Source organism: Pinus tabuliformis, chromosome 3_2, assembly GCF_031772625.1.
Source record: "Pinus tabuliformis cultivar Carrire ecotype Pingquan chromosome 3_2, CPIR1, whole genome shotgun sequence".
Classification (NCBI taxonomy): domain Eukaryota; kingdom Viridiplantae; phylum Streptophyta; class Pinopsida; order Pinales; family Pinaceae; genus Pinus; species Pinus tabuliformis.
The window spans coordinates 874,514,844-874,582,523 of NC_142302.1; the positions used below are offsets into that span (position 1 = coordinate 874,514,844).

The 67,680-nt window shown below is 38.6% G+C and overlaps 1 pseudogene; it reads right to left on the reverse strand.

Moving 5' to 3' along the window:
• Positions 1 to 47,442: 47,442 nt before the first annotated feature.
• Positions 47,443 to 48,234, reverse strand: LOC149183403 (uncharacterized; annotated as a pseudogene).
• Between the last annotated feature and the right edge of the window lie 19,446 nt (positions 48,235 to 67,680).

The following is a 67,680-nucleotide window of genomic DNA, read 5'->3' on the forward strand; positions in this document are numbered from 1 at the left end:
CCCCCTATTTCCTGTCAGCTCGTGGCTTTAAAGCCAGTTCTTTCCTCTGACTGTTCATTTCTACTTCTAGCTCTCTGGATTGCCAGGCTCTGTCTGCTAGGACTCCTCTAACCTACGTCACCATCGCTGTGTAACGCTTCGCAAAGAGGTGGCCACCTGTCTCTTTTCAAACTAAGTGTCAGCTCTTCTTGAACAGTCATTTTTTCCCATTATTTCCCAAATGCCTGTGAAACGGATCCTTCTATCGATTCATTGGTCAAATCAGACTTCAAATATTATGTTCCGTAGTTTATTTCTCCCTCGAGTTTGGCCATCCATCGGGTTGAACCTCCACTGTTGATCTGGAGCCCCCAGATCCTTCGATCTTCCCTCCTATTGCACGGTTGGGTTGCTCGACCGTTACTCTGCGACATAACCATTTTTTCTCTCTCCCCGCTGGACACGCATCACCTGGTGTATGGAATCGTTGGGTCCTCATCCACTTACCGCCCGAAATGCCTCCGATATTTCGCCGATTTTGAGTGTGGGACCCACCTTGTCGGTTTTATGGCTTTTCCATGGTTTTCTAGTTTCCCTTGTGACTGAGCACTCAGGGTCTTTCCTTCTCGAGGGGTTTTTCCCAGGGATACGTGATTAGCGCTAATCGCGTATCAGAAACAACCTCCATTTCTAGATCTGAGCTTCCCAATTGCCATTTTTGCACCATGCGTGGTATCCATGGGCCAACGGTCAACGCGCTTTGACCGAAGGTCCTCGTTGTTCCATGCTGGCTGCAAATTACCATTATTCAGAGGTTATTTTTGATAGCTATAAGATTCCTTGAAGTCTGTCATTCATTCTAAACAATCATGGAATTGTTTGAGGATCTAATTTGGATCACGACCTTCCCACTGAAAAAGCTTTTGGACCAACAAAAGTTGGTTTTCAAGTGTCCACTAAGTGAGGATACAACTTTCTCACCTATCCAATCTCTATCCATTTTGCACTGCTTGGCTTTGAACCCCTAAGCCCAATTCTGAGGTGCTCAACATCTACCTTACGTGTCGTTCTCACCTTCCTGTCCAGAACTGTGTCTTCCTGCAATTCATTAAGATATTCAGGTAATAGGTCATCAAGAGAAGGCAATTGATTCTGCTCTTCAGGATCTTCAATTAACGAAGGTTCAAATAGTCTCAAGCTGTCTGCATTGACAATTGAATAGATGTGCATATAAGCTGGCAAATCAAGGCGAAAAGCGTTCTCGCCAATTTTCTCAAGGATCTTGAAAGGTCCATAACTTATTGGTTTTAGCTTTCTACCATCACCTTTCATCTTGTCCTTGCTAATATACAGCCAGACTTGATCACCAACTTGAAAACTATGCTCCATCTGATGCTTGTCACGCCTTGCCTTGTATTTGGTCTGGCTCTTTTCCAGTTGTTCCTCTACTTCCTGATGGATCCCTTGAATTTGTTCAATGAACCTAGTTTCCTTGTCCACGTCATTGTGTCCCTTAACTATTGTGTCCTTACCAAAGACAAAATCCAAGGGAGACCTTGGTGTGAAACCAAAACAGGTCTCAAAAGGAGATCTCTATATGGAAGAATGTTTGGCTCAGTTGTAAGCATGCTGCACATAACACAAATGTTCATCCCAAAGCTTGGGATGCTTGCTACAATATCCCCTGAGCAACTGGATCACTATCCTGTTGACTACTTATGTCTGGCCATTGTTTTGTGGATGGAAAGTTGTGCTTTTCTTCAGTTTGGTGTCCATCAGTTCCCACAGACTTGACCAAAACTTCCTCAAAAATCTAGTGTCTTGATCAGATATAATGGAAGTGGGTAATCCAAAATGAACCCATACATATTGAAAGAATAGTTTGCAGTTTGTTCAGCTGTAATCTATTTATTACAAGGTATCAAGATACACATTTTGTTGAACCTATCCACAACAACATACAAATAATCATGACCCTTCCTAGATTTAGGTAGTCCTCCAACAAAGTCCATGGAAACACTTTCCCAAGGATGAGAAGGAACCGACAATGGAGTGTACAAGCCTAGTTTCCAATTGTTGGGCTTGCTTTTAGCACACATAGTACACCCTCTTACATATCTAGAAACTGTCTCGTTCATTTTTAGCCAATAAAAAAATATTTGCAACTATGCAACTGTTTTGCTTACCCCAAAGTGACCTGACATTAGAGAAGTGTGTGCTTCTCGAATTATCTTTACTCTTTCAGTTTGTGGAATGCATAGCTTCCACAATGATACAAGAATTGGTCCTTAACATGATAATCCAATTCTTCTACTCATTTTCCTTGACTTAAAGTTGCATATACATCTTTAAAGTCTATATCTTGAGCATATTGTTCAATGTAACTTCCATGTAATACAAAATTATGCTTAAGTATAGTAGATGCATTTATAATGGGTCTAGATAACATATCTGCAACTTTATTATGTGTTCCCTTTTTATATCTGATGACTAAATGAAACTGTTGTAGGAACCCCATCCACCTGGAATGTCTTGATTGCTAAAACATGGTTTGGGAGTGTAGATATTGAAGTGGTTGATGATCAGTATGGATAACTGTTTCTTTGCCCATTAAGTAATGTTTCTACTTTTTCACACTTTGTACTAATGCATACAATTCCTTATCATATGTGGGATTGTTAACTACTGCAGAGTTAAACATATCAGAGTGATAACATATGCGTTTACCGTGCTGTATCAACACTACTCCCATGGCATAGTCACTGGCATTTGTTTGGATCTCAAATGGTCTTTGAAAATCTAGCAGTGCTAGTACTGGTGTTGTACTAATCTTTTCTTTCAAGGTTTCGAAGGCTTTTTTCTGTTTGCCTCCACACTAAAACACCTTGTTCAATCCTGTTAAAGCATGTAAGGGAGTTGCAATTAAAGAAAAGTTAGAAATGAACTTTCTCCAATATTGTGCTACTCCTAAGAAGCTTCTAACCTCTATAGTAGATTTGGGTTTAGGCCAATTTACAAACACTGCCACCTTAGAGGGATCTATCTTCAATTCACCACCCCCTACTATATGTCCCAAATAATTCAAAGATGTTTTTCCAAATTCACATTTTGAGAGTTTAACATAAAGTTTTTCTCTTTTCAAAACATCTAGTGTCTGCTTAACATGCTTTAAATGTTCTTCCCATGTTTTCTAAATATAAGAATGTCATCTAGATATACAATAACAAAATCATCAAGAAAAGGTTTGAGCACATCATTCATTATTCTCATGAAAGTAGTAGGAGCATTAGTTAAGCCAAAAGGAATAACCAGCCACTCATACAATCCCTGCTTTGTTTTGAAAGTAGTCTTCCATGCATCTTGTTCTACAACTTTGACCTGATGATATCCACTATGCAAGTCTAACTTGGAAAAATAAACAACGTCTTTTAATTGATCTAATAGATCATCTATGAAAGGAAGGGGATAATGATTTTTTATTGTTATTTATTCAGTGCTCGGTAATCAATGCACATTCTCCACGAGCCATCTTTCTTTCTCACCAAAACGATTGGTGACCCACATGGTGATGTGCTAGGTCTGATGAACCCCTTCTCGAGCAACTCCTACATCTTCTTCTTGATTTATGCATTCTCTAAAGCAGACAACCTGTACATCCCAATGTTAGGCAATGGAGCATCTTGCTGCAAATTAATATCATGCACTATTTCCTTTTTGGGTGGTAGACCTTTAGGTTCTTGAAACAAGATATCATACTCTGAAACAACTTTTTCTAAATCAGCTTGCTGTTTAGCATCACAGCCCTCAAATACATTGGTTTTATCAAGTTTATTTTCCTTTAAAACCATCAGTAAAAATTGTTTGCATGAATTTACAATTCATTTCATCTATCCTGAGTTTATGAGAGTATAATTATTCTTGAGCTTATGAGCTCTTACAAAGTATTCGATTCCATATTTAACGAGTAGATACTTGTTCTCAGCTCTATCGAAAATAGCTTTTCTATCATACAAGTAAGGACTTCCTAAAATAATTCCACATATATCCAAAGGAATTATATCTAACTCAACCTCATCTACAAATGCTGACCCAAAAGAAAACTTGAATTTGCATTGTCTAGTCACTTGTAGTTGTGCTTTATTACTTAACCAACCTAATGGGTATGTGTTGTGGGGAAAAATGCCTATGCAGGACGATCCTATCCACCTAAGGTGTGACAATGCCTTAGCAACAAACAGACACAGCTATTCTAGTATTCTTCCTTTATGAATTAGGAATGAAGAGAGATGGATGGACTAACCGGTGTCTTCCGTTTGTCCCTCGATCCGATTTCTCTTCTCTTTGAGAGTTCCCAGCTACTTGCCTTCTCGCTCGCCCAACTTCAATAGGTCTCTGCAAGATCACAAGAAGAGAACACTACACAAAGACATAGATTCATATTCATAACTAGTTCAGGATTAGAAATAAACTAAACATACTAATGCAATCATACATCAAAGATACATCAGTATATAGGAGAAACCAAGATAGCTTTATTGATGAATAACAAGGTTCAGGAAGAGATACAACCAAGAAGGCTCCAATCCAGCATCTCCTTCCCAGCAAATGGAATTCCTATCTTCACCTCCCTTCAAAGCATTAAGCACCCAATGATTCCAATCTCAAACCAACAACAATTCTTTGCAATAACCAAATTCCAGCCTCCAGATCTCATGGAGGAGAGATCCATATATAGATGTTTAGAGAGAGGATGAGTCAGATTGAGATCTGACTAGTGTCCTCTCCCTTTGTCAGTTATTGTTTCCACTTGGAGGTTCTTGCTTCCACTTGGAGTTTGAGAACCTCTTACTCATCATGAGTCGAATTCATTGAAGCAAGTGTCATTGAGGAATATTCTGGAAGCTTCCAGGGTCTTGAAACCTCGTTGAATGAACATGCCATTTGTCAATTCCCGCTCAGCGCACCCTGGTAGTGCTTCTACCTGCTTTGCAGTGCAGGTAGCCAGTTCAGACTTTGCATTTCAGCGCAGACAGCTAGTGGAGCTCTTGAATTGATCCTGAATTGACTTGTTTTTGAGCAGTTTCTGGTGGAGAACTTCTGTGAATTGCTGTGGTTTGTTAGCCTTGTTCCTCTAGGGGTAGGAACAACATGATTAGGGACTTTGGATCCCTTAGATTATGGACATTTCATGCTTATAGCTGTAAGGCACAAAAATGTCTATAACAGTTGCCCCCTAAAGTATGAGGCCGTTTATCGGGTGAAATGCTTTATCAGGAGGATCCGAAGTTCATCCAATGCTGGGAGGAGACCTGTAATAAGATACAATACAATACATTATTTTTCATACTGCTTTCATGATCTAGCTGAGGCGGGCATTCCCATGCTCAGCTTTATAAATTCATTTTTCTGTACATAGAACAGACAATCGTCTGATGGTAGACTGATGATTTTGATGAAATCATCATCCTTTTTGATAGGATGATTATCTGCTGCAATGATGTACATGTCAATGTCTTTATCTTTCCTGAATCCGGGGTCTTCAAACTCGTTCGATATTCACTCTAAGTACAAGTCGATCCATGTGAGAAATGTTCTGAAGTCGAACATGGAAAGACATCGCTTGATTACCGGTCAATGAGGTAAACCGTTAACAAGCGCGAGAGGAATCATCGATAATGATAATGACCCTCAAGGTACTGCAGTACAATTCATGTGGTGTGAATAAAGGACTTGGCATCGAACACCACGCAAAATCTTCCTGTCGAAGGTCATTGATGTATACCTATCGCCGGAAGTGAGAAACTTGCCATTGAGGCATGCAAGCTTCAAAGTACTGAAGGGGTTGTTCCTAGATCAAATTCTTGGATAATGAGCTGATGTCGACAAGAAGCGATCCGTCAAAGGAGGGCCTTGATGAATCCCACATCAATGACACGGAACGGAGCTAATGATTTTGATGGAGGTGAAAATGATCTGATGATATATGATTCAGGGTGGCGGTCATGAAAGGATGAAGGATAATGTACGGCAGTGGATGGGACACGGTTGACTTCTCTGAACGACTTCTCTTGAACATATGGCGACACTTATGCGATGGATTGGTAGCATTACCCCAAATATGGATGGTATGGCGAGACCATGGTGATGTGACCGGTGAATGAAACAACCCAACCCGATTGTGGTACGGAGGAAAAGTGTCATGTTCAAGAGCGACCTGCTACCATCAAAGTTTTCTTGAGTTTCTCCCAATTTTCCCCAGTCATTGCTGACCAGTACCTCTTTATTTTTGTCAAGCTTGAGGAGGATAACATATGCTTGTTCTATAACTTGCCCTTCGGGCAAGCCCATCGCTATGTTTTAACGAGCCTAGCGATAGTGAAACTCGTTCTCGTCTAAAGACAAGTTTGTCGCTATTTAATGATTTTAACGAGTCTAACGACAAAGATAACTCGGTCCTTTTCATTTTTAGAGAGTCTGAAAAGGTACGTAAATTCAACTCCGAAAGCCCCTTTTTCGTCATCTAATCCCTTAAGTCCGAAAAAGTATAAAACAATACAAAAGGGATGGATTTTCGATAGTTTTAACGAGCCGAACAAAACAAGCGCTCGATCCTTTTGTGCAATAATCCCTCAGGTCCAAAAAGATTAAAATCTAGAGGAGGGATAGCACTTCTGGTCGCTTTAACGAGCTGGAAGGCCAAAACTCGGCAATCTTTTCATATTTTACGAGTCAGATGAAAAGAGCTTAAAGAAGACTCGTCTTTTGAGGAACGAGTGATAAAATGGGTTAGCAGCTGATTCCAGGTACAGGTTGGAATTTTCCAATCACGGCAGTGTCACAAGGATGGCTAGTGTAATCACTCTTCGCAGCTGTTCTTAAAATGGGTAAACAATCAAATGGAGGTGAATGATCGGCCAATGGAAAAGTGGAGGTGACGGTGCAAACACGACCAAGGCTTTAATGGCTGATAATTTACATTCGCAGTGGTTATTTACCAGGTAGTTCATTTTTTAACGAGCTTAAACGCGGGTTGAAACACTTGCTCGATCTTATGTTTATTTTTTAACGAGCATGAACTATGTGCTAAAACTGCTCGGATCTTGTGTTTATTTTTTAACGAGCATGAACTGTGTGCTAAAACTGCTCGATCTTGCATTTATTTTTTAACGAGCATGAACTGTGTGCTAAAACTGCTCGATCTTGCGTTTATTTTTTAACGAGCATGAACTGTGTGTTAAAACTGCTCGATTATCCAGTCATATGATAAGAATGTCTCATTAAGATTCTATTTTTTATGGAGCTTCATCTTACGAAGCTTTGCTCCGAAATCCTTTCTTTATGCAAGTTCGGAAACGACTAATCCTACGAGTTTAAAGGGTTAGAGGTCCTAAAAATTTAAAAAATAAATAGCCGGCCCTTGCTTGCACTCCAAAAGGTTTGCATGCCCCCAGGTATAAAGTACGATTTCAAGGTTACCCATACTTCCTTTTCGCCAAAACATTTGTTTTACCGAGAGAGACCTACCTCTTTCAGGTTACCCAAAGATTGTTCTATTAATCTTTCAAACAAAACACTTCTTCGGCGATGTCTACCAAGATAAACAAAGGTGAGCGACGATGCCCGCCAACTCACATAACTTTGACAAAAGAATCTTATTCTAGAACAACCCCTCTTCCATGCCGGACGGGGTACGGACTAGTCATATTCTCCCGCGGAAACCTACCCTATACCCAAAGTTTTCCTGCCGAAGCAGACCAGGACGCATGCCCCCTGGGTTCCAGTCATATCCTTCCAAATCACTCGCGCTCATCGGGAGGACGGACAGTGGGTTGAGACATTTCTTGCGTGAAGAGACCATTTAGGGATGGTGTATGACTATTTGCGATGCGTGATCCAGGAAATGAAAGTTGGTCCACGAGCTTGATCACTCTTCCTTCGTGTGGAAAACACATTACTCTAAAGAGTGAGGAGACGATGGCTCCCATGCAATATATATAGTCTCGTCCAAGGAGTAGGTTATAATCCAAGGGTCCTTGAACGACCATCACGTTCATTTGAACGGTCTTCCCTTTCAATGTGATAGGCACATTGGGGAGGATCCCTAAAGGTCTACTGGTTCCTTTACCAAAGCCTGATAGATTTCTCATTTCAGGCAAAAGCGCTGGCGAACCAAGCGCTTTCCAAGCAATAGAGGAAAGGATACTCACAGATGCCCCTTCGTCAATGATGGTGCCAGCCATTACCATTCTATATATTTGAATGATAATTCTGAATGGTATGCTTGCTCGCAACCGGGGTCTGCCTAGCTGATTCCAGTCGAAGGATACAACTAGGTTGCTTGGTGGTGGGACCGAATAGACGGTCGGGTATGACTCTGACGAAGTTCCTTCCTGCGATAAAGGAATGGGAAAATTGCCCCCTTGTTCGTTGGAGTCTATGCTGATGAAGAGAATTTGGACGGTGTCGTCTTTATTCTCTTCTGTGATGGTATCATTCGAAGATAGAGCCTCTGAAGGAAAAACTGGGTCAGCTGCTGCCTCAACCTTTTGACTTTTGTCAGGTATGGATTCAGACGGTTCATCTTCAATGATAGGTGCTTCGGCTGACCACCTGAACGGGCCAACCGGGTTCTCAACTAGTGAAGGACTTGGTAGGAGTTTTTGATATCCAGGAGGAAGTTGCGCTCGTAAAATCGGACGATCTTCCAAAACTCTTTTATCCTCGTCTAAGAAGGGACAACGGTGGATGGCATGATCGCCTTCACATAGTTTGTAGGGAAATCTAGCTTTCCCTCTTTGTCCTGTGGCTTCACTTTCACTAGTTGACGGTGTGCTGTCAACATGGCTATCAGAGGTTGATGCCACCGAATTGTGCAAATGGGGAGACCAGTCCCTTAGTATCCGAGGGATGCGGGGACAATCTCTGTGGAAGTGGTCTCCCTTGCATATGACACATGGCGATTTAGGCCTAGTCAGTGCTATGTGTGGATTTTTTTCAGATGACACTTGTTTGCCCCCAGTCGCTTTTGGCTCCTTCTTCTTCTTCTCTTTCTTCTTCTTTTCCTTCTTCTCCTTAGGAACTTGGTTTTTTGTTTTACCAGTTCCGTCAAGCGAAGAGGAAGGAGGAGAGGAAGAATTAGATGAAGTAGAAGGCTGGTGGGTAACTCTGGTCCGGTCTAACTGTTGATTCAACTGTTCAGGAATAGTGGTGTTCTGAACGACATTGGTTGAAAAGAGCCAGACCGCCAGGCCAATTGTCAGTCCTGGAAGCGACAACATGGCCATATGGGGCGCACCAACATCTCCCCAAGAGGAGAAGGGACTAGGATTTCCACCAAGGGGAATTCCTTGGTTGGTGGGCTCCATCTTCTCAACCTAAAGATCAACGCAGGGATAAAGGGTGATTGTTCCGTTTAAAATAAATTTTTAACGACGCTTAGACACAACTTGCTTTTTCACTTTTAAAGAGTCGAGAAAAAGCTAAAGATGACTCTAGTCTCCTTCGATGTTTTAACGAGCCTGAAGTGACAAATGCTCGGATGGACTTTTTCCGTTATAGAGTCTGAAAAAGGCCAAAAGGAACTGCTATGGAGTTCTAGGCAGAGGGTGTGCCAAACTTTTCGCAAAACCGCAGAATACTTTTTAGGGTACGGGCGGTCAATCTTCCTGAATGCTGTGTTCAGTGCATTGCGATCAGTAGGGCGGCCGACACGGCTTCCTAAGGATAAAGGTTATATGCTTATAGGGGTCTCCCAATATATACGTGACGGTACGTGGGAGCACAATCCGTACTGGCGCTATCGTCCCTCAGGAGGAATCACCCACCATCAGTGAGATCGACAGTCACCAGGCTTTACGACGCCGGAACACGTCTCTAGCCTAGACCTCTATGTTGTGCGTTATGTTGCAAAGCGTTGTTAAGTTCATTCAATTTATTTTAGGTTGATCTTTTTAGAAGTTTGCCTTTTTGGATCACCACGAGATGTATGATACAATTCCTAAATGCAGTCTAAAGATGATAAGCAAGCTTTTATATCTTTTCAACTATGAAAATCCTAGCTACAAAGGGAAAAGAAAGACACCATCTTTTCTCAAAGAGCAATCAACACACTCTAATGCACTTTTCCTAAATCAAGCATGTAAACTATCAAGATGCAAATGCACAATGCAGGTGTTTGTTTTCCGCTTTCTTAATATTGATGCCTAAAAAGAAAGCTTTTTGTACAACTTTGAATTTTCTTTTAAATGACAAATACAAACAAGTTTATTTTTTCGAAATCAGAAAGGGTAGAAGAGAATACAACACTTTACGACTTTCGAAATGAACACTTGTTTCGACACTCAAAAGAGACAAACTCAAACCAAAAGCAAAAGTAAATGTATAGTCAACTGTAAACAGCCAATGAACTCTCTCCTAAGATCACAATCAACAGATCTGAATCAAGGGCTATAGGATGATTATTTCACTCTTGCAAAGGAAAACTGTAAATGACGCCACAAACACATAAAAACACTCACAGTCTTTTTGTACAAAAGGAGGCTGAATTTAAGTAGAGAAAAGGAGTTATCAGACAGGTACCTATGCTGGTTACAGGCTGCAAAAATCAGAGATCAAAACAAGGCAAAACAGAGCAGAGAACCCCAGTTGCACAAGGCCTAACTGGATCAACACACCCTCAACACAAGGTTTTGACATTCAGCGCAGGTAGCCTTCACGGGACCTACGTTGAAATGCAGAACCTCTTCACAGGGTCTGCGCTGAAGGAGAAACGAGAGTTCCTCACTGGGTTCTGGGTCACAGTTTGCTGATTAATCTACGGTTTCAGGCCAAATAAAAGCAACAAGGAAGGTACAATCAAAGGGATGCTTTGAGGGAGGACTAAGATCTATCACAAAGGATCATCAAATCATTTGTGAGTCCATTGTTCACATCATAGACAAATCCAGTGATTGGATCAAAGCAGCAGTTGTCTACTTTGCATCTGAGAATAGCAGATGCAGTTCGATTGTTGCTGTTGAGTCTATGAAACAAACAATGATAGAGACACAAATAAAATGACTAAACAGATCTCCCCAGCGGAGTCGCCAATTTGTTGTGGGGAAAAATGCCTATGCAGGACGATCCTATCCACCTAAGGTGTGACAGCGCCTTAGCAACAAACAGACACAGCTATTCTAGTATTCTTCCTTTATGAATTAAGAATGAAGAGAGATGGATGGACTAACCAGTGTCTTCTGTTTGTCCCTCGATCCGATTTCTCTTCTCTTTGAGAGTTCCCAGCTACTTGCCTTCTCGCTCGCCCAGCTTCAACAAGTCTCTGCAAGATCACAAGAATAGAACACTACACAAAGACACAGATTCATATTCATAACTAGTTCAGGATTAGAAATAAACTAAACATACTAATGCAATCATACATCAAAGATACATCAGTATATAGGAGAAACTAAGATAGCTTTATTGATGAATAACAAGGTTCAGGAAGAGATACAACCAAGAAGGCTCCAATCCAGCATCTCCTTCCCAGCAAATGGAATTCCTATCTTCACCTCCCTTCAAAGCATTAAGCACCCAATGATTCCAATCTCAAACCAACAGCAATTCTTTGCAATAACCAAATTCCAGCCTCCAGATCTCATGGAGGAGAGATCCATATATAGATGTTTGGAGAGAGGATGAGTCAGCTTGAGATCTGACTAGTGTCCTCTCCCTCTGTCAGTTCTTGTTTCCACTTGGAGGTTCTTGCTTCCACTTGGAGTTTGAGAACCTCTTACTCATCTTGAGTCGAATTCATTGAAGCAAGTGTCATTGAGGAATATTCTGGAAGCTTCCAGGGTCTTGACACCTCGTTGAATGAACTTTCCATTTGTCAATTCCCGCTCAGCGCACCCTGGTAGTGCTTCTACCTGCTTTGCAGTGCAGGTAGCCAGTTCAGACTTTGCATTTCAGCGCAGACAGCTAGTGGAGGTCTTGAATTGATCCTGAATTGACTTGTTTTTGAGCCGTTTCTGGTGGAGAACTTCTGTGAATTGCTGTGGTTTGTTAGCCTTGTTCCTCTAGGGGTAGGAACAACATGATTAGGGACTTTGGATCCCTTAGATTATGGACATTTCATGCTTATAGCTGTAAGGCACAAAAATGTCTATAACAGTATGGCTTCTTGTGAGGTGTAGTCGGTAATCCCAACTTCTTTACAATTGATTCAAAAATTAAATTTACTTGTGACCCACTATCAAACAAAGTATCAATCTTTTGATGTTTGGAAATAACTCGAATATGGAAAATCTCATGTCTTTTTCTCTCATTTTTTTATCAATAATAGATTGTGCAGAACTACTAGTAGATGCTTCAGAATTCTTAACTTTTATTCCTGTGGCTGCAATGGTTGTTTCATCTCCTGAGTCCAACCCCAAATCTTTCTGAATAGCTGCAGCAGCCTTCTTCTTCTTGCCCTCGAACTTCTTAGGTCTCAGCTCTGGATGCAGAATCCAATAGTGCTCATCATCATGCCCATCCTTCTTATAGTGAGTGCATGAAGACTTGCTTTTCTATGCAGTGTTGGCCTTCCACTCTTTCCATTTCTGTTTTCTTCTCTCCTTATTCTTGCTTGTAATGGGCTTGGATGATCCTCCAACCTATGGGTTCCCATTCTTTCCTCTAGCTTCTAGATGTGTACGTTAGGCCCCTATACTACTAGTGTAACCCCTTATTGTTATTAGTACAACCCCTTTATTATATTGTTGTACCCATGTAGTCCCCATATTGCTACTATTGTGCCCCATAGAAGCCTGCTATTGTTATTATTATGCCCTTACATTATTATTGTTATGTTGGCTCTAATTATATTATGACCCCTTAGACTCCTATATATAGAAAGGAGGTATTTTCATTTGTATCATCCAAGAATTGTTCATTTCTATAATGTAAAGGAGGTTGTCCCCTTGAAGAGGCTGAATTCGAAGGCGTTGATCTATCTTTTCTATCTTCTCGTGAGCTGGTTTCATAAAATTTGGTATCAGAGCTTTGGATTCTAGGGTTTCGCTGCTCCAAATAGGTCATCGTGGCATTTTTGCTATAACTTTTTTTCTACACCATTTCAAATGCTAAAACAAAAACACATTTGAGAATAAATTGCGTTGAAGCTCGGGTCCAAATTTCAGAGCTTGTCTTGCTATATTATCAAAAATATGATCTAAGGAAGTTAGGGTTTTTGCAAGCTCCATAATTTAAGCTAAAACAGGTCATCAAGGAATTTTCGCTATAAATCTTTCGCTTCGATATTTCAAAAGCTAAGAAAAAACCCATTTGAGAAGAAATCAGTCTGAACCTTCGCTCTAAATTTCAGATCATGTCTCACTAGATTTTCAGAGATATAGTCTAAGGAAGTTAGCGCTTTTGCAGACCACCGAATTACATTCCAAACAGACCACCTTGGGAAAATCATCATAACTATCTCTATGAGTATCAGATTGAAATTTCATAAGAAGTACAGAAAGAGGATGGACTATAGTTTCTTGTGTATATTTTTTAGATCCTAAGGTCAAAACAGTGACACGTGGCACTTCATACAAGTTCACTCTTTTAAAAAGATATATAATAAGGTCATCTTGGGAGATTTTTCATAACTCTTTATTGAAGAACCTAAATTTGATCAGACTAGTGGCATTGGAAAGAGAACGCAGAGTGCTACTGCAAGTCGCAATTTCAGAACTGGAAAAAACGAAATTACAGAGTTATAGTCATTTCAAGATCGAGCTCCTAGAATCAAGAAAAGGAGATATGAGGAAGTTTGATGGAAAGGATCAGGTAAATTGGATACTTCAGATGGAGCAATATTTTGATCTACATGGTGTACCACTATTACAAAAGGTATGTTTTGCATCCTCATGGTAAACAACTTGTTACATGGTCAATTTTCACGGAGGAAATGATAGCACATTATGAGGATACAAAGAGAAACACCACAACAATTGGAAAGAGTAAAAGGGCTTTGTTACATAGTGGAAAGTAAAATTATGGCAACAAGGAAGTCTACCCCTCACAACTATAAAGATGGAAGTGTTGTTTCTCCTAGCCTTCCACAACCTACAAGGGTTACACCACAACAATTGGAAGAAAAAAGAGAAAAAGGGCTTTGTTACAATTGTGATAGCAAAGGCACTAAAGGTCACATCGAGCATCAAGAAATGAATCCGACCATATCTTGTAAAACATCGGAAGAAATTACCACTCCTCAAACTCTCAAGATAGAAGGACATATCAAGAAGAAAAAGGTTAAAGCAGTGAAAGATCACATTAAGCATCAACAAGAAGTTCTCCAACTTTTAAAGCATAACACCACTTTGGTGCAAAATCGAATGAAACAACAAGTAGATCAACATCACAATGAAAAAAAATTGATGTAGATGATTGGGTATTTTTACGGCTACATCTCAAGCAAGCTATTTATGAGAAGGAAATGTTGGAAATACTACATGCACTTAATAAATGGTGACCTTATCCAATGGGAAGACACTTCAAGTTAAAAATGGATCATGATAGTCTTAAATACATTTTAGAACAAATATTATCTTTAGAAGAACAGAAAAAATGGGTCACAAATATGTTGGGTTATGACTTTGACATCATCTATAGAAAAAGGAAGAAGTTTTTTGTTGCAGATGCACTCTCAAGAAAGGATGAAGATGTGGAAGCATTATTTTGTGCTATTTCTATTATCCAACCAAATTGGATAAACGAAGCAAGGGATGAATGGAAGAAGGACAAAGAAGTGTGGCCACTCATTCAAACGTTGTAGAATATCCCAATTCAAACAATATTGCCAGAACTTGAAGAGGAAGGAAAAATCATATTGGAACCTCAAGCACTATAGAAACAAGAACCTGACATATAGGAAATCGATCAATTTCAGAGTATCTCATCAGGTGGAAGAACTTAACCATTGAAGATTCCACATGGGAGGACAAATTTTTTATACAGAAGCATCAAAAACTACTCAAGTGTTGAGGACAACACTTTTTGAAGGAGAGGGCATGTTATGCCCCTATACTACTAGTGTAACCCCTTATTGTTATTAGTACAACCCCCTTATTATATTGTTGTACCCATGTAGTCCCCATATTGTTACTATTGTGCCCCATAGAAGCCCTCTATTGTTATTATTATGCCCTTACATTATTATTTTTATGTCGGTTGTGATTATATTATGATACCTTAGACTCCTATATATAGAAAGGAGGTACTTTCATTTGTATCATCCAAGAATTGTTCATTTCTATAATGTAAATGAGATTTCCCCCTCGAACAGGATGAATTATAAGGTGTTGATCTATCTTTTCTATCTTCTTGTGAGCTAGTTTCGTAACAGCATAGCTTGAACAGATACCTCATCTATAATAGTGGGATTAAACATGAGGATAGTGTGCCTCATGTAGTTGTGTAGACCACCGATGCATTTCAACAGAGTCTCAGGTGAGTCTCATGAGATTCCTAGAATCAAAGCTCTCTTCCTAAATTCTTGGGTGTAACCTTGTACACTTTTCCCTTTCAATTGGCGAAGAGTTTGCCAACTCATCATGGCTTGCTTCATGTAGGCCAGTGGATAGAACTTCTTTTTTATTGTAGAAACAAATTCACTCCAGATAGAAAGAGTCTTACCATGTCTCTTCATGTCAGCTTGGGTCCTACCTTCCCACCAAACAAAGGCAGTTCCCCCAAGGCATAGGCTAGCCAACTAAATCTTGCTCTTGTCTGAGTCGATACTTTGCACTCTGCAATAAACATCAATTTGTTTGATCCAATTGTCTAGCTTTTTTGCATTCAACTCTCCATCATATATTGGTAAATCAAATTTAACATCTACTTTAATCAAAGATGTCTTCTTTTTATGTTTAGGGCTATTAGGAGGTGTGAGAAAGATTTCTTCTTTCCCTTTTCCTTTTGAGTGGTCATGGAGGAGAGACTCTTCTTCTCATTTATCTTGTTTGGAGCCTGATGATTCGTCATCTTTATGTTTTCTAAAGTCCTTATACATTTCCTCTACCATGAATCTCATGGCCAAGAAAATATCTATAAATTGAGGGTCTGGGCCCATGGAACCTTCCTCCGACATTGTCTTCTGAGGGTAGACTCTTCCAATTTCAGGGTTAGTTTCGACCAACTCTCCTTCTCCTAATTTGAGCTTTGATCTAGTTAGCATTCAACAGCTAAATCCAACACAAGCTTGTCTAACCTTAACAACCTATAGCTATGATACCACTTGATCTGAAATCACTACTAGGTGACCTTAGGAAATTAATGAAGGTATTACAGACTCATGTGTTGGTGTGTGTGTCTATGTTATCTTGTCCAACGGATCGATAATATTGTGAAATACACAGACATTTGAAACAGTAAGAGATCACAATAATAAAACATAAACACAATAAAAATTTAATAAGGAGTTCACCCAATCCTTCTGAGCTATGCCTCCTGGTCCAGCCTTCAGTAGTGGCTTCTCTATTATGTTTTTAAAGAAGAGTCTTACAATAAGGAGGTCAATTTGAGTCTCACTTGATAGAGGATGAACAGTAGGATGACACTTGGAATTCCCAAGTCCTTAGAGTTCACAGACTCCCCTTACCAAATTTCAACCTTAATTGGTGTCTGTCTGCTCGATGCAACCCTTACTCTGATGGTCAGCTTGGCTTCTCTGCCCTCTGCAACTTTGCCTCTCTTTCTGTGTCTCTCGGCCTTCGGCTTCTTCACTACTTCTCTGCCTCACTATCCCCTTGCTTCCTGTCATCTCGTGGCTTTAAAGCCAATTCATTCCTCTGACTGTTCGTTTCTGCTTCCAGCTCTCTAGATCACCAGCCTCTGTCAACTGGGACTCCTTTGTCCTGCATCATCATCACTATGTAGCGCTCCGCAGAAAGGTGGCCACCTATCTCTTTGTGAACTAAGTGTCAGTTCTTCATGAATGGTCCTTTTTTTTGTTATTTCCCAGATACCTGTGAAACGGATCCTTCTATCAATTCATTGGTTAAATCGAACTTCAAATCTTATGTGCTAGAGTTTGTTTCTCCCTCAAGTCCAGTCATCCATCGGGTTGAACCTCCATCATTGATATGAAGCCCCTAGATCCTATGGTCTTCACTCATATCACACGGTTGAGTTGCTGGACCGTTACTCCGCGATGTAAGTGGTTTTTCTCTCTCCCCACCAGACACACGTCACTTGGTGTATGGAATCAGTGGGTCCTCAACCAAATCAACTTACTGCCCAAAATGCCTTGGGTATTCTACCGGTTTTGAGCATGGGACCCACCTTATCTATTTTCACACTTTTCCATGGTTTTTTGGTTTCCCTTGTGACCGAGCACTCGGGGTATTTCCTTCTTGAGGGGTTTTGCCCAATCACGTATCAAAAACAGCCTCCATTTCTAGATCTCAGCCTACCAATTGCCATTTTTGCGCCATGCGTGGTCTCCATGGGCCAACGGTCAGCGTGCTTTGACTGAAGGTCCTCGTTGTTATGTGTTGGCTACAAATTACCATTATTCAGAGGTTATTTCTGATAGCTATAAGATTTCTTGAAGTCTGTCATTCATTCTAAACAATCATGGAATTGTTTTAGGATCCAATTCGGATCAAGAAGTCCTCAGTCACCCCCATTGTCTTTGCTGCATGTGGCTATATCTTTTGAGCCACTCCCATGCATTAGCATGCATGTGACTGGGGCTAACGATGGTCAAAGGTCAATAAAATATGCTAAAAAAATACTCAAACTTCTTTCATAGCTTAGCAAGCCTCTATAAGATCTATACAAGTCTATGAAACCTTTGTAATACTTCACCAAACCACTGCAACATCACTATTATTATCATCAATCAAACTAGGTTAACTAGGATGCCAACCAACAACCATACTAGCATTTGGGCCATCAAACTGATCCACAAACACTCTTCCATAATTATGTCGCTCCAGAACCTATCATACATCCTCCAATGCTTGCATAACCATATTAAGTATCGACAAACACATGTAGACCCTCTCCAAGCCCAAAGTATAACATCGCCAACATGAGATACCTAATCCGTGACATGGAGACCGCAAAGACCTAATCAACAAGGCTACTCAACTCTAACTCCTATAGTAGCAACCAAGACCTTTATGTAGCAACATGATCAACAATATCACCATCATGGGAATGTCTCCAAGATGGTGAAACACACCATCATCCAAATCAACAACATCATAATCATGAGGATCATAACATAGGACCATCTACACAACATCCATACACAAGCCACCTACAACCACACATACACATGAATATCCAACACACATGCAACCCCAACAACCAGGATAACATCAATGCCAACCAACCAACACATCTACAACATTGAAACATACATCGATGCCAACAATCCCCCCCTTTGGCATTGATTTCAACCCTTGCTGAAGCAATCATCTGATCAAACATCCTCACATTTTCCCCCTTCGACAAAAATGCAAAATGGATAAACATGTCAAGGACAAATTCTATATACTCCACTCAATATCATATTAAGGTGATGAACAATGGAGTGCAATACTGAAAGATAACAACAACATGTGTCTCCACATAACAACAACAACATGTGTCTCCACATAACAAAAAAATATGTGCAATAAACTCCCCCTGCACACAAGTTATGCCCAAACAAGAACAAAAAGGTGCAACAACATATATCTCCCATGGAAGCATGATAATAAGAAACAACAACAATAACTAGAACATATGCTCTCTCTCCTGAAGCATTAGCAACATAATCCATGTCATAATAATAGAAGTAGACCAAATCACCAACACATAGCAGCAACAACTATGATCAATTTCGTAGCAACAACAACATTTGTCCAACCAAATTTGTATCAACAACAACAAATACATCTTCTCCACAATGTACTCTCCAAGAGTAGAATACTGAAATACACTAGAAGAAATGCAACATCTCTCTGAAGTAATCATGGTAGTAGCAAATCATGATGACAGGTCACAACAGTATGACCAACCATGTTCCATTGAATGTAAACATCTCCATGGTTGAATGAAAAATGATATATATATATATATATATATATATATATATATATATATATATATATATATATATATATATAGATAGATAGATAGATAGATAGATAGATAGATAGATAGATAGATCACTATTAATGCCTCTTTTCCACATGAAAGAGGTTGCTCCACATGGACCAAAAACTATGGCCAGATGATATGCAACAAAGTACATGGCCTCATAGGCTTATTACATGGATACAAAGCTGATAATACATGGTTAGATTATTGATATCATTTTACAACCATGTATTATCAGCTCTGTATCCATGTAATAAGCCTATGAGGCCATGTACTTTGTTGCATATCGTCTGGCCATAGTTTTTGGTCCATGTGGAGCAACCTCTTTCATGTGGAAAAGAGGCATTAATAGTGATCTATCTATCTATCTATCTATCTATAGATAGATCACTATTAATGCCTCTTTTCCACATGAAAGAGGTTGCTCCACATGGACCAAAAACTATGGCCAGACGATATGCAACAAAGTACATGGACTCATAGGCTTATTACATGGATACAGAGCTGATAATACATGGTTGTAAAATGATATCAATAATCTCATATATGGCTGAACCATGAATCACATGAGTCTATCTCAATGTATACATGACTCTAGATAGCCTTTCCATGACAAGCATGTGAGAATACATGAATGATACATGAAATACGTGGTTGTACCAGCACTACTAATAGCCAATACATAGCTGAACCAACTCCCATAACTCAATATGAAATATATGCTAATCATGGCTCATGAGTTTATGACCAATACCAAATGATTTACAATAATAATCCACGATCCCATGAGCATATTACAAGGCTTCATCAATGAGATATATTGTTGATGAATGACACGGAGTGAGGGAACATCATAATGCATGGTTGAAATATACACTCACTACAATGACCATACACCATGGATCACCTCTATCCATGAAATGAATAAATACATGAAATAAATGATCATCAGTATGTGCCGTATATGAAAACAGCATGATAAAAATACATATCATATGAAGAAATGTGGAAGTCTCGCCAAATAACCAACCATAAATCATGATATCAACAATAGTAATCAACAACAGATAACAATACATAGTGGCCCATAAATAATATGCTTCAACAACATTGTGGATTAGAAATATAACATTCAAACATCCCAATATATCAACTCTCAACAACTATACATGGCAGCAACAACAACCATGATATGGAGTATGATCCTCTAAAAAATATCCAAAAACTGATAGCATCATATAATGATGTAATGACAATAGAAACATCACATCAACAACCATACTCAAAACATAAGCATCATCAAATGTAGCAGCAACAATATGAAACACATCCATCATAAATATAAGCAATGTACTAATCTCCATGACACCAACACATGCATAAAATCATCAACCAAATGCATAAAATATGACAACCACATGTCAACCCATATAAGAAGCATATAATCCATGCATGATCAAGCATAAAAATATGCAATTGATGAAAACATAGCATGAGATGCATAGGCAACTCCTCCAAGTGGCCATAATTCCATGGAAATATTGGAATCATATAAACTGCTCCCCCTGAACATGTGCCATCTCTCCTCGTAATCACACCTTAGCAAAGACAACATCACTAGAAAATATCCATCATCAAGAGAAAATATAATCAAAGAGATAATCACCAATACCATCACAAACTGACTGCATGCAAAAAAAAAGTGTCATATACTCCCCCTAAGCCTATGAAGGCCTCGCATCCATTTTTATAGTCTAAAATATCTAACATGGAAGAGAAAATTGCAAATTAGTTGATCTCTTTTACTCTAAATCGGATGAGGAATATTAGTATGTTAACCTCTTCTTGCTTTTCACTCTTCCCTTCAACACCTACACATTATCTGGGGTCTTAACTCCTCTTGCTATTACCCTCTTTGATCCTAGTTACCTAATGAGGCAACCTCTGTTGTTGAAGACCACTTCCTTACCTCCATCAACAATTTAGCTCACACTTAGAATATTTTGATATAGACACTCATTGAGCCATACATATTCAACATTGGTCCTCTTTTCACCAAGGTTGGCCTTGCTACTTCCCTATACTCTTGCTAGTTTAGTTCCTTCAAAAACAGCATAAGAACTTTTGATTTTCTTCAAGAAGTGAAATCCGCTCCTATCACCTACATATGATGTGAAAATCCACTATTAATATACCATTTATCATCCTCGTCATGTGAACAAAGGGAAATGCCACATTTTCCTAACAGTTCATTGTTTTTCTTCCACATAGCTCCTGATGGATTCCTTTGTTGTGCATGTCATTTTGGCTCTTGATTTTATACTTACAGTCTCATGCATTTAGGAATCAGGAAATCCTTTGCCATGTGTCGAAATTTGTGACACATAAAACGTTCTATATAACCAGGATGAGAATCCAAAGGATCTAATCTTTTGTTTCTCATGCTAGATATCCATCTTCTCATACTAGTCTAGCAATCAATGGCCTTATGGACAAAAAGGTTACAAGCATAATATAAGCCATTAAACAAAATTTTATACCAAAAGCTGCTATATATCCAAAATAATGGGAATTAAAACACTTAATCTCATTCATCAAGGGAGAAAATGAATTCTGATTTCTCCTTTGAATTTCACTACTATCAACTCAAGGAGTGCATGATCTTCTTGGAATAGAAGCTCCTTCAAATTTCTACTTTGCTGCTTATGATGAATTTGTTGTCTCATATCTCCAATCTTGTTTTGCATGTTCACAATATTTGTTCTAGGCTTCTTTGAATTTTTTTTGTTAATTTTTTCTACATCCGAAATTGCATCTCCTCTCTGAAGGTTAGAGATAGATTTGTTCATTTCTATGTTTCTCTTAACATTTTCAAGTTGTTGGTCTTTTTCCTTAAGTTGTTTTCTCAATTTATCTGCTACATTTTCAAGTACTTCTACATAATCTTTCTTTTCCTTTTGCTTGTTGCACATTAATTCTACATTTCTTTTTAAATCCGTCAACCAAGTTCTCAAGGTAGTGAGCTCCTCCTTCAGATTTTTCTCCTTCTCATCACAAATATGAAACAATTTCTTATGATCTCTACATGTAATTGTTAGTTTATCTACTTGAGAAACTAACTCTTTAATCACAACCAATTTTGATTCATATTCAACCTTAATGACAACAATATCCTTCTCATCTTGACTATCAACCTCAATAGAATCATCATAATTATAATTAAATAAATATTTCAACATATTACCTCGTGAGACATCTGATTTGGCTGAAATTTTATAATTTGTTGCTTCTTTTACAATGGATTTATTTTCTTCCTTCTTCAAATTATTTGGCTTTTGAGACATCCTCCTCTTGCTTTTGGCCATAATCCACAATCTACTCTTCAAACAGTCAAGTTTCACTGAAGAGAACTAGCTCTGATACCAATTGTTGGAAACAATGATACAAATCGATAGGGGTTGAATCAACGGTGATGTCATTTATATAAATTTTCACCAATTTAAACTTTTTCCATAAACTCAAATATCCATGCACATCCACAACATTAGTTCATCAAAACATATAAGTAGAAATAAAATCAAAACATAACAATGATGAGAAATAACCATGAGAAATACATGCATGCACACATAAGAACATAAGTATTTTTGGTGGAAACCATTTCGAGAGAAAACCACCATGTTGTTGTTGTTCTTCTCAATTCTTTTATTAATATGCTAAACAAATTGTACATGTATTAGGTTACACCCATAATCCGGAAGACTTGGCTTCCTCTATAGTATGTTGGCATCTAACAATTCAAAAATTTGTTTCTCTCATGGATCTATGGACTACCATCCATTGGAAACTCCCATGACCATGGATCCTTGCCCAAAACCATTGGACTGTTCAACTCCTATTGGATGGAGAAAACTCTTCCTATTACTGAATTCCAAATCAATGTCTATACTAAAGCCTCCATGCCTTCACTTCCTCCATGCAAACCACTATCCATATATTTTCTAACTGGGTTTTCAATTCACTCAACATGAGTAACTGGACATCTCCATTGTTATACACAAAATCTAAATAAAAACTTTGCCTGGAGAGGTATTTTTCTACTCTTCTACTCACATGAAAACAATGATCTCAAAAACACCACAAGTTGGCAATTCTTTCCCACTCTGCAATACATCTAATATGAATTTTTCATATACAATATCTGCAATACAATGTGAGTAGCTTCGGCAAATTCTACTCACTCGCAATGCCCCCACAATAACATACTCTCACACTCTCATAAGAGCCAAGCAAATAGACTGAATTCCTTCCTCTATTTATAAATTATCTGTGTTGAGTCACATAGTAAATGGTACAGGTTATGGAACACTCAACAATCCTTTTCACATGCTTCAGATTTGGTTGAGATATGCTTCTTGAGGAAATCAACCACTAACTCCACTAGGCCTTTGATATCATCAAACTTAATCACCTTCTAGAGGGCCCACGAACTTTTTTGACCAGATGCTGAAAAATTTAGATCAAGACCATCGCCATAACACCAAAATTAGCTGAGCAATGGGAGGAATGCAGAGAAAAACCCATGAAAAATCTCAGTCACTCCTAGAGCATAACCTCCATGTGACTGGAAGTCCTCAATCACTTCCATAGGCTTGGCTCCATGCGAATGAATATTTTTAGGCACTCCCATGACTCAACATGCATGTGACTAGGCTAAGGATGGTCAAAGATCATTCAACTCTACTAAAAGATTGCTCAAACTTCTTCCAAAGCTTCGAAAACCTCAATAGTAACTATTCAAGTATCTAGAACCTCTGTAACTCCTCACCAAATCACTACCACATTACTATTATCATCATCCACCAAACTAGGTTGACTAGGATGCCAACCAACAACCATACTAGCACCTGGGCCATCAAAATAATCCACAAACTCTCTTCCATCGATATGTAGATCTAGAACCTATGACACATCCTCCAATATATACACAACCATCTCAAGTATACATAAACACATGTAGACCCTCTCCAAACCCAAAGTATAACATCACCAACATGACAGAGCTAATCCGGGATATGGACACCATGGAGACCTAATCAACAAGGATACTCAACCCTAACTCCTGTAGCAGCCACCAAGACTTGTATGTAGCATCATTATCAAGAAGATCAGCATCATGGGAAGGCCCCCAATATAGTGCAACACACCATCATCCAACTCAACAGCAACATGATCGTGAGGATCATGACATAGGAACATCTACACATCATCCATACACAAGCAACCTGCATCTAGACATACACATTGCATATCCAACACGCCTGCAACCCAAGCAACTAGGTTGACATCAATTCAAACCAACCAACACATTTTCAACACTTTGACACACATCAATGCCAACAACCTATAGCCCAATAATCAATCCCTTCTTGTTCTTGAAAATAATTCCAAACCAATGATGAAATTACAGTAGAACAAGCTAAGCAAGAAAGGACGAGTCAATTTTTTTGAAATAAAAAAAGAATGATTTTATGTCATTAAGAACTAATTCACCTTACAACATGCATCTAACTGACATGCATGAAAGCTTCAGAGAGATGAGTTTAACTCGTATGTTGCAAAAAAAAAGTATGCAAGAAAATAATAAGCTAAAGCCTAAGAATCTGCAATGGAAGGAAACTACATATTTTTGGCTTGTTGTTGTAGATTCCTCAACCGCACTTCCCACAAGAGAGGTAAAAATCAAGTCTTCAACCACAATTTTTATGGCAAGTAAATTTGACTCAAACAAAGAAGGAAATGTTGCTACTAAAATAGTGCATAAATAAGATACATAGAGAGACACTAGAGCCTCTCGGTTGGGTCCTAACATAAGGTAACTCAACCCATAGAAATAATCTCAGATGTGAAACAAGAATAGGCCTTTCATTAACATATTGTGGAGTTCAAATACATCATGCAAATACAAATGGAAATGATAGTCTTAAGCACTTGACTCTTAATAGCATTCCTTGCTCCAAAAGTTCAAATCCTAGTGAGCCCTTGGGCTTTTTTATTTATACAAAGATGACTAAGGGTAAACTTCCTTGGAAAGAGGATTGATTTCCTCTAAAATCTCGAGAAAAGTGGATCTAGCTCCCCTAGATCCTTGCAATTACTTGAGTTCATTGGTTGCCAGTAGAACTTGATTTGTTGATGAGTGATTCTAAGGATCAAGTCAAGTTGAAGGAGAGTAAATGTAGGGGACAAGCCTCCGACATCTACTCTATATGCCTCCAACATGCCTATGCATAGTAAATGCACTCAAAACTACTCTTTTTCCTACACTTTAACAACATTAGACCATGAAGTATGGAAAATACCCTTTAGTCTTCATACTAAGCACATTATAGCCAAAGAGATGTTATTTAATGTGATAAAAGAATAATTTATAAGTTGAAGGATGGAAAAATGGACTTAAAATATACCCATTGATGGGACCCATAACTCTCCATACATAGCAGTAGTAGATATGGAATCCTCTCAAGGAGATAGTGAAAGCATCCATGAGAGTCATGATGTGCCAAACATCAAGCTAAAGAGAGAACATGAAGAAGTTAACAAAGCAAATGAAATATTGAAAAATCAACTACAAGATCGAGAGGCCTATTGTGCAAAATTAAAAGTTGAATTAGCCTCATTGAGATGCAAAATAGAAAATGCTAACATCCAATTTTCTTAATATCAGAAGATGGAGAAAAGTACTGAAATATTAGATGAGATCCTCATCAATCAAATATCCCCTCTCATCAAGAACGACTTTGTTTTTGAAGAAGAATCACGCTCCAAGAAAGAAAAGGAGAGAGAAGTGGGAAACCATGTCATAGAATATCATAAGTGTACTGACAATAAAAACAATCAAAACACTAGCACAACCCTAAGAACCAGCATCAGTAAGGAAAATCAAGGAAGAAAAATTCTTATTGAAAGATGCAAAGAAACGCATATCACAACCACAACAAGAAGCAACACTCAAGAAGAGAAAAGAAGCAGCCCAACTCTTATGGTACAACAAATCAAAAGCCAAGGTAGCAAAGATTGTTTTATGGGTATTTTTTTCTTACAATAGTTTTGGACATTGAGCAATAGAATGTAAATATCTTGCAAGAAAGCATAGACTTTTGAATAACATATGTTTTAAGTGTGAAAAATTTGGCCACAAAGCACTAGCTTGTAGATATGACAAGATCAAGACTACAAAAGGAGTTTTGCAACCACTGAAGACAAAGAATGTATGGAGAATAAAAGATGAGCTACAAAGAGCTAGTATTATTAACCTCCAAAACTTCAAGGAATGACACTTTATCTGAATGAAATATAATCTAACCAAGAAGAGTAGATATTTGATATGTACCAAATATAATATAGCTTCAAGATAACCCAAATATCGCAGATGCATCTATTAAAGAGAAGAGATTCTAACATCACACATATGATTATTTATAGTTCCATGAGATGAGTAGAAGGCATAGTGGGAGAGCACATGAGCTTAGGAGGATTTGCATGAGTTTTGAGGTATTGACTTTTAATTCTGATTGTGTTTGTTTCAGCTTGATAATCATTGGTTCAATTGTGATTAGTCATGGATACTTTTGAGAATTATATGTATCATTGGAACAATCATCTATTGAAACCCTAACAATATTTTGAAGGGATGGAAGCTAAGACTATCATTACCATGTGTATTCTCAAGGTTGAAATTTGATATGAGTTGAGTTTAATTTTATTCATTTGATCAATAACAATACATGATGCATTTACATAGATCATGTCAGATTGATTTTCTAATGCTAGATTTTATGATATTGATCATATGTTACTAATGGTGAATATGATGAGAATTGTTGTAACTAGGGTTTTGACGAAAGGATCATGAATAAAGTCATGACATATGTTTAGGGGGGGAATCGTTACTTCCAGTAAACTAGTAGGCATCATGTTCATTTTTGAGGAACCTGTCATGAATTTCCATGTAGTTATCCGACCTTGGCTTATTACATGTATTTATTGATGTTTCTAGTTCGCAAAATCAAGATAACACACAAATTGGAGTCTTGTATAGTTATGCTTTATATTAAAAATACCTCATTATTATTTAATTCATGTAGACCTAAATGTATAAGATATATATTAGATTGGTTGACATGCTAGGGTATTCATCTAACTGTGTGAGTTGGGAATGTGTTGGCCTTGACAACATGAGGCCAAAGGCTATGAAAAATTTATGAGTTGTTGACAATTCCATATTGCAGGATTTTATGTTGATACTATTGTTGTATGGATTAGGGTTTTCTGTTGTTGACCATTGAATACATCTCTTGGCCTCTCACTGGTGTTCTTGATCTTTGAGACTCACTTAGGGTTTTTCAGTGTTAATATTGCTATTAGAGAGGATTTTGTGAAGAATGTTATTGCATTTCATCATTTTTTGATTATCAAAATATATATGATGTTGAAGTATGATGCTTTACTACCTACTCACATGTTTTCTAGAGCTAGGGTTTATACTTTCTATTGGTTGAAGAAAGTTGTACTTGTTGATGCACACTTTTTATCAAGAGAGCATAGTTGGGACTTATGAAAATTATTTGTGAGTGTTAATGGTCACAAACGATGAGTGTTGTACATGTTGTTTTTGACATGTTTATTCATAGAGGATGTGTTGTAGAAGTTTGGCAGCATCTCTTTCTTGTTATTCACAACTATAGTTTGTGTTGTTGTTTGTTATCAGTATGGAGATGGATCTATGCTATGTGATTTATTTTAGGAGGATGAGTAATGATATATTGTTGGTCATTTCTATGCGTTGATAAGGAGTTGTTTCTATTCTTGATTTAATGAACCTTGTGATTTTGCTAACTATTGTTGATAAGGTTTGTTGATGTTTATTTCTTACTGTTGATCATGGTTGTAAACGAATTCATGGTTGTTGCTGTTAATGGTGAATTTGTTGAGAGTCATGATGGTTTTCATATTTCAACCATGTATGGGCTATTGAATGAATTATTACAACATTGTACTCTAAGTATTATAGATTTGTATTCTCATTATAAAGACGTGTATCATTATTGTTTATCATTTGATGTGTTTGTTAAGTGATTTTAGTGTTGTCATACATAGAGGAGAGAGTGGTCTTACTCCTCGCTTGCATAGGAACCATGTGTTTCCTAATGGAGTCATTGTTGTAACTCTATATTTTTCATGGTGTAGCCCTATACATTCATCTCATTGTTTGGTCATGAGCAGTTATGGAGTGAATAGCCACACTTGGGTAGTCGCTTGCATGTGGCAAAGAGGCAATGATGGTAGTAGAAGTGTTTGAAAATTAAATCAGATGAGATATTTGCAGCCTCTAGGAACATATTCAGGAGGATTATTATCCATGACAAAAATATCATGACGTTGGCATCATTAGTTTTCGACCAATGGTTTTGCAGGAAAGTTGTAAAGTTTGGTCCAGCTCTTAGAGGGTTACCCTTTTCCATTGATGTCAAAGGGGGAGAGAGGAAGAGTCTATGGTTTGGTGTTTGCAAGAGGTTTCTATCAATGCCAAAGGGGGAGCATGTTTTGATTATGAAAAGTTTGTTGGTTGGCATTGATGTCAACCTAATGGTGGTGGCCCACCCTCATGATCCTCATGGGTTTGTGGTTAGGATAGAGTGCTACAGGGTATGTAGAGGTTCCATTAGTCATACAATTATGTGAGGATGGGTTACACTTTTGGGCCAAATGTTGTGATGAAATTTCAAAAGTTTACTATTTTATCAAATTGAAGCCCTCAAAATTCATATAACCATTGTGAATTTTGATTATGAGTAAAAACACAATATCTGGAGAATTATGTTGTTTTCGTAATGATAGTTTTTGCAAAAAAAATTTAGTGTCATATAATTTTATCAATTTTCCATTAAATTAAATGCTTGTCTTTGTGAATTTTTGAACATCTTAAGAGGTATGCGAGTGTTCGCATAGCACAAATTAGTTTAAAATGTGTAATTTTTAATATATATATATATATATATATATATACATATATATATATATATATATATACATACATATATATATATATATATATATATATATATATATATATATATATATATATATATATATATATATATAGATATATATATTAAAAGCTAAGATTTTTCTATTAGAAATTTATTTTTTTATACAAAATTATATTTTTTACTACTTTTTGAAGTTGGTGAAGTAATGTTTCAATTGCATTTTGCAAACACGTGTTCACGTAACATTTTTTTCAACTATTTAAATAAATTGAAAAACCAAGAGTACCTTTTTGAAGAGGACTCATAAACAAAAATAGTGATATTATTTGAATTTTTTTTGTTGTGTATATTTTATGCTATTGATATTTTATTTAGATCCTTTGAAACTATCCAAAATAATTTCAAGCATTATGTTTAAAATAAATTAGATGAAAAATATCATATGAATTCTAAACTTTTAAACTCATATGTCATTGGATAGAGGATTCTTTCATGAATCCAAGATAATCGAATTTTCCTCTTAAGGACAAATTCTTCCCTAAATCCGCTAGGATACAAAATGGTGTTGCAAAAAAATGTGTAGAAGCGATGCTAAAAGTGTGCCTTTTAGGACCTTAACAACTTGATCGAGGGTTCAAGAAACCCTTGATCAAGCCATGAACGTGGTTAACCAACGACTTGATCAAGCTATAAGCTCAATTAAGCCATTTAAAAAGTAATCACACACCAACTATGACAAGGTTTTGAATAAGAAATAAGGGCTCAATCGAGCTATCTTTAAGCCCTTATTTTTGTACAAGCCCAGTTTAGTTGTTGATAGAGTTCTATCATGTGGAGTCAAGGTTGAGATTCTTATTGTAATGTGGAGACAACATATGTAGTTTAGAGTTGTTTGATGTTTTAATGGTTGAGATATTTTTTTATGCTTGTTGTTGAGAGGGTTTTGAGTCATAGTATGGTAAAGTGATTATTTTGTGAGGAGAGTTTGAAATATATTGTTGTGAAGAGGATTGAGTTGATGATATATTGTGAAGTTTATTTTTTGGTATTTTGTTCTAGTGTGAAAGATTGTGAAACAAAGCCCATTGAGAATATGGAGGTTGTGGCCTTCAAGAAGTGGTGGCTTGTCATGATAGGGGTAGTGGCTCCTTGCTGGTCGTGGCTAGCTAAATTGTCATAGGAGTAGAATCTCCTTATTGGTGGTGTCCACCTAAATCACTATAGGGATAGAGGCTCCTTGCTGGTGGTGTCCACCTAAATCACTATAGGGATAGAGGCTCCTTGCTGGTGGTGGCCAGCTAAATCATTGTAAAATAATTTGATTGAATAGTAGAAGAAAGAGAAGCAAAGGAAGAAAAAAGGGGTGGTTTTAAACTCTTTGGGGCTTCCACCAAAAATATCTTATGTCTCATTGTGCACTATTCTTTTATGTGTCATGGCTCTTATGTGTTGATTCTTGATGTAGTTGCATTTTCAAATTATTGCTTATATGTTGAGTTTTCATATTTTAATATATTGGCAGAAAAGTTTTAAATTTGTATACTTTCTATCACTACTGATTCACCCACCACCCCCTTAGTAGTGACCATGGTTTCTAACAACTTGTGGCTAAAGTATTTTCTCAACATCAAATTATTGAACATGAAGAGATCTTTTCCCCATTAGAAAAAGGGAACACACTAGGAATGGTGATAAATTCTTTTACACAATATGACTGGGCACTTCATCAAATGGATGTGAAAATGGACTTTATTAATGGTGGTTTTAAAGAATAAGTCTATATGACTCAACAACAAGGATTTGAAGTTGAAAGGAAGGAGCGTAAAGTTTTTAAAATCATCAAAGCTTTATATGTTAGAAAAATATTATATATGACAGAGAAATGGAAGACATATAATATATGGAAAAACACAAACACATAAAACCAGAGAGACACAGATATATGTGGTTCACCCAGTTTGGGCTACATCCACCCCAAACAGCCAGTCCTTCCTTTCTATTACCCAGCAAAATGAAGAGACAAACCTGCAACAGATCCATTGTAATATCCTCTATTTTCTCACACAGTCTCACTTCTCAATTTCTCACTCTGAGAATACACATATATCTCGTAGCCTTAATACAATACCCTTATACAAAGAAACGGGTTGCCTTCTAGGGCAAAAAACCCTAAACTAAACGTAAATTCTACTGTCAGATCATTCGCCTAATGAATGGCCCAAATTGACTAGAAATTACTATACTTTAATAAGGCAATTTTAGATTGTTTCTAGCTTCAAGGGCGCTACCCCCGAAACCCCCGCCAGGGGACCGCTAGCCCCTAGACCCACCAGCCGGGGGCGTACGAACCCTCGTGTGGGTGTTATTGAGAATAGTGTCTATGCAGAGCTGCTAATCCCACTAAGGCTGGTAGCTACCTTAGAAACAAACAAACTAAAACTACTTTCGTTTTCCTTTATGAGAAATAGATAAGAGAAGAATAAGGAGACCAACCTTTGTCTTGCGCTTGGTTCCTTGCTCGATTCCTCTCTCTTCTGGTAGGTCTTTGCCACTCGCTTCCTTGTCTACCCAGCTTCAAAGAGTACCTGTAGAATCAAAGTAGCGTAACACTATCCAAGAACATAGATCTATTATCATAAACAATATAGGATCAAATGTACATTCACCATACAAATGCATAAATAATCAATCATACAAGAATATGGAGGAAAACTTGAATAGCTTTATTGATAATCAAGAAAGAGCAAAGAGAATTACAACTGATTGTTCTGACCCAGCATCATCCTCTCAGCAAGTAAGCCCTTCTTCACCTCATGAAAAGCTTAGATCACCCAACACTATGATATTGCACCAAGAAACCAACAACACTTCCTTACAAGATACAAAATTCCAACCTCTCGATCTCTGGGATGAGGGATCCATATATAGATGTCTGCAAGGGAGGTGAGTCAGATTTTGAGATTTGATTAGTGTCTTCCCTCTGATAGTTCTTGATTCCACTTGTAGATTGATGATCTCTTACTCATCCCTGGTCGAATTCAGAGAGGCAAGTGTCACAAGAGAAGTTTCTGGAAGATTCCATGCTTCTCCACCTTGCGGATTGACCCTACCAATTGTCCCTTCTTGCCCATCGCACCCCATAGAAGGGCTTTTTGACATGTATCGCACCTACTGTGTGTATTCAAGTGGGATGCAATGCACTTTTCCTATGGAGCAGGTGAAATGGTCCAGTTTTGACCAGTTCTGAGAAGTTTTTCATGCAGAACTTCTGGGAGAAGATGTAATCAGTTGACCTTGTTCTTTTAGGGGTCAGAACAACACTTTTAGGGACTTAAGAGCCCTTGGTTTATTGACATTTATGATTGGGGTTGCAGTGCCAAAAAATGTCTATAACAGTTGCCCCCTAAAGCATGAGGTTGTTAATTTGTCGATGTCGGGTGAAATGCTTTATCATGAGGATCTGAAGTTCTTTCAAGCTGGAAGGAGACCTGTCATACGATACAATACAATACATTATCTTCATAATATTTTCATGATCTAGCTGAGGCGGGCATTCCCATGCTCAACTTTATAAATTCATTTTTCATGTACATGAGACAGACTGTCGTCTGAGTGTAGATTGATGATTCTGGTAGAGCCATCATCCCTTAGAATGGATGATTATTTGTGCAGCAATGATGTACATTTGATGTCTTTATTTTCCTGAATATATATCACAGCCCGGATGGATGAAACTAGATCCGGGGTCTTCAATCTCGTTCGATCTTCACTCAAATTACAAGTTGATCCATGTGAGAGATGTTCTGGAGTCGAACACAGAAAGACATCGCCTGATTACTAGCCAATGATGTAAGCCGTTAATAGGCGTGAGAGGAATCACCGATAATGATGATGACCCTCAAGGTACTACAGTACAATTCACGTGGTGTGAATAAAGGACTTGGCGTCGAACACCACGCAAAATCTTTCGGTCGAAGGCCATTGATGTAAACCTATTGCCGGAAGTGAGAAACTTGCCATTGAGGCATGCAAGCTTCAAAGTACTGAAAGGGTTGTTCCTAGATTGACTTCTTGGATAATGAGCTGATGTCGACAAGAAGCGATCTATCATAGGAGGGCCTTAGTGAATCCCACATCAATGACATGGAACAGAGCAAATGGTTTTAATGGATGTGAAAACAATCTGGTGATATACAGTTCAGGGTGGCGGTCATGAAAGAATGGAGCGAAAATGTATTATAGTGGGTGAGACACAGGTGAATTCTCTGAGCGACTTCTCTTAAACATATCGGCGACACTGACATGATGTATTGGTAGCATTAACCCCAAATGTGGATGGTGTGATGGAACCATGGTGATGTGACCAGTGAATGGAACAACCCAACCCGACTGGTAGGCGGAGTGAAGTGTCATGTTCAAGAGCGACTTGCTACCAACAAAGTTTCTTCAAGTTTTCTTCCCAATTTTTTCCCCAGTCATTGCTGACCAGTACCTCTTTATTTTTGTGAAGCTTGAGGAGGGTAACATATGCTTGTTCTATAATTTGCCCTTCGGGCAAACCCATCGCTATGTTTTAACGAGCCTAGCGATAGTGAAACTCGTTCTTGTCTGTTATGGATAAGTTTGTCGCTATTAGGTTTTCACGAGTTTAACGATAAAGATAACTCGGTCCTTTTCAATTTTAGAGAGTCTGAAAAGGAACGTAAAGGAAACTCCAAAAATCCTTTTTCGTCATCTAATCCCTTAAGTCTGAAAAAGTATAAAATAATACGAAAGGGATGAATTTTCGGTAATTTTAACGAGCCGAACAAGACAAGCGCTTGATCTTTTTGTGTAATAATCCCTCAAGTCCAAAAAGATTAAAATCTAAAGGAGGGATAGCACTTCTGGTCGCTCTAATGAGCTGGAGAGGCCAATGGCTCGGCAATCTTTTCATATTTTATGAGTCAGTTGAAAAGAGCTTAAAGGAGACTCGTTTTTTGAGGAACGAGTGATAGATTCAGGTAGCAGCTGATTCCAAGTAAGGTTTGGAATTTTCCAATCATGGCAGTGTCACAAGGATGGCTAACAAGATCACTCTTCACAGTTGTTCCTCAAAAGGGGTAAACAATCAAGTGGAGGTGAATGATCGGCCAATATAGAGTGGAGGTGATGATGAGAACATGACCAAGGCTTCAAAGGCTGAAGTAATACATTCACGATGGTTATTTATAGGAAATTGGTTCATTTTTTAATGAGCTTAAATGTTGGGGGAAACACTTTCTCATTGCTTATGTTTCTTTTTTAATGAGCTTGAATTCCGCGTTAAAATTGCTCGATTAATCCAGTCACATAATAAGGATGTCTCATATATAAAATACATTATTTCAAAGCTTTGCCCCACATCCTTTCTTTATGCAAGTTAGGAAACGACCAATCCTACGAGTTTAAAGGGTTAGAGGGCCTATAAATTTAAAAAATAAATGGTCACTCTTCGCTTGCATGCGAAAAGGTTTGCATGCCCCCAGGTATAGTGAAATAGAGTTTCAAGGTTACCCCTCAATTTGCAGACAAAACATTTGTTTTATCGGGAAAGGCCTACCTTTTCAGGTTACCCCTCAATTTGCAGACAAAACATTTGTTTCATCGGGAAAGGCCTACCTTTTTTAGGTTACCAAAGATTGTTCTATTTGTGCCACAAACAAAACACTTCTTTGGCAATGTCTACTGAAATAGACAAAGGTGAGTGGCGCAGATGCCTCCACTCACATAACTTTGACGAGGGAATCTTATTCTAGTCTAATCCCCTTTTCCTAAATGGACGGGTGTGGTAGACTAGTCAGATATCCTTCGTGGAAACCTACCCTATACCTGAAGTTTTCCTGTCGAAATAGGCCAGGGTGCATGCCCCCTGGGTTTTAGTCATGCCCTCTGAATCACTCGCGCTCATCAAGAGGACGAACTGGGGATTGATGAGACATTTCTTGCATGAAAATACCATTCAGGGTTAGTATATGACTATTTGCTATGTGTGAACTGGGGAATGAAAGTTGGTCTACGAGCTTGACCACTCTTCCTTTGTGCGGAAAACACATTACTCTAAAGAGTGAGGAGACAATGGCTCCCATGCAATAAATATAGTCTCGTCCAAGGAGTAGATTATAATCCAGGGGTCCTTGGACTACCATTACGTTCATGTGAACAGTTTTCCTTCTCAATGTTATTGGCACATCGGGAAGGATCCATAACGGTCGACTGGTTCCTTTGTCAAAGCCTGTTAGATTTCTCATCTTAGGCAAAAGCAATGGTGAACCAAGCACTTTCCAAGCAGTTGAGGAAAGGATACTCACAGAAGCCCCCTCATCTATGATGGTACTGGCCATAACCATTCTATATACTTGAGCGATGATTTGGAATGGTACACTAGCCGTAAATGGGGTCTGCCTAGTAGATTCCAGTCAAAGGAAACAACCAGGTTGCTTAGAGGTGGGACCGAATAGATGGCCGGGTATGACTCTGACGAACTTCCTTCCTGCGGTAAAGGAATGGATAGATTGCCCCCATGTTCATCGGAGTCTGTGCTTACGAAAAGAATTTGGACGGTGTCATCCTTGTTCTCTTCAGTGACTATATCATCTGAAGATGGAACCTCTGAAGGCAAGACCAGGTCAACCGCCGCCTCGACCTTTTGACTTTCATCTGGTGTGGATTCAAATGGTTTATCTTCAATGATAGACACTTCGGCCGATCACAATGGCGTGTCAGCCGGATTTTCAACTAGTGACGAACTCGGCAAGAGTTTCTTGTATCCAGGAGGAAGCCGTAACGGTGAAACCAGACGGTCATCCAAGACTCTTTTAGCTTCGTCTAAGAAGGGACAATGGTGGACGGCGTGATCGCCTTCACACAATTTACAAGGAAATTTATACTTTCCTTTTTGTCCAGGGGCTTCACTTTCACTAGTTGACGGTGTATGCTCAACATGATCGTCAGAGGTTGATGACACCGGATTGTGCAAACGAGGAGACCAGTCCCTTAAGATCCGAGGGATGCAAGGACAATCTCGATGGTAGTGGTCTCCTTTGCAAATGACACATGGTGATTTAGGCCTAGTCGGTGCAGTGTGTGGATTTCCACTAGACGATGCTTGGTTGCCCCTTTTCGCCTTTGGCTCCTTCTTCTTCTTCTATTTCTTCTTCTTCTCCTTCTTCTTCTCAGTTACTTGACTTTGGGCTTTACCAGCTTCATCAAGCGAAGAGGAAGGAGGAGAGGAAGAATTGGATGAAGTAGAGGGTCGAGGGGTAACTCTAATATCATTTAGTTGCTGACTTGATTGTTCAAGAATTACAGTGTTCTGAACAACAAAAGTCAAGAAGAGCCATACGGGCAAGCCGATTGTCAATCTTGGAAGAGACAATGTGGCCATATGGGGTGCACCAACATCTCCCCGAGAGAAGAAGGGACTAGGATTTCCTCCAAGGGGAACTCCTTGGTTGGTAGACTCCATTTTTCTCAACTTGAGATCAACGTAGGAAAGGTGATGATTATTCTGTTTAAAATAAATTTTAGACGCTTTGATACAACTTGTTTTTTCAATTTTTAAGAGTCGAGAAAAAACAAAAGATGACTCTAGTCGCCTTCGATTTTTAATGAGCCTGAAGTGACAAGTGCTCAGATGGACCTTTTCTGTTAAGGAGTCTAAAAAGGAATGAAAGGGACTGCTCTAGAAATCTAGACAAAGGGGTTACCAAACCAATCGCAAAACCGTAGAACACTTTTTATGGTACGGCAGTCAATCTTCCCGAATGCTGTGTTTAGTGCATTGCGATCGATAGGGCGACAGACATGGCTTCCTATGGATAAAGGATAAAGCCTATTGTGGTCTCCCAAAATATACTCGACGGTACATGGGAGCACAAGTCCATACTGGCACTTATCATCTCAAAGTGGAGGAATCACCCAACCAACAGTGAAAACAACAGTTACCAGGCTTTACGACGCTAGAATATGTCTCTAGCCTAGACTTCTAGATGTTGTGCGTTAGGTTCCAAAGCATTTTTAGATTCATTAAATTTATTTTATAGTTGATCTTGCTTAAGAAATTTTCCTTTCAGGTTCACCGCGTGATGTAGATGTACAATTCCTAAAATGCAATCTAGGATGATAAACAGTCATTTAATCTTCTTTCTGCAATGAAAATCCTAGCTACTAAGGAAAGAGAGATGGCGTTCTTTCAACAAAGAGCATAGAGCACACACTATTTGCACTGTCCTAAATCAAACCAACAAACAATCTAAATGAAAATGCACATGCATGTATTTTTTTTCAGCCTTCTTAATGTGTGAATGATAAAAAGAAAGCTAAGCGCAAATCTGAATTATTTTCCAAAGTGACAATTACTAACAAGTTTCTTTTCAAAACAAAATGAGGACAATGACAACACTTTGCGATTTGGAATTGAAAACTTGCTTTCGACACTAGAAAAAACTACTAATTCAGATCAAATACAAGAGTAACAGTGTAATCGACTATCAAGAACAATCAGATTCTTTTCTATGACTGAAAGCGACACTTGCGACACTTTCAAATCAAGAAATGACAGTACAATTACGCTACTTCTTTGTAAAGGAGAACTGAAAATGACTCAAAAATACATAAAAGCATTTACAGTTCTTTGCACAATGGAGGCGGAATATAAGCAAGGAAAGGGGTTTCAAACAGAGGTGTACTAACTAAAGGCAGTGAAACTCCTGAATAGAGCTGAAAAGAGTGAACACAGAAACCAAAATTTAGGAACAAGGCCTTGTCTGATCAGTGCACCTGTAACACAGTGAAACTGAAATGCAACGCACCTACTACACTCGGGAAGTGCGCTGCATTTGACGTTCACAGAACAGACAGTGCGCTGGACCAGGGACGAGACTTTGATTGGATTCCGGCTCACAGTTTGCAGTTCAGTTCAGGGATTTAGGCCAAGCAAGTGGTAATTAGTAAATCAATCACAGGGGTAGATCTAAGGAGGTTACTAGAGCCACCACGAGGGAAATTAGAAAGCTTATAAATCAATCGTTTAATTCATAAACAAAACCCGGAGATTGACTGAAGCAGCATTGATCTCCTTTGCACTTGCATAACAAATGCAGTTCGAAGGCTAGCTGGCTTGACTTCAGGCTCCGTCTGTAAGTTTATAAAGTAAGCAAATGTAAATGAACAAATAATCTACTCGCTCCCGAGTGGAGTCGCCATTTTGTGTCTATGCAGAGCTGCTAATCCCACTAAGGCTGGTAGCTACCTTAGAAACAAACAAACTAAAACTACTTTCATTTTCCTTTATGAGAAATAGATAAGAGAAGAATAAGGATACCAACCTCTGTCTTGCGCTTGGTTCCTTGCTCGATTCCTCTCTCTTCTGGTAGGTCTTTGCCACTCGCTTCCTTGTCTACCCAACTTCAAAGAGTACTTGTAGAATCAAAGCAGAATAACACTAGCCAAGAACATAGATCTATTATCATAAACAATATAGGATCAGGTGTACATTGACCATACAAATGCATAAATAATCAATCATACAAGAATATGGAGGAAAACTTGAATAGCTTTATTGATAATCAAGAAAGAGCAAAGAGAATTACAACCGATTGTTCTGACCCAGCATCATCCTCTTAGCAAGTAAGCCCTTCTTCACCTCATGAAAAGCTTAGATCACCCAACACTATGATATTGCACCAAGAAACCAACAACACTTCATTACAAGATACAAAATTCCAGCCTCTCGATCTCTGGGATGAGGGATCCATATATAGATGTCTGCAAGGGAGGTGAGTCAGCTTTTGAGATTTGATTAGTGTCTTCCCTCTTATAGTTCTTGATTCCACTTGGAGATTGATGATCTCTTACTCATCCCTGGTCGAATTCAGAGAGGCAAGTGTCACAGGAGAAGTTTATGGAAGATTCCATGCTTTTCCACCTTGCGGATTGACCTTGCCATTTGTCCCTTCTTGCCCATCACACCCCATAAAAGGGATTTTTGACATGCATCGCACCTACTGCGTGTATTCAGGTGGGATGCAATGCACTTTGCCTATGGAGCAAGTGAAATGGTCCAGTTTTGACCAGTTCTGAGTAGTTTTTCATGGAGAACTTCTGGGAGGAGATGTAATCAGTTGACCTTGTTCTTTTAGGGGTCGGAACAACACTTTTAGGGACTTAAGAGCCCTTGGTTTATTGAAATTTATGATTGGGGTTGTAGTGCCCAAAAATGTCTATAATAGTGGGGGACAAGTCCCCCCGCACCCCGCATGGAGGAGTGTACAATCTTCCTAGGGTATACATCCGACTGAGACAAAGACCTCTAAATTAGGATGATAATCATGCTCCACAACCAACGATCTCCTACTTGCAGAATGATTGTAGCAACTCCAACACTGCTTCAGTTGCTAGATAATGACTCCTCCTTGGACCTGCCCATTTCTCATATTCATCGTCATCCTTGAAGACCAATTGAAACTGAGTGTATTCTCAGTTTCTCCCTGGTTACAAATTTTGTTAGCATATCTGCAGGATTCTGGCTAGTGTGTATCTTTTCTAGCTTCAAATCTTTGTCTTCCAACACTGATCGTATGAAATGGTACTTGAGCTGTATGTGTTTAGTCTTGGAATGAAATGTTGAGTACTTTGCAAGATAAATGGCACTTTGGCTATCACTGTATAACATGCCCATATCATGCTTCTTACCCAATTCATCAATAAACCTTTGTAACCAAATCATTTCTTTACTAGCCTCTATAGCAGCAACATACTCTGCTTCTGTTGTTGAAGTTGCAACAACACTTTGGATTTTTGAAACCCAACTGACAGTTGTTCCACCTACAGTAAATACATATCCTGTAGTGCTCCTCCTATTATCTCTGTCACCTACCATATCTACATCAAAATATCCCTATAGAGAAATGTTTGAACCACCAAAGCATAATGCTTGATTTGTGGTACCTCTCAAATATCTGAGAATCCATTTCACTGCCATCCAATTTTCTTTTCGTGGATTGTTCATGTACCTTCTTACAACTCCCACTGCATGTGCAATATCAGGCCTTGTCTAGACCATTGCATACATTAAGCTTCCAACTGCTGATGCGTATGGAACTTTAGACATATAATCCATGTCTTCTTGGGTCTTTGGGCACATCTCCTTACTAAGTTGAAATGGCTAGCAAAAGGTGTACTAACTGGTTTTGCATTGTGCATATTAATTCTTTTCAACACATTTTTTATGTACTCATTCTGAGACAATGTTAATTTGCGATTTTTTCTGTCTCTAGTTATTCTCATACTAAGGATTTGTTTTGCAGCTCCCAAATCCTTCATTGCAAATGAATTTGCCAATTTTCTTTTGAGCACATTTATTTCCTGCATGTTAGACCGTGCAACAAGCATGTCATCTACATACAATAACAATATAATATAGCTGCCATGATTTTGCTTTTTTAGATAAACACAATGATCAGAGTGACATCTAGTATAACCTTGTTCAGACATAAATTTGTCAAATTTTAGATACCACTGCCTTGGAGCCTGTTTTAAGCCATACAATCTCTTCTTCAACCTGCACACTAGTTTCTCCTTCCCTTTTACCTCATATCCTTGTGGCTACTACATATATATCTCTTCCTCCAAATCCCCATGGAGAAAGGCTGTCTTTACATCTAACTGCTCAAGATGCAAATCTTCAACTGCTACTAGACTTAAAATAGTTCTAATTGAAGTCATTTTAACAACAGGAGAAAATATTTCATCAAAGTCAATACCTTTCTTCTGTGTAAACCCCTTCACCACAAGTCTAGCTTTGTACCTCTGTTTTCCTCCATCTTCTTCCTTTAGCCTATAAACCCATTTATTTTGCATTGTAGTTTTACCTAGAGGAAACCTGACTAAGTCCCAATTCTGGTTACGCATTAGGGAGTCCTTCTCTTCTTCAATGGCTAGCTCCCACTTCTTCCTGCTTTCAACCTGCATTGCTTCTTCATAACATTCGGGTTCACCAGAATCAGTCAACAATAAATAATATAATGAAGGAGAGTATCATTCATGGGGTATACTTATCCTGGTAGATCTTCTAGCACCACTTTTAGGTGTTTGGGGTGCCTGTTGCTGTTGTTGTGGTTGTTGATTATTATTATTTTCAGGCACCTTTACTTTTTTAGAGATCTCATCAAGAACTGTGTATTCCTTGTTTTCTTTTTCATGTTTATTTTCCTGTAACTGATTCTTATACAAGACCTTTTCATTGGATATTACATCTCTACTCCTAATGATTTTGTGATTTTCATAATCATATAAGTGATAACCAAAATCATTAACACCATATCCAATAAAGGTACATTTTTTTGATTTTGCCTCAAGCTTTGTTCTATTTTCTTTATTAATATGGACAAAAGCCTCACAACCAAAAGGCTTTAAAAAGGATTAGTTTACCTTTTTACCTATCCATGCTTCCTCTGGAATACCACCATCCAAGGAACTTGAAGGCCCTCTGTTTATTAGATAAACAGTAGTATCTACAGCATCTACCCAAAATTGTAAAGGCAATCTTGCATGCAATCTCATGCACCTTGCACGCTCCATGATTGTTCTATTCATCCTTTCTGACACACCATTTTCTTGTGGTGTTCTTGGAACTGTCTTCTCTCTGCGAATTCCATGCTCTGAACAGTACCTATCAAACTCTTTGCTGCAATATTCACCTCCATTGTCTGATCCGAGACACTTTAATTTATTTCCTGTCTCAATATCAACCAAAGCTTTCCATTTCTTGAAAGTATCAAATACATTAGATTTATTCTAAATACAATAAATCCAAGTTTTTCTAGTTGCATCATCAATAAAAGTAACATAATAACGAGAGCCATCGAGAGATGATATCTAAGCAAGTCCCCATACATCTATATGCACAAGCTCTAATTTTTCACTCTTCTTTTCTTTCCCAACTCTGAGAAATCTGACTCTCTTCTGTTTTCCATAAATGAAATTCTCACAGAACTCCAAATCGACATTCTTCAAACCCAGCAAAAAATTCCTTGAGTGAAGAATCTTCATCCCCTTCTCACTCATGTGTCCGAGCCTATGATGCCATAATGCTGCATCTGCTCCTTTGGAAGTTAAAGAATTAATAGAGTTAGAAATACCATTGCATAAATACAATGTACCAACCTTTTCGCCTTTTTCTATTACCAGGGCTCCTTTAGTGACCTTCCAAGCTTTATCTATGAAAGTTTTCACACAACCTTCACTGCTTAACTACCTTGTTGAAATTAGATTTTTCTTCAGATCTAGAACATGCCTTACCTCCTTTAGTAGCCATTGATTTCCATTCTGTTGTTTTACAAGAACCTTACCCATTCAAAAAAATTTACAAGGTTTATCATCACCCAAACGGACTTGTCCAAAATATCCTTGAACATAGTCATGAAAATATTTCTTATCAGGTGTGGCATGGAATGAGGCCCCTGAATCTACCATTCAAGAATAAATAATATTTTTGAAAGAAAGAATCAAAGCATCTTGTAACACCTCAGCTATCACATTTTCTTCATGATTGTTTTCTTACTGTGCATCTCCTTCTTTTCCCTTCCAAGATATACAGTCTTTCTTTAGGTATCCTTTCTTTCCGCATTTCTAGCACACTATCCCCGATCTGGACTTGGATCTGCCTTTCCTTGATTTACTCTACTATCCTGAGCTCTTTCCTCCTTCCATTTTTCTTCCCCTAGACTCTACACTCAAAGCATTGCCCGATCTCTCACCAGAGCTTTTTCATTGCATTTCCTCGCTAAGAATAACATCGACAACATCATCAAACTTTAAAGTACTAGATCCAAAAACGGAGTTACTAATGGCAATTACTAAACCATTCCAACTTTCTAGCAATGAGCACAAGAATAACAGAGTTCTAAATTCATCATCAAAGTTTACCCCTACAGAACTTAACTGACTTGTAACTGTATTAAAATCATTTAAATGGTCTACAACAAATCCACCTTCCGACATCTTCATATTAAATAACCGTTTCATAAGAAATACCTTGTTTGAGGCCGAGGGTTTTTCATATAGTTTCACCAACGCCTGAATCAAACCCTCTGTTGTTGTTTCCTTCAAAATGTTGAAGGCGATCGATGGTGCGAGGCACAACCGTACTGTTCCGAGTGCCTTTCTATCGAGAATGTTCCATTCTTGATCTATCATAGTTGTCAACATCTTTGTTTTTCTGCTCAATGGTAGGTACAGATATTTATGATACAAATGATATTCCATCTGCATCTCCCACAGCGGGAAGTTTTGGCCGTTAAATTTCTCGACCGTAAAATTACCATCTTCCACCATTGCTCCCACTTGAATGAGAAACCCTTCTTTCTTATGAGTTTATCAGCCAAATAGACCTTCGGCTCTGATACCAATTGTTAGAAAAATATTATATATGACAGAGAAATGCAAGACCTATAATATATGGAAAAATACAAACACATAAAACCAGAGAGACACAGATATACGTGGTTCACCCAATTTTGGCTACGTCCACCCTGAACAGCGAGTCCTTCCTTTCTATTATCCAGCAAAATGAAGAGACACAACCTACAACAGATCCACTATAATATCCTTTGTTTTCTCACACAGTCTCACCTCTTAATTTATCGCTTTGAGAATACACATATATCTCATAGCCTCAATACAATACCCTCATACAAAGGGAGGGGTTTCCTTCTAGGGAAAAATACCCTACACTAAACATAAATTTCTACCATCAAATCATCTGCCTAATGAACGGCCTAGATTGACTAGAAATTACTATATTTTAATAAGGCAATTTTACATCTATTTTTAGCTTCAGGGGTGTTTCCCTCGAAACCCCCGACTGGGGACCGCTGGCTCCCGAACCCCCTAGCTGGGGGGGATGGCCCCCCCCCAAACCCCCACCGAGGGGACAAGTCCCCCCCCGCACCCCCCCGCATGGAGGGGTGTACAATATTCCTGGGGTACACATTCGGCTAAAACAAAGACCTCTAAATTAGGATGATAATCATGCTCCACACCCAACATTATATGGTGTGAAATAAGCACTTGGGGCATGTTATGTCAAAATGGATTAACACCTCAAGAAAATTTGTTTTCATTACAGTGAGTTAGATGATACTCTATATTTCAGGATGAAAGATCAAGACTTGGCTAGAATTGTTTTTTATACTCATGACTTAATCAATATAAGATAACATGAAGATGACATTAAGTAGGGGAAAAGGGAACATCAAAAGGGATTCAAAATGATAAACTTGGGGCTAGTTCGGTACCATCATGGAGTAGAAGTTTCAAAACAATATCATCAAATATTCCTTAGTAAAATAAACTATGTTACGGAATTGTTGAATAATTTTGGCATGGAAAATTGTAAATCCTCTCTTACTCCTATGGATCAGAAGCTCAAAATTTGAAAATTTGAAGGGGAAAATTGGTAAACAATACAAGCTATCAACAATCCATTAGAATCCTAATTTACTTGACAAATACTCATCCATATGTTTCATATGGAATCAAATTTCTTTCTAGATTCATGTAGGCACCTACAGAAAGTCACTGGCATGTAGAAAAAAATGTCCTTAGGTACATACATGAAACAAAAGATTTCTAGCTTCCTTATAATAAGAACAAATAATTTATAGTTGTTTCATACTCTGATGCAAATTGTTTAGGTGATATTGATGATAGAAAATCAACATCAAGTTATTTAATGGCCAAGGTTTCAACAATAGTTTTCTAGAGTTGTAAAATGTAGGAAATAGTGGTGAATTTTTTAGTCAAGGAAGAATACATTCTAGCCTAGGAAGCAAAAAATGTACTTGTGTGGCTATATGGAATTTTTCAAAATCTTTGTGCTATGCATAAATGACCAGCTACATTATTCATTGATAATAAATTAGTAATAAAAAATGGCTAAGGAATATAGTTTTCCATAATAAAACAATCATGTCAATACCAAGTATCATTTCATGGGGATTCTCATCAGTAATAACATCGTGAAGCCATAATATTTTCCATATAAAGATCAAACATTAGACATTTTCACCAAGACACTAGGAAAAATATAATTCACCAAGTTTGGAAAATATCTTAGCATTTGTAAAAGTAAACTTCATGATTAATGGGTGGAACGTTAACCTCATAATCCTAAAGTTTATTTGGTTATTTAGTTAGATAGTTTTCCTATATTAATAAAGTTACTCTAGAATGAATTACTTTTAGAATAATGAAGCTAATTTTAGAAGTTTTATATTTCTTGTAAGATAGTTGGGCCTTCTTACATCCGTCTCATAGTCATTATCCTTGAGTATTGGATCAATGACACATGGCATGTTGACATGAGGCTAGAGAGGTTGTAGCATGTCACCCCTTATATAATTTTTTTTCTCTAATTAATAAAATTATGTGTCTAAGGATATTTATGCTAAAATAATTAGTCTTATGTATTGAATTATTTGTAAAAGGAGGGTTTTCCCTTGAATTGGATTGCATTCATTCACCTTTTATATTTTTTAAGGAATGTGGTTCATAACATTTTCAATTAGAGCTAGGATCTTAAGGATTTTCTCCTTTAATGAAGACATCTATGTTTTTCAGCTATAGTTTTTTTCATGGGATGTTTGAAATCATGAAAGTTTGGGGACACTATGTAGAAATTTCTGGCTATAGATATTTCCTCACTCTTATAATAAAAAAATTGTAAGTCCAAAATTATAATTAAATAAATCAAATCTTGAGAATTATGAGTTAGTTCCTCAAACTAGGGAGTTCAGTTAGGATGAGAGATTTTCTCCAACTAGTTCTCCTAGATTAGTGTTTTGTTGAGAACGTATCTCAACCAAGTTTGTTCAAGATAGACGCACTATCTTAAGACAACTTTCTCATGTATTTATGTGTACTATTATCATTATTTGTACATTGGATTGAGAATGAGAGGAATACAGTGAGGCTCTAGCCTTTTCCACCATTTCTATGTCTCTGGTATTTTTTTATGTGTGTTAATTTTGTTTAATATCCTTCATGTGGTATCAGAGCTTTGGTTGTAAGCTACACTTCACATTAGTGAACCCATTCTGGTTTTGTTTTTTAGAATAGTTACCCAAGCCCACACATTAGCCTAGAGGAGGTTGGTCGTGGTAGCACCGAGGGCCATCATGAAACTTTGTTGCGTTGTTGCCATGGTGCATGTCTGATTCAGTTCATAGATAGAGTGTTCCTCCGCTGATTCTCTCAACATTTGGAATGGATCAGGTGCTTGCAATGTTGATTCTTTGATAAAGAGGCACGAGTAACATGAGCATGATAGAGCTCCTCACAAAGACTGCGATTATGTGCATGTTGTTGAACTCGTCAATAGCTTGAAGTATCTAATGTAATAATCCATGCCCCATTCAGCAGTTGCACCTTCATAACCCTTAGATGCTACTGTTTGAGAAGCGAGACCAAGAGCAGTCGGTGGAAATCCCTCAATATCTTTCTTGTCAATTATTAGCTTCTCAAAGCTTTTTGTTACATCCAAAACGTTCTCAGTAAATTTTAATGAAAAAAATTCTAATTCCTATTGGATTTCATTGAAGTGCACTTTAGCATCCCCTTCCAAAGCAACTCCATTAAGTGTGGCTTCCTTAATCTGAACTTCAACTATATGTTTTTAGGCTTCTGTCAGTGTTTCCCAAATAGGATCTTCCTGAATAGCTTTGAATGCATTGAAGATAGGTTTGTTTTGTCCTAGTCTAAGTTGAAATGTCACTCTTTTAGGCTACACTTCCTCAATAGCTTAATGAAGATCTTCAGAATCTTTGTCAGTTTTAAGATGGTTTACAACTCTCCATACAATGGAGAGACGATCCATGATTTTCTCTAAAGTCTCAACTAGCCCTGACCAAGATGGTTGTACTATTCTTTTCAATTCAGCTAAATCATTTTCCAGTTGTTGCAAGAGAGCCCTGACCTCTGAGGTTCTGCCACAAATTTCTGTGAGAAATTACAATTCCACAAATTTGAATTGTCACAATTTTCTACCACATATTTGAATTTCCACAAATTTATATGAGAAATTTGCAAATGGAGATTCGAGCCCTCATAGTTAAATCGATGATCACTATATTAGTAGTATCAGACTCTGTTTCAGCACAAACCACTAGATTGTTGCAATTCTAGGGGTTGGAGTGTTTGACAATAAACAAATTATGAATGCATGAATCAAGAAAGTGTTGACCGTTGAAGAGCAAAAGGCCAGTGTCTGGTTTGGTTATTCCAGGAAGACAGGAACAAGCCTATCAAGCAATGTTTCCACTATGATATTTCCGGGACATTTAACAACTGAGTTGGAAAGAAAAGAGAATGGGAGGGTGTAAACCTCCAATGTCACATTTAACTCTACATTGAAGTCTACAAACTACTCCTCACATTTTGTATTCCATGTTATATAATTTCTTGCCTTGTAGAACAATGCTTGATTTGACTTTCCAATGTTTTGGAGCCTCCCATTCTGCAAGAAATCATTTCCATAGTGCAGTCTTCAGGTGTAATGATCACTCAAACATCCAAAATAAGAGCAACTTCAAAGTTTAGAAATTCAATTTTCTGCAAAGTGCACCTATATGTGTTGGGGCCCAAGCATTCAAAGTCTTGTAGTGCACTTGTGTTCAGCATTGATGTTGTTCCTGATGGATAACTGAAAAATATGCTGATTGGTTGAGGCATCACAATGGAGTCTTTGTATATAGGAAGGTTGATTCTTTCACTTCGTTTTGAAAATAAATTCGCTTTTCTAATATTTGGCTCTTCCAGTTTTTTTTTCCATATTTGATTCTTCCAATTCTGCTTTCCACACTTGTATCAATTGCAGATTTTTCCTTTGAAAAGATATCATGCAAGGCTCAGTCCATCTAAGGCTATGTCCAACAGCACCCAACATATGCACTACAGGATATAGAGTTCTTCCCGAGACATATATTTTGGCTGAAAACAGATGAGAAGAGCCTCTTCTATTGCTATTGTTGTAGCTGCAACATGGGCCTAAAAAGGTAGGAAATTACATTGCTGCTAAAGTAAGGTGTATTTTTTAATTTTGAGTGATTTTTGGAGTGGATCAAATATTTTTATTTGGGAGTTATAAGGGTGAAGATTGGGATTAATTTTGAATAACGTTGATGATTTGTGGAATGATAAGGTGAAAGTATTTTGAAATTTGGAGCGATAAGGTGTGATTTATAAATCTTTGAAGTGGTAAGTCAAGTTTTTCAGAGAAATTCATTATTGTAATTCAAAGTAATATTTTTTTTTAAAGCGATTGAGTGAGTGCAGGCAGTTTTTGAAGAAAATTTTTCTTTCAAAGTTTGCAAGTGTGACATTCTCATTGAGAAGTTTCCACGACAAAGTTGTGACATTGAAGAATGATGTAATCCAGTAATTAATAAAATCATAATATTTTGTGATGCTTGTGTCCTAGATCTACCCGAAATTGAATAAGGGGATCTTATGTACACCATGTGTAATGAATGGATGTGTATGACTTGTGTTCAGATTATCAAAACGCTCTCTTTGTATTATGCTTAAATAACTACATGCGCATAAGCAAGCTTAAGTATAAGAACACTTAATCAATCTCTTGTAATCAAGCTTAAGTACACAAGCACAAAGCATGACATCATCAACTTGATATGATGATATTCCAAGAAAGCACATTTCACATCATGTAATCAAGCCATCAAGTTAAGGATGCTACAAAATCAAGCATTTAAAGCCAGGACGACATCAACATCATCAACACTTTTTGTATCACTTGCAGATAAACATTTTTTAACTGAATTGTATAGGTGCATTCTTGGTTGTAACCGCCGCCCTAATTGAATACATTAAGTCAAGTAAGTCTTCAACTGATTCATCAAGATTGAACTTGTCATTTGTCTCCTGGGTGCATTTTTGATAGTTTTCAACACCCTTCCTTTTTTAAAATTAGCACATTCACTAAGTACATTCAAGAAACATAAAGTGTCAATAATCAATCAAGCAAGTTCAAGCAAGCCATCTAGCAAGTAATCATCATCAAATGAGTATTCTATTCTTCAAGTGAGCATCAAATCAAGCGAGTCTTTAATGCAAGTGCAATAAGCAATAAATGAAGAGAGCATGTCATTCAAACAACAAGGCAAGAGAGTGTGTCATTCAAACAACCAAGCAAGTGAGCCTGAATTTAGAGTGAGCAAGCTAACGTGGAGGCACACATTCAACTGTCCCAAATTCTTAACAATTTGATTTTATCATTGTCTGACAACATGGTGAACATCAGAAAAACAACTCTTGTTGATATTCAAGTGCATCTTCAACATGCACATGAAATGATTAAGTTCCTTCAACTAGAGTTGCAACTATAAAGAACTGAGCTTCTAGAGAAGAGTGATGCTTCCAAGTCTTTAAACAATACAAATACAACTGATGATTCCAAGTCACTGCTCGAACCAACTTCAAGTGTCAAAGTGGTCCCTAATCGAGTTCAACATTCTTCCAAACCAATCATCAAGCCATGGGAAGAAACCCAAAGTAATAGAAATCGATGAGGCTTAGGATATGTCAAAGATGGCACCAACTTGCATATCCCAGATTATTCAAGGCCCATTAAGTTTTTTAGTGCAGGGTTTCTTGCACAAATCACATTAGCTAGTTCTGAGAAATCTGAAGACAAACAGACATACACGCAAACTGTAGTTGCAGACAAACAGACATGCACGCAAACTGAAGTTGCAGTCAAACCAAAATTCCTTCATTTTCAAAAAAACAATCATCTGGAAGATCAGTGTTTTGATCTCCATCCTTGTCACCATTGTGGCAAGTCAAATCATTCATTAGCACAATACAACAAACAACAACAATCAATCAGATTGAAGATAAATTATTCATGGATTGATCCTTGGCAATGGTCATCCACTGTCAGAATATTGTATAAGTTTTACAGTCGAATTCACTCACACATATTGTAGCCAATAGTAAAAATGAAGATGGTACTATCATGCAGTTGAACAGGGGAGTACACCAGTGAAACACTCCTACACCTGAAGAGGGGGAATTTAGAAATAATTTGAAGAATATTGTCTCTCCTTTCAGCTAACAAAGGGGGGAAAATATCAATGAAATTGACAGTGGTTATCAAGCTGAAAGTCTCGACAACATCAGTAAAGTTGCTAGTGGGCATTTTCATCAGCGAGTGAGCATCAACAAATTTGCCAGTGGGCGATCGACAGCAAAGTCAACAGTGATCAGTTTTCAAACACAGCAAAAGCAACAGTGAGTTGTTTTTCAACGTCATCAGCTAGTGGGCCATCATCATCAGCAAATTCGATAATGGGCATTCATCCACTTTTGTTAGTGGACAAACAAATATGCCAGTGGGCATTCATAATTTTTTTCAGTGGACACAAGATGCTAATTTCAAGCAAAGGATAGTTGGATCCTTTTGCAGCTTGGCACATGATGGAGTTGTCAAGCAACATCCAAAGATGAATCACACATGCAACTGACTCATGGTCTCTTCATATTGTAGTTTCTTCAACATCCAGCTTTGGCGATTTTTCAGGCAAATGTTTTTTGAGGATCAACTTGAGAACTTGGAAGAGGGTTCCTTGTTCTTATTTTGGATTTATCATTGACAGGGGGGACGTTAGCCTCACTCTCATAATAAGACAACTATAAATCCAAAATTATAATTAAATAAATCAAATCATGAGAATTAGGAGTTAGTTCCTCAAACTAGGAAGTTTAGTTAGGATGAGATATTCTCTCCAACTAGTTCTCCTAGATTAGTGTTTTGTTGAGAATGTATCTCAACCAAGTTTGTTCAAGATAGATGGACTATCTTGAGACAACTTGCTCATGTATTTATGTGTACTATTATCATTCTTTGTACATTTGATTGAGAATTAGAGGAATACATTGAGTCTCTGGCCTTTTTCGCCATTTCTATGTCTCTGGTACTTTTTTATGTGTGTTAATTTTGTTTAATATCCTTCAGATATTCATTTTTTTTTTCCTTTTCATAATTTATGAGATATAACCTATTGAATATAGTTTTTGTGACTAATTTTGAAATCTATTTTAAATGGGTTGTCCTAGTACTTTTTATATAAATTTATCTTCTCAATATTTTCTGGTAGCAAAATTTTGTGGAGATTGAGACATGTCATAATATAGGGAAGATAAGGTTTGTGGCTAATCCTGAAATCCATTTTTAAGGGATACATATTGAAATTTTTGCTATAATTTTTTGTGAAGTTTTAGAATTTGAATTTTCATAATTCTTAGAAGAAAGCTTGCTATATGTGAACACGTTTTTAGATTTACTCATTATATGTTATGACATATTTCTTCTATAAATTGAGTTTTTTTATTAGTCCTAAAAAAAATATTAAGCAATTTATTTTGGCATATTTTTCTCTATCAAAATTCGAAAAAAAATTCACTGTATATTCAAAGATGTGATCTATGGAAAATAGGGTTTTTGAGGAATCCACAATCAATTTTTCAAAAGAACATATTTGAAGTTTTGCTATAGATAATTTTTGGTGGTCTTAGACATAGATATTTTAATAATTCCAAAAATACATAGCTAGTTATATGCAAAAAAAAAAAAAACATGTTTTCACTCATTATAGCTTATTTTATACTCATTGTGGAGATTAAGATTTTTGACTAGTCCTAAAACTAGTCTTAAAAAAGTCACTTTAGAATTTTTTCTATAAGTTATCTTAAGCCATGTTTCAGACTCTAAAATTTTGAATAGTTCAATAAGTTATATTAGAGCACCACTAAAAGAAAAATTCAACGTAGAAGGGATCAAGAGTGAGAGATATTTCAAGGCTAATAGTAGCCATCCAAATAATCTCTAAATTAGGCTTTGAAAGGTACGTATCTTACAAGTGGCATAAATTTTGATTGTTCTCGGTGATAAGATGATCCGGATTTAAACAGGAACGCAATAGATTACAGAGATAACCATAAACACAGAGATGCGATAACCATAAATACAGAGATGCAGCGGAAATAATACTTCATTTCATTAATAGAAAATACCGAAATATGCTTACAACCAGAAATGGAAATAAACCAGCTAGGGCGATGGTAGCTTATCTCTGAGAAGAGATGTGCGGCTACATGCCTCTGAACTATTCTGAACTGTATTACAATGAGGCTCGATGGCCTATTTATTGTTGAGAAACAATGGAAAACCCTTCACATTCCAAAACCTAGCCCTAGAAGATGAAACGCCAAATTGTGGGCCCCGTTTGGGTAAATTGGTACATCAATTTCCCGGGGTCGTAACTTTGGCATACGATCTCTGTTTGACGCGTACGATAGCTCATTAGAAAGATCTATCCGAGTACTACCACTTTGCCCCAGAATCCCAGAATCCCAAAAAAACGTCGTTTAGGGCCTCAAAACGGCTCCGGAAGTTCAGCACCCGAAAAACTGCTAAAAATAGTAAACTGTGCTACAATTTAGGAAACTGAAAAGACTGAAAGAGATAGATGTGGGGGTCCAAATGGGTTGGTGGGTGGCCACCAACATCCACCTGGATCATTCCTCCCCCCTTAGGAAGCAATGGTCCCCATTGCGTTGAGTTCCTCCCTGAGATGAGGAAGCTTCTGCTGAGTTGGTTCTCTGGTGAGCTGTTCTGCAATCTCTGATGTGTCCAGAAATGGTGGAAAGTATGGTCGACGATGGTCCACATTGAATACTCGGTGCAAGCGGAGGAATGGAGGAATGCTGTGCTTCAAAGCATTGTTGCCCATAGCCTTGGTACTGCTGTAAGGACCATGTCGGAGTGGTCTGAGCTTCTGATGGGTTCTGGTAAGGCGTTCTTTCTGTCGATGCAACCAGACTTTGTTGCCCACCTGAAACTTGTGTGGTGAGGAGAAGTTGTTCCTGTGTTTTGTCATGACCGTATCCCGTTGCTGCTGCTGCTGCATGGAGGAACCCTTTGCAGGGGTCATGGATGTGGCAACAATCTTCCCCTTACTTTGGGAGTGAACCACACAGATGAATTTCCTGGTCTGTGATATGAGCTTGCTGCCTTTCTTGGTAGTGATCAAGGATGTGGCAGTAGGTGGGGCTACCTCCGGTATCCTGTATAATAAATTATTCAAAGAAATAATGATAGCACGAGGCCTGGACTCATACACAGCATGTCGCCTCCACAAGTATGGCTGGCCTAATAATACATCACAAACATCCAGAGGTGTAACATCACACAATACCTCGTCTGTGAAGGGTTTGATGCTGTAGGGAAGGCGACACTGCTGGCGAACTTTCAGATCTCGTCCTTCGTGAAGCCACCCGATACTGTACGGCTGCGGGTGCGGTGTAGTCGGTAGGCCCAACCGCTTCACGACCTCTGCTGAAACGAGGTTCTTTTGGCTGCCACTGTCGACAATGAATTGCAGCGACGAACCCTTCACCCACATCTGTGAGTGGAAAAGACGCTCCCCTTCCTCTGGATTTTCGGGCTCATCTTTCTGGATCTTGGCGGTGGCAACAGTGGCGCTGGGATCTGCATCAATGATCTGCTTCCCTTTGCCATTCCCCTTGTCGGGTTCTGGCTCAGGGTCAGAACATGCATCTGATTCGGAAGCCTTCAACTCGGCCACCAACGACTGCTTGGTCCGACACTCACTTGTGTTATGAGTGGGACTCTTGTGGAACTCACACCACTTTCCTGTGTCCTTCTTCGGCTTCGTGGTGTTGTTCTTTTCCTGCGACTTCAGCGGGTTGTCTTGGGCTACCCCGCCTTGGCTTTGTCCTTTGGGCTTCGGATTTGCAGATCCAAAGTCTCGCTTCTTCTGTTTGAACTTTTGCTCGATTTTGACAGCATATCGGTATGCTGTGCCAAGTGAGGAGATGTTCAAGAACACCATCTCTTCCTGGATGTATCTGTGTAGGCAGCCACGGTATTTGAGTACCAGATGCAGCTCAGAATCTTTGATACCCAACTGTGTGTGAAGGGTATGAAAAATGTTTGTGAACTCTGGCACATCTTGGTCTCGTCCCTGCCGCAGTGTGGTCCATTTGATGTATTTGTCCTCATAGCTTCCGACAGGGTAGTATTGCTCCTTGATGGCATCCCGAAAGTCATTCCAAGTGGGTGCGGCTGAAAATAGTGAGCCTGTACTTTCATCCTTCTGCTCGCAATAGGTTTCCCACCAGTCCTTGACGTGGGGGGCTGCTTTGAGAAGAGCGAAAACAATCTTTTCCCGACTTGAAAATTCATGAACAGAAAAATACCCATCTAGCAGATTTAACCATTTATCTACGGCATCTGCATCTATTTGACCCTCGAAGATGGGAATTTCAAAATTAACTTGTACCTTAAACGGCGTGGCGTTTCCAGAGTCGCTGTTGGAAGCCGATGCGTCGCCTCTGGGTAGCCGCTGAAGGATCTGCGCAAAGCTATCCATCATCGCGTTCCTTTGTCGCTCGAGTGCTTCTTCGAGCAAGATTTTGATAGGATCTCCTGCCCCCTCGTCTTTCTTCTCATCCGCCATGGGAGGCCGTCGGGATTTGCGAGGTTGGTCTTGCAAAGGTTCGACCAGTTCAAGCCCTAACTCCTTATATCCCGACCTCGTTGGGGACATGCAAAGAAAAACAGAGAAAAAGCAGACCGCTCTGATACCACTGATCCGAATTTAAACAGGAACGCAATAGATTACAGAGATAACCATAAACACAGAGATGCGATAACCATAAATATAGAGATGCAGCGGAAATAATACTTCATTTCATTAATAGAAAATACCGAAATATGCTTACAACCAGAAATAGAAATAAACCAGCTAGGGCGATGGTAGCTTATCTCTGAGAAGAGATGTGCGGCTACATGCCTCTGAACTGTTCCGAACTGTATTACAATGAGGCACGACGGCCTATTTATTGTTGAGAAACAATGGAAAACCCTTCACATTCCAAAACCTAGCCCTAGAAGATGAAACGCCAAATTGTGGGCCCCGTTTGGGTAAATTGGTACATCAATTTCCCGGGGTCGTAACTTTGGCATACGATCTCCGTTTGACGCGTACGATAGCTCATTAGAAAGATCTATCCGAGTACTACCACTTTGGGAGGCAACATCGGTCCATGGACCCATGTTGCCCCAGAATCCCAAAAAAACGTCGTTTAGGGCCTCAAAACGGCTCCGGAAGTTCAGGACCCGAAAAACTGCTAAAAATAGTAAACTGTGCTACAATTTAGGAAACTGAAAAGACTGAAAGAGATAGATGTGGGGGTCCAAATGGGTTGGTGGGTGGCCACCAACATCCACCTGGATCATAAGAAGTTTGCGATAAAGAGGAGTGTTATGATTTTTTGATATGGTAAAGTGTTTTACAAGGAACACCACTAGAACTCCTCATAAGAGCTCGAACATGAGATTCGATGAAAGTGATGACTTAGAATATAGGATTACCCAACAAAGAGCCAAGTTGATGAAAAAATATTAAGGCATTGAAAGAAGTGGATTGATCACATTCAAATGAATGAGTGAAAAGGAAACATAAACTAAAATCAAAACAAGATAAATGAAAATAGGGAAGAAATACAAAAATCCATGATGTCCATAGAAAATGTTCTCTTAGAAGATATTCCAAAAGGGAATATGAAGATCCAAGGAAATCGTGAAGATAAGGAGGATATTGCATTGGGACTCAATCCAATCTCTAGAGAATTTTATCACAATTTAATATAACAAATATTGAATCAAATAATCATGATCATTTATCATTCCAGATGTTCATAGCATTAAGATTCAACTTAGCCCAAAGAAGTTACTTCCTTTAAAGTAGCAATGTTAACAATTTTGATGGTAAAGATCCTATAGCATCGATATTCAAAATGGAGTAATACCTGGATCTACACCAAGTGTTATCCTTTCAAAAGGTAACTATTGCATCCTTACATTTAAAGTAAGATTAATTTGTATGGTATCAATGGACTTGAGTAAAGAAAAATTATTCTACTATATATTTGTCTAGTTTTATGGATGAATGAATACCATATTATGGGGATCTTAAGAGAAATGCAATATTTAGTCAATTGATAAATATTTAAAACAAATTTCCAATTATTGAGGACATTCAACAATTCCAAAAGTTGAGTTCAAAGTAAATATCATTCTAGAAAATAATTTATTATACATCTTCATTGAAACATTAAAGGAAAGCGTCCAACATGTGGTATGTCTCATTGAACCTAAATTGCTAGAGTATTCTTTTAGTTTGGTAAGGAAAGTTGGAAGAAAAATATGGATAATGGAAGTGTTAGCATTGATAACTATAGATAAAATCATTCTCCCTATCCAAACATCACTGAATTGATAAGGTTGAAACATCAACAAATCGATGAAATAAGAGAAAAGGGACTATGTTTCAATTGTGGTAGTAAGTATTCTAAAGAGGAAGAATATTGAGATATGAAATCGTCAAATGATATACTCCAACAATATATTGGCACATATTAATCATCATTATTACTCCACAAACCCTCAAGATATAAGGATATATAAAAAATAAAAAAGTGACAATATTGATTGATTCATGCAATACCCATAACTTCATGAGTTAAAAATTAGCAAAAGTTCTGAGTTACTTTATATTTCTAGCACCATTTCAAGTAGTGATTGTAGAAGGAGGTACCATAAATTGTTCAAGAAAGTGTCATAGTATTAAGCTCAATATGTAGGAGCATTTACTAGAGAGTTCCATAATTGCAATCCAAATGGGTGGTTCTAATGTTGTACTAGGGGACCAATAGTTATAATCATTGGAAATACTAACCTTTGGTTTTCAATATCATTTTCTAATAATTTCCTTAGAAGGAGAGAAAATTGATCTTAATCTAAATGAATCCTTGTAAAGTAATAATCTCTAATAATATGAAAAAATTGCATAATAAAGGAAACCATATGTTAATTTTACAATCATGTTCATTTGATGTTCAAACATATATATCCTCTATTATAATGGATCTCTAAAGTTATCATAAATCATTCCAAGGTATTTGGAAAGATACTTAAGGGCCTTCCACCTCATTGAGATCATTACCATTATATTCATTTGCAACCTAGAATTTTACTTCATAACATTAGGATTTATGGGTATCCATATGCACAAAAGAGTGATAGTTCATTTTTGATTCAATAGAAGTTAGAGTTAAATGCCATTCAACCTAGATAAAAAAATTTCTCTTCACGAGTAAGGATGGTTACAAAAATTTGTGGTTCATGGCATATGTGTCCATATTGTAGAGAACTCAAGAAAGTGACCATAAAAGATAAGTTTCATATTCTTATCATTGATGAATTAGATAAGTTACATGAACAATAATTTTAATAAGTTAGATCTCCATTTCATATGTCAGCAAATGAAAGCGAAGTAAGATGACCATCCCAAAACATCCTTTAGAACACATGGAGGTCATCATGATTTTGTGTTTATGCCATTTGGACTTACTAATGCACCTTCAATATTTTAAACATTGATGAATTCTATTTTCAAAATCTTATAAAATTTCTGTTAGTATGTTTTGATGAAATCTTAATCTAGATAGTAACTATTTGGAAGAGTGTGTACAACACATTGATAAGGTACGAAAACTATTGGAAAAGTAATAAAAAAACATTTCAAGTATTCCTTTGGGTTTCAAGAAGTGAAATAATTGGGTCATATTGTATCTCGCAAAGGCTTCAAAGTGCACCCTAGCAAAACTAAAGCTATTTTAGAATGGCCAATCCATAAAACCTTGACGAAACTTATATGGTTCTTAGGATTGAGTGGTTGCCACCATAAGTATGTTAAGAATTTTGGCCAAGAAGCACCTTTAAAAACATTATTATTAAACGAAACATTTTCTTGAACTCAAAAGACAAGCAAATTCCTTGAAAAACTTTAGGAGGCTATATTTACAAATCCTATCTTTGCCAAACCTAACTCACAAAAAGGCCATTTTTATGGAGATTGATGGCTCAGGCCATGGAATTGACTTAATTTTAATGCAATAAGAAAGACCCCTTTCCTTTGAAAGTAGCCTCATTAAAGGAAAAAAAAAAATCCAAACCCATCTATGAAAAGGAAATTTTGGCCATGCTTCATGTAATTAAAAAATGACACCCTTACGTAATAACATGACACTTGAAAATAAAAATATATCATGATAGTTTGAAATGCTTATTGCATCAGCAAGTGTCTTCCAAAGAGAAGAAAAAATGGGTGACAAAGATGCTTGGTTATGGCTTTAAAATTATATATAAAAGGGGAAAACATAATATGGTAGTAGATGCACTCTTAATGAAATAAGAAGGAAAAGAGGGTTTCTTATGTGTTATTTCTATTTTGAAATTTTACAAGGTGGAAGAAGCAATGACATATTTGAAGCAAGACCAAATGTTATGCAAGATCATTCAATAAAAACAAGAGTACCCAAGTAAATTTGATAAATTTATGTGAAATATTGATGTCTTGTGGTATCAAGATCAACTATATTTATGTAATAATTCAAAACTCAAACAAAATGTCCTTTTGAAATTGTGCATTTGTACTAAAGGAGGACATTTAGGGTTGTTGAAAACTTACCATAGCATCAAGAAGGATGTTTTCTAAAGAGATCTAAAATTATATCATCAAAAAATTTATGGTTGAATGTATTGTCTATCAATAGAATAAGCGGCACATAATCATGACCCTAGGCCTTCTACAACCACTCACTGTACCAAGTCAATGTTGGGAAGAATTTTTAATGGGATTTTACAGGTTCAACCAAATATGAAAGGAATAATCCCATTATGGTTGTAGTAGAGAAACTCACAAAGTATACACATTTTTTCTCGCTCTCTCATCCTTTTAAAGCATGTACAATGATAACAACATTCATGGAAACAATCTAAAAGTTAAGTGAATATTATTGTAAGAGACTTAGTTGACTCATAGCTCATCTTATCATCATCAATTGGATGGGAAGTTAAGATTGTGAATAAATTTTTAGAAGTATATCTTTGTTTCTTTGCATGTGATAAACAAACACAATGGGTGGAAGTGGTTTCCCTTCATAGAATGGTGGTACAATAGATCCTTCTAGTCTTCATAAAAAATGTCACCATTAATCGCATTTTATAGATCATACTTCATGGATCACATCACCCTTGAAAGGGACTCCAAAAATTCAAACTAGACCACATAACTCACCAAAAATAGGCTCTTACTCAAGGACAACTTTGTTATAGCAATAAATAGTATAGAAAAACAAGAAAGTCAACATGAGAGTGAAAGAAAAATTGAAGTTTAGGATTAGGTATTTTTGAGCTTACAACAATATAAATGGATTTCCCCCGAGTCAAAAATAAGGATAGTAAATTATCACCCAAGTATTATTGCCCATATAAGATCTTCCAAAGGGTTGGAAGTATGGCGTACAAATTCAATCTTCATTAATCTTAATCTATACATGATCCAGGTGGATATTGGTGGCCACCTGCCAAGTACACCTGGACCCCCACCATTGTCTTTCTCAGCATTTTCAGTTTCCTTAATTGTAGCACAACTTACTATTTTTAGCAGTTTTTCGAGTCCTGAACTTCCGGAGCCGTTTTGAGGCCCTAAACGACGTTTTTTGGGGAATCCGGGGGCAACACGAGTCCATGGAATGGATTGGTGTTGCCCATTCCAACAATGATAGTGCTCGGATAGATCTTTCTAATGAGCTATTGTACGCGTCAAACGGAGATCATATGCCAAAGTTACGACCCCGGGAAGTTGATGTACCAACTTACCCCCAAACGGGGCCCACAGTTTGGCGTTTCATCTCCTAGGGTTAGGTTTTGGAATGCTAAGGGTTTTTCCATTGTTTCTCAACAATAAATAGGCCTTCGAGCCTCATTGTAACACAGTTCAGAGGCATGTAGCCATCACATCTCTTCTCAGAGATAAGCTACCATCGCCCTAGCTAGTTTATTTCCATTTCTGTTTGTAAGCATATTTCAGTATTTTCCATTAATGAAATGAAGTATTATTTCCATTGCATCTTTGTGTATATGGTTATCTCTGTAATTTGTTGCGTTCCTGTTTAAATCCGAATTAGTGGTATCAGAGCGTTCTGCTTTTTCTCTGTTTTTCTTTGCATGTCCCCAACAAGGTCGGGATATAAGGAGTTAGGGCTTGAACTGGTTGAACCTTTGCAAGACCAGCCTCGCAAATCCCGACGGCCTCCCATGGCGGACGAGAAGAAGGACGAGGGGGCAGGAGATCCCATCAAAATCTTGCTCGAAGAAGCGCTCGAGCGACAACGGAACGCGATGATGGACAGCTTTGCGCAGATCCTTCAGCGGCTACCCAGAAGCGGCGCATCGGCTTCCAGCAGCTCCTCTGGAAACGCCACACCCTTTAAGGTACAAGTTAATTTTGAAATCCCCATATTCGAGGGTCAGATAGACGCCGATGCCGTAGATAAATGGTTAAATCTGCTAGAGGGTTATTTTTCTGTTCATGAATTTTCGAGTCGGGAAAAGATTGTTTTTGCTCTTCTCAAAGCAGCCCCCCACGTCAAGGACTGGTGGGAAACCTACTGCGAGAAGAAGGATGAAAGTACTGGCTCACTATTTTCAGCCGCACCCACCTGGGATTCGTTCCAGGATGCCATCAAGGAGCAGTACTACCCTGTCGGAAGCTATGAGGATGAATACATAAAGTGGACCACACTGCGGCAGGGAAGGGAGCAAGATGTGTCGGAGTTCACCAATCTTTTCCATACCCTTCGCACAAAGTTGGGTATCAAGGATTCGGAGCAACATTTGATACTCAAATACCGTGGCTGCCTGCACAAGTACATCCAGGAAGAAATACAGTTCCTAAACATCCCCTCGCTCGGCGCAGCATACCGGTATGCCGTCAAGGTCGAGCAGAAGTTTAAACAAAAGAAGCGAGACTTTGGATCTGCGAATCCAAAGCAGGGGAAAGGTGGCCCTAAACCACAGAACAAAGGACAAAGCCAAGGCGGGACAGCCCAAGACAACCAGCCGAAGCTGCAAGCAAAGAGCAACGCCGCGAAGCCGAGAAAGGACACTGGAAAATGGTGCGAGTTCCATAAGAGCTCCACTCACAACACAAGTGAGTGTCGGGCCAAGCAGTCACTGGTGGCTGAGCTAAAGGTTTCAGAATCAGATGCATGTTCCGACTCTGAGTCCGAACCCGATAAGGGGTATGAAAAAGGGAAGCAGATCATTGATGCGGATCCCAGCGCCACTGTTGCTACCGCAAAGATCCAGAAAAATGAACCCGAAGATCCAGAGGAGGAGGAGCATCTCTTCCACTCCCAGATGTGGGTAAAGGGCTCCCCAATACAGTTCATTGTTGATAGCGGGAGTCAAAAGAACCTCATTTCGGCAGAGGTCGTGAAGCGGTTGGGCTTACCGACCATAGCACATCCACAACCATACACCATTGGGTGGCTTCACCAAGGGCGAGATCTTCGCGTGAGCTAGCAGTGTCGCCTTCCATACAACATCAAGCCCTTCACGGATGAGGTATTGTGTGACATTGCTCCCCTTGAAGTTTGTGATGTATTACTAGGACAACCATACTTGTGGAAGCGACATGCTGTGTATGAATCAAGGCCCCATGCTGTTATTATTACATTGGGAAATAAGTTGTTCAGGATACCAGAGGTAGCACCACCTGCCGCCATCTCTTTGATTACTGGAAAACAATGCAGTAAGATCATTTCCAAAACCAGGAAATTTGTTTTCCTGATGATATGCCCTCAAGGGAAGAAGAAGACAGTGGCCGCAGCCTCCAAACGGGGTCCCTCTGCACGGCAGCTACAGATGGACAAGATTGTGGAGGAGTACGAAGACATCTTCACCTCCCCGGCAGGGGTTCCTCTGCACTGTCAAGTCAAGCACTCCATCGATCTGACCCCAGGTGCGCCGCTACCCAATGGACCAATTTATCGGCGCTCCGTTCTGGAGAACAATGAAATCAAGAGGCAGATTCAGGAGCTCCTGCAGAAAGGTCACATCCGTCCAAGTTCTTCGCCCTGTGGGAGCCCGATAGTGTTGGTACAGAAGAAGGATGGGACATGGAGACTCTGTATTGACTATCGGGCGCTGAACAAGATCACTGTCCGTAATAGGTACCCGATCCCGCGGATTGATGACCTCCTAGACCAACTAAAGGGGGCAAAATATTTCAGCAAGATCGATCTGAAGTCAGGATATCACCAGGTACCAATTGAACCCTCAGATGTGTGGAAGACTGCCTTCAAATCCAAGGAGGGCCTCTTCGAATGGTTGGTCATGCCTTTCGGATTGACGAATGCTCCTGCAACCTTTATGAGGCTAATGGATGACATCTTGCGGCCATTCACCAACTCCTTTGTAGTAGTATACTTGGATGACATTCTGATCTTCAGCCAGAGTTGGGAAGAGCACCTCCAACACATCCGACAGGTTCTCCAAACACTGCGGCAACACAAGCTATGTGCCAATTTGGAGAAATGCACTTTTAGCATGACCGAGGTTCAGTATCTGGGATACATCATTGATGAACAGGGGGTGCATGTCGATCCAGCCAAGGTCCAAGTCATTCGGGATTGGCCCTCTCCAACCACTCTAACAGAGCTCCGCAGCTTTCTAGGTCTTGCCAACTTCTACCGCAGGTTTGTGTTGGGATTTTCTCATATTTCTTGGCCCTTGAGTCAAGTCACCAAGGGCGGGGCGAAAGCAAAATTCTTTTGGTCTGAATCTCAACAGAAGGCATTCAGGGAGTTGAAGGATCGCCTCTGCACGGTACCAGTGCTCGCGTTACCAGATTTACAACAACCATTTGAGGTCGAGACAGATGCCTCTGACTATGCTATTGGGGCAGTCCTTACTCAACATGGACATCCAGTGGCATATCACAGTGAAACACTTTCAGACACAGTCCGGAAGTACCCCACTTATGATAAAGAGATGTATTCCATTGTACAGGCCTGCCGACAATGGAAGCATTACATTTTGGGGAAGGAAACGGTCATCCACACAGACCACCGACCTCTGCAGTTCATACAGACCCAAGGGAAATTGCAGAATGATCGGCATCAGAAGTGGTCTACATACCTGCAACAGTTTCACTTGAATATCAAGTATAAAAAGGGCAGCACCAATAATGTTGCAGATTGCCTCAGTCGACCACCGATCATGGCGCTAACCACCGTGCTCAACTCTTGCGGGCACGAGACTTCTGATTGGCCACTTCTCTACAAAAGCGACCCAGAATTCGGCCACACATACCAGACACTCTTGGAGGGTCGGCAGGTTGCAGATTTTCACCTCCAAGATGCCCTATTATGCCACCTCGGTCACCTTTGTGTTCCTTCAAGCGAGCGTGCCAAGATGATTTGGGAAGCACACTACAGTCGGGCTGCTGGGCATTTCGGGGTCGAGAAAACAGTGGTAGTACTGCAAAACTATTTCTATTGGCCGAATCTTCGACAGGATGTTGGGAAGTACATCCTATCATGTACTGCCTGTGCCATTGCCAAACCGACCATTAAGAAGCAAGGCCTCTATACCCCGTTGCCTACCCCTAGTCGACCTTGGGAATCCATCTCCATGGATTACATGTCAGGCCTTCCTTCCACTAAGCATGGAAATGACTGTGTTTTTGTGGTCGTCGACAGGTTCTCAAAGATGGCCATTATGATGGCATGCAAGAAGAATATCACAGCAGAAGCCACTGCTAAACTCTTCTTTGAACGAGTGTGGGTGCACTTTGGGATCCCACAGTCTATCATCTCAGATCGGGACAGTCGGTTTCTCAGCACCTTTTGGTCCAGTCTCTCGTCAATGCTGGACACCAAACTCACGAAGTCCACAGCCTTCCATCCTCAAACTGATGGCCAGATAGAGGTTGTCAATAGGATGATTGTGCACATTCTGCGCATGTATAACTCAAAGCATCCACGCACATGGGACGAGAGCCTCCCCTACGTTCAGCACAGCTACAACCGAGCTCTTCACAGCTCCACTGGCCATAGCCCTTTTCAGGTGGGTTTGGGATTCCAGCCACTATGCCCCATTGATGTGGCCATGCCACTTGCAGCTACTCACATGAATTCAGCTCATGTCCAGTCCGAAACAGATAAGGCCACCAGCTTCATTGAGCGCATCCAACATATTCGCCAGCAGGTCCATGACATTCTTGAGAAATCAAATGCCAAGTACAAGCAGCGACATGATCAACATCGGGTGCCACACAAGTTTCAGGTGGGCGACAAAGTCTGGTTGCATTTGCAAAAGGAACGCCTTACTGGAGCCTATCGGAAATTGAGACCACTGCGATATGGTCCTTACACCATTACTAAGGCTATGGGAGACAATGCATTTGAGCTCAGCATTCCCCCATTCCTTGGCCTGCACCCAGTATTCAATGTGAACCGCCTCCGGCCATACTTCCCACCATTGCTAGACACATCTGACATTGCAGAACAGCTCAAACCCACAGAATTAAATCCAGATTGCATGGAACAAGCTGCAACTGATCGGATCATGGACACACAGATCAAGAACACTCGCCAACAGAATATCCAACTGTATCGAGTTGTCAAAGCGGGCCAACTCCTTCAGCAGGGCAAGTGGCTCACCAGGGAACAAGTTCAGCAGAAGTTTCCTCATCTCATGGAGGAGCTCAACGCAATGGGGACCATTGCTTCCTAAGGGGGGAGGAATGATCCAGGTGGATATTGGTGGCCACCTGCCAAGTCCACCTGGACCCCCACCATTGTCTTTCTCAGCATTTTCAGTTTCCTTAATTGTAGCACAACTTACTATTTTTAGCAATTTTTCGGGTCGTGAACTTCTGGAGCCGTTTTGAGGCCCTAAACGACGTTTTTTGGGGAATTCGGGGGCAACACGAGTCCATGTAATGGACCGGTGTTGCCCGTTCCAACAATGATAGTGCTCGGATAGATCTTTCTAATGAGCTATTGTACGCGTCAAACGGAGATCATATGCCAAAGTTACGACCCCGGGAAGTTGATGTACCAACTTACCCCCAAACGGGGCCCACAGTTTGGCGTTTCATCTCCTAGGGTTAGGTTTTGGAATGTTAAGGGTTTTTCCATTGTTTCTCAACAATAAATAGGCCTTCGAGCCTCATTGTAACACAGTTAAGAGGCATGTAGCCATCACATCTCTTCTCAGAGATAAGCTACCATCGCCCTAGCTAGTTTATTTCCATTTCTGTTTGTAAGCATATTTCAGTATTTTCCATTAATGAAATGAAGTATTATTTCCACTGCATCTTTGTGTATATGGTTATCTCTGTAATTTGTTGCGTTCCTGTTTAAATCCGGATCAATACATCCATTCTTCCATGTTTCATGCTTAAAGAAGCTAACTATTGACAAGATATGAATCCTAGATATTTTACCACACATTATTGAAGAAGAGAAAAGTTTTTTAAATGAGAAACAAACATTGGAATAAGGATTAAGTAGATGCAAAATTGAGAAATTGAGTAGCATATCCAACGAAAAAAACCTACAAGTGGAAAAGGCTACATAGGAAGATGAGTTATTCCTTCCTAAACACCAATAGATATCATGTGCTTAGATCAAAATTTTTTTGGAGAGGGCATGTTAATCTCTAGTGTCATATTAGTAGGTAGACCTAGAATCTTTCATTCTACTCTTTCATGAGAATTGTACCCTTGTCATAGGATCAACTCCTCTTGTCATATTTTCTTGTGTATTGAATTCATTGTCAAAAAAAAAATTCCTCTAATGAATTGTATTTATTGACTTCATCATTATAACAAAAACAACTTCATAAAAAAAACAAAAACAAAAACAAAAAACTAATAAAATAACCATATTTCTGAAGTCCCATTCAATTTAATCATAACCAACATGATGCAATAATCTCATAAACCCACCAAATTATCACACATACAAAATTCATACGTATATAATTTATTGACATAACCCCTACCAACCCAAAAATACATTCTACTATACATACATATATCCCATGTGATCAACAAATAAAATAAAATATTTTCCAAATGTTACACATTTCTTAGTGCATCCCATATTAAAACATTATTTTTATCAAATTTAAACATTTTAATAAACACACTAATGATGCACTTCAATACCATTTTTCCTTTCCCATCATTTAAGATCATTAGAAACATTATGCTTATCAAATTAGCATAATTTAATATTTAAAAAAAAAGGGGAAATGCAAAACACCCTCACAAGACACCTCAACCTTGTAATGATATATATTCAGCCAAAAACTAACCATGAGAAGACAGAGGATTACATGGAGACATTAAGGAAAAGATCAAACATCATAAGTTTGTGCCTCTCGATGTAATTATAAAACACAGGGTTGTCCTACACTTTTATCATATCAAACATCATGAAAAACGAACACTTTGCACTTGGATCATGGCTTTCAAGTTGGAGTGGTGCATCATCACCATGCATGTTTGGCATATCACGTCTTGGACTCATTCCTGACTACACATATTGCCCTCTGTATATCTGATTTACACAGTGATAACCCATTAACTCAACCCACATTATGTCACAGTGAGTTAATGATAGTCACTCATAGTCACAGTGAGTTAATGATAGTCACTCTTATAGATGCCAAAAGCATCCCTTCGTTGTTGTAGTGCATGTGACACACACATGATTGTTTGGGAGGTTTGCATTCCGTGTTGCAGTGAAATGGACGGTGGGTTAGGAGGTCGACGAATTCTTCGGTTTCATAACAAAGAGTTCTTATCGATATAATTGATTCGTGTACGCAAACTATTAATTATAAATTATATTTCAATTAATTGCGCAATCCTCGTTTCAAGAGAGCCATCCCCCGTCTGAAATAAACTCAAACCATGACACTAATCACCAAGAGTCAGCGTTAATCATAGAAGTGGCCAAAAGTGTGTCACCTTTTTGGATTTTAATTAATATATGAAAGACTTCTTCATCCACTTTACGATTTCAATTAATTTATGGAAGACTTCTTTCTTCCTTACAAAACTAATGTAGCGATTTTAACATCTTCTAGACTTGTTGGGTGGCTGAGGAATCTACTGATGGGTACCCTTGTTCTTTCCAGGGCATGGATCCCAATAAGACTTTCTACCACCAGTTAAGAAACCCAAGCTTTTGTACTCCTTATATGCCCAACTTTATAAGAAATCAATATTGGAAAACACACCCCCTTTCATCATGGAATATTCACAAATTGGACAACCCTGTTTCATTATGAGTATGGTATTGGAAAACCCACTTCATGATTTGAGCAGCCTCCAACCCCTTGTGCTGACTATACATGAAAGTTTTTTGGTATGGAGGGTCCTCAGCAATCAAGTGGACAGGGATGGCAGTCACACTCAGTTGAGAAATTGGGGATGATTGATGATTGATTTGGGGTCTCATCTAGAATGCCAAATGGACA